Source organism: Myotis nattereri, assembly GCF_964212035.1.
Source record: "Myotis nattereri genome assembly, chromosome: X".
NCBI classification, from domain to species: domain Eukaryota; kingdom Metazoa; phylum Chordata; class Mammalia; order Chiroptera; family Vespertilionidae; genus Myotis; species Myotis nattereri.
Genome location: NC_138078.1, coordinates 31,345,313 through 31,417,401, shown reverse-complemented (window position 1 = coordinate 31,417,401; position 72,089 = coordinate 31,345,313). Strand labels below are relative to the sequence as shown.

General features: G+C 52.1%; 2 protein-coding genes and 1 pseudogene across 3 annotated transcripts; 2 read left to right on the top strand and 1 right to left on the bottom strand.

Moving 5' to 3' along the window:
* Window positions 1-39,631: 39,631 nt before the first annotated feature.
* On the top strand, window positions 39,632-41,257 carry LOC308511638 (protein FAM47E-like; the record flags this gene model as incomplete). The annotated part of the gene is made up of 2 exons (XM_081081620.1): window positions 39,632-40,283; window positions 40,467-41,257. 2 exons carry the CDS (start codon window positions 39,632-39,634, stop codon window positions 41,255-41,257), a joined length of 1,443 nt encoding a protein of 480 aa, XP_080937746.1.
* A 1,857-nt stretch (window positions 41,258-43,114) lies between these two features.
* On the bottom strand, window positions 43,115-45,532 carry LOC308511637 (tryptophan--tRNA ligase, cytoplasmic-like; annotated as a pseudogene). The gene is made up of 3 exons: window positions 45,497-45,532; window positions 43,413-44,638; window positions 43,115-43,189 (listed from the first exon to the last, which is right to left on the bottom strand). The product of its transcript is annotated as a tryptophan--tRNA ligase, cytoplasmic-like (transcript).
* A 5,683-nt stretch (window positions 45,533-51,215) lies between these two features.
* On the top strand, window positions 51,216-51,758 carry LOC308511636 (ferritin heavy chain-like; the record flags this gene model as incomplete). Its single annotated transcript, XM_081081619.1, has 1 exon — window positions 51,216-51,758. One exon carries the CDS (start codon window positions 51,216-51,218, stop codon window positions 51,756-51,758), a length of 543 nt encoding a protein of 180 aa, XP_080937745.1.
* Window positions 51,759-72,089: the final 20,331 nt, after the last annotated feature.

Here is a 72,089-nt window from a genome sequence, read left to right as displayed (position 1 = left end):
ATAGGACCCTGATGGATCAAGGAGGAGGGATTCCATCGGACCCTGATGGAGGGGAGAGGAGGGATTCCGTAGGACCCTATTGAATGAAGGAGGGATTCCATAGGACCCTGATGGAGTGGGGAGGGGAGATTCCATAGGATCCTGATGAAGGAGGGAGGAGTGATTCCATAGGACCCTGATGGAGGGAGGAAGGATTCCATAGGACCCTGATGAAGGGAGGAGGGATTCCATAGGACCCTGATGGAGGTGGGAGAAGGGATTCCATAGGACCTTGATGAAGGAGGAAGGAGGAATTCCATAGAACCCTGATGGATGGAGGAGGGATTCCACAGGACCCTGATGGATGAAGGAGCGATTCCATAGGACCCTGATGGAGGAGGGAAGAGGGATTCCATAGGACACTGAATGAAGGGAGGAGGTATTCCACAGGACCCTGATGGAGGGAGGAGGGATTCCATCGGGCCCTGATAGAGGGAGAAGGGATTCCATCTGACCCAGATGGAGGTGGGTGGAGGGATTCCATAGGACCCTGATGGAGGAGAGAGGAGGGATTCCATAGGACCCTATTGGAGGAAGGAGGGATTCCATAGGACCCTATTGGAGGAAGGAGGGATTCCATAGGACCCTGATGGAGGGAGGAGGGATTCCATAAGTCCCTGATGAGGGAGGAGGGATTCGATAGGACCTTGGATGGAGAGAGGAGAAATTCCTTAGGATCCTGCTGGAGGAGGAAGGAGGATTTCCATAGGACCCTGATGGAGGGGGAGGAATTCCAGAGAACCCTGGATGGAGGAGGGAGGAGGAATTTTATAGGTAGCCTGGATGGAGTTGGGCGGAGAGATTCCATACGACCCTGATGGAGGGAGGAGGGATTCCATAGGACCTTGGATGGAGGAGGGAGAGGGAGTACATAGGACCCAGATGAAGCAAGGGAGAAAGTATTCCGTATGATCCATTTGGAAGGAGGGAGGATGTATTCGATAAGATCCTGGATGGAGGGAGGAAGGATTCCATAGGACCCTGGATAGAGGAGAAGGGATTCCATAGTATCCTGATGGAGGAGGGAGGAGGGATTCCATAGGACCCTGAAGCAGGGAGGAGGGATTCCATAGGACCCTGGATGGAGGAGGTAGGATGGAGTCCAAAGGACCCAGATGGAGAGACAGAAACAGGATTCCATAGGATACAGTGGAGGGAGGAAGGAGGGATTTGTTAGGATCCTGGACGGAGTGAGGAAGGATTCCATATGACTCTTGATAGATGAGGAAGGAGCGATTTCATGGGACCATGGATGGAGGAAGGAGGAATATCATGGGACCCTGATGGAGGGAGGAGGGATACCACAGGACCCTGTATGGAAGAAGGAGGAATTCCATAGGACCCTGGAGTGAAGGAGTAGGGGTTCTATAGGAACCAATGGATGGAGTGAGGAGGGATTCCATAAGATCCTTTTGGAGGAGAGATGAGGGATTCCATAGGTCCCTGATGGAGGGAGGAGTGATTCCATAGGACCTTGGATGGAGAGAGGAGGAATTCCTTAGGATCCTGCTGGAGGAGGAAGGAGGAATTCCATAGGACCCTGATGGAGGGGGAGGAATTCCAGAGAACCCTGGATGGAGGAGGAAGGAGGAATTTCATAGGAAGCCTGGATGGAGTTGGGAGGAGGGATTCCATACGACCCTGATGGAGGGAGGAGGGAATCCATAGGGCACCGATGACGGGAGGGAGATATTCCATAGGAGGTAGGGAGGTGGGATCTCATAGGAAGCTGGATGTACGGAGGAGGGATTCCATGGGACCGTCATCGAGGAGGGAGGAGGGATTCCAAAGGATCCTGATGGAGGAAGGAGGAGGGATTCTTTAGGGCCCTGATGGAAGGAGGAGGAATTCCATAGGATCCTGATGGAGGGAGGAGGAGGGATTCCATACGATCCTGATGGAAGGAGGTAGGACGGATTCCATAGGGCCCTGATGGAGGAGGGACGTGTGATTCCATAGGGCCCTGATGTAGGAGGGAAGAGGGATTGCATAAGACACTTATGGGGGGAGAAGGGAATCCATACGACCCTGATGGAAAGAGGAGGGATTCCATAGGACCCTATTGGAGGAAGGATGTATTCCATAGGACCCTGATGGAGGGGGGAGGAGGGATTCCATAGGACCCTGATGGATAAAGGAGGAGGGATTCCATCGGACCCTGATGGAGGGGAGAGGAGGGATTCCATAGGACCCTATTGAATGAAGGAGGGATTCCATAGGACCCTGATGGAGTGGGGAGGGGAGATTCCATAGGACCCTGGCTGGAGAGAGGAGGGACTCCATAGGACCCTGATGGAGGGAAGGAGGAGGGATTAAACAGGACCCTGATGCATGGAGGAGGGATTCCATAGGATCCTGATGAAGGAGGGAGGAGTGATTCCATAGGACCCTGATGGAGGGAGGAAGGATTCCATAGGACCCTGATGCAGGGAGGAGGGATTCCATAGGACCCTGATGGAGGTGGGAGAAAGGATTCCATAGGACCGTGATGAAGGAGGAAGGAGGAATTTCATAGAACCCTGATGGATGGAGGAGGGATTCAACAGGACCCTGATGGATGAAGGAGCGATTCCATAGGACCCTGATGGAGGAGGGAAGAGGGATTCCATAGGACCCTGATGGAGGGAGAAGTGATTCCCCAGGAACCTGATGGAGGGAGAAGGGATTCCATCGGGCCCTGATAGAGGACGGAGGGATTCCATCAGACCCAGATGGAGGTGGGAGAAGGGATTCCATAGGACCACGATGGAGGAGGGAGGAGGAATTCCATAGAACCCTGATGGATGAAGGAGGGATTCCTTAGGACCATAGATGGAGGCAGGAGGGGTTCCACAGGACCCTGATGGATGGAGGAGGGATTCCATAGGACCCTGATGGAGGAGGGAGGACTGATTCCATAGGACCCTGATGGAGGAAGGAGGGATTCCATAGGACCCTGATGCAGGGAGGAGGGATTCCATAGGACCCTGGATGGAGGAGGTGGGATGGAGTCCAAAGGACCCAGATGGAGAGACAGAAACAGGATTCCATAGGATACAGTGGAGGGAGGGAGGAGGAATTTGTTAGGATCCTGGACGGAGTGAGGAAGGATTCCATATGACTCTTGATAGATGAGGAAGGAGCGATTCCATGGGACCATGGATGGAGGAAGGAGGAATATCATGGGACCCTGATGGAGGGAGGAGGGATACCACAGGACCCTGGATGGAAGAAGGAGGAATTCCATAGGACCCTGGAGTGAAGGAGTAGGGGTTCTATAGCAACCAATGGATGGAGTGAGGAGGGATTCCATAAGATCATTTTGGAGGAGAGATGAGGGATTCCATAGGTCCCTGATGGAGGGAGGAGTGATTCCATAGGACCTTGAATGGAGAGGGGAGGAATTCCTTAGGATCCTGCTGGAGGAGGAAGGAGGAATTCCATAGGACCCTGATGGAGGGTGAGGAATTCCAGAGAACCCTGGATGGAGGAGGGAGGAGGAATTTCATAGGAAGCCTGGATGGAGTTGGGAGGAGGGATTCCATACGACAATGATGGAGAAAGGAGGGAATCCATAGGGCACCGATGACGGGAGGGAGATATTCCATAGGAGGTAGGGAGGTGGGATCTCATAGGAAGCTGGATGTACGGAGGAGGGATTCCATGGGACCGTCATCGAGGAGGGAGGAGGGATTCCAAAGGATCCTGATGGAGGAAGGAGGAGGGATTCCATAGGGCCCTGATGGAAGGAGGAGGAATTTCATAGGATCCTGATCGAGGGAGGAGGAGGGATTCCATACGACCCTGATGGAAGGAGGTAGGAGAGATTCCATAGGGCCCTGATGGAGGAGGGACGTGTGATTCCATAGGGCCCTGATGTTGGAGGGAAGAGGGATTGCATAAGACACTTATGGGGGGAGAAGGGAATCCATACGACCCTGATGGAAAGAGGAGGGATTCCATAGGACCCTATTGGAGGAAGGAGGGATTCCATAGGACCCTGATGGGGGGGGGAGGAGGGATTCCATAGGACCCTGATGGATGAAGGAGGAGGGATTCCATCGGACCCTGATTGAGGGGAGAGGAGGGATTCCATAGGACCCTATTGAATGAAGGAGGGATTCCATAGGACCCTGATGGAGTGGGGAGGGGAGATTCCATAGGACCCTGACTGGAGAGAGGAGGGACTCCATAGGACCCTGATGGAGGGAAGGAGGAGGGATTAAACAGGACCCTGATGGATGGAGGAGGGATTCCATAGGATCCTGATGAAGGAGGGAGGAGTGATTCCATAGGACCCTGATGGAGGGAGGAAGGATTCCATAGGACCCTGATGCAGGGAGGAAGGATTCCATAGGATCCTGTTGGAGGTGGGAGAAGGGATTCCATAGGACCGTGATGAAGGAGGAAGGAGGAATCTCATAGAACCCTGATGGATGGAGGAGGGATTCCACAGGACCCTGATGGATGAAGGCGCGATTCCATAGGACCCTGATGGAGGAGGGAAGAGGGATTCCATAGGACCCTGATGGAGGGAGAAGTGATTCCCCAGGACCCTGATGGAGGGAGAAGGGATTCCATCGGGCCCTGATAGAGGAAGGAGGGATTCCATCAGACCCAGATGGAGGTGGGAGAAGGGATTCCATAGGACCACGATGGAGGAGGGAGGAGGAATTCCATTGAACCCTGATGGATGAAGGAGGAATTCCATAGGCCCATAGATGGAGGCAGGAGGGGTTCCACAGGACCCTGATGGATGGAGGAGGGATTCCATAGGACCCTTATGGAGGAGGGAGCACTGATTCCATAGGACCGTGATGGAGGAAGGAGGGATTCCATAGGACCCTGATGCAGGGAGGAGGGATTCCATAGGACCCTGGATGGAGGAGGTGGGATGGAGTCCAAAGGACCCAGATGGAGAGACAGAAAAAGGATTCCATAGGATACAGTGGAGGGAGGGAGGAGGGATTTGTTAGGATCCTGGACGGAGTGAGGAAAGATTCCATAGGACTCTTGATAGATGAGGAAGGAGCGATTCCATGGGACCATGGATGGAGGAAGGAGGAATATCATGGGTCCCTGATGGAGGGAGGAGGGATACCACAGGACCCTGGATAGAAGGAGAAGGAATTCCATTGGACCCTAGATGGAGAGAGGAGGAATTCCATAGGACCCTGGAGTGAAGGAGGAGTGGTTCTATAGGACCCAATGGATGGAGTGAGGAGATATTCCATAAGATCCTGTTGGAGGAGAGATGAGTGATTCCATAGGTCCCTGATGGAGGGAGAAGGGATTCCATCGGTCCCAGATGGATGGCGGAGGGATTCCACAGGACCCTGATGGATGAAGGAGCGATTCCATAGGATCCTGATGGAGGAGGAAAGAGGGGATTCCATAGGACCCTGAATGGAGGGAGGAGGTATAGCACAGGACCCTGATGGAGGGAGGAGGGATTCCATCGGGCCCTGATAGAGGGAGGAGGGATTCCATCGGGCCCAGATGGAGGTGGGAGAAGGGATTCCATAGGACCATGATGGAGGAGGGGAGGAGGAATTCCATAGAACCCTGATGGATGAAGGAGGGATGTCATAGGACCATAGATGGAGGCAGGAGTGGTTCCACAGGACCGTGATGGAGGGAGGAGGGATTCCATAGGACCCTGATGGAGGAGAGAGGAGGGATTCCATAGGACCCTATTGGAGGAAGGAGGGATTCCATAGGACCCTATTGGAGGAAGGAGGGATTCCATAGGACCCTGACCGAGGGAGGAGGGATTCCATAAGTCCCTAATGGAGGGAGGAGGGATTCCATAGGACCTTGGATGGAGAGAGGAGAAATTCCTTAGGATCCTGCTGGAGGAGGAAGGAGGATTTCCATTGGACCCTGATGGAGGGGGAGGAATTCCAGAGAACCCTGGATGGAGGAGGGAGGAGGAATTTTATAGGAAGCCTGGATGGAGTTGGGAGGAGGGATTCCATACTACCCTGATGGAGGGAGGAGGGATTCCATAGGACCTTGGATGGAGGAGGGAGAGGGAGTCCATAGGACCCAGATGGAGCAAGGGAGAAAGTATTCCGTATGATCCAGTTGGAAGGAGGGAGGAGGGATTCGATAAGATCGTGGATGGAGGGAGGAAGGATTCCATAGGACCCTGGATAGAGGAGGAGGGATTCCATAGTATCCTGATGGAGGAGGGAGGATGGATTCCATAGGACTCTTAGGGAAGGAGGAGGGATTCCATAGGACTGTGATGGAGGGAGGAGGGATTCCATACAACCCTGAATGGAGGGAGGAGGGATTCCATAGGACCCTGATGACAAGAGGGAGGTGGGATTCCATAGGACCCTAATCGAGGGAGGAGGAATTCCATAGTACCCTGATGGAGGAAGGAGGAGGATTTCCATAGGAACCTGATGGACGGGGAGGAATTCCAGAGAACCCTGGAAGGAGGAGGGAGGAGGTATTTCATAGGAAGCCTGGATGGAGTTGGGCGGAGGGATTCCATACGATGCTGATGGAGTGAGGAAGGATTTCATAGGACCATAGATGGAGGAAGGAGGGGTTCCACAGGACCCTGATGGAGGGAGGAGGGATTCCAAAGGACCCTGATGGAGGAGAGAGGAGGGATTTCATAGGACCCTATCGGAGGACGGAGGGATTCCATAGGACCCTGATGGAGGCGGTAGGGGGGATTCCATAGGACCCTGATGGAAGAGAGACGAGGGATTCCATAGGATCCTATTGGATGAAGGAGGGATTCCATAGGAACCTGATGGAGGTGGGAGTGGGATTCCATAGGACCCTGATGGAGGTGGGAGAAGGGATTCCATAGGACCTTGATGAAGGAGGAAGGAGGAATTCCATAGAACCCTGATGGATGGAGGAGGGATTCCACAGGACCCTGATGGAGGGAGAAGGGATTCCATCGGGCCCTGAGAGAGGGAGGAGGGATTCCATCGGACTCAGATGGAGGTGGGAGAAGGGATTCCAGAGGACCATGATGGAGGAGGGAGGAGGAATTCCATAGAACCCTGATGGATGAAGGAGGGATTCCATAGGACCATAGATGGAGGTAGGAGGGGTTCCACAGGACCCTGATGGAGCGAGGAAGGATTCCATAGGACCCTGATGGAGGAGAGAGGAGGGATTGCATAGGACCCAGATGGAGGGGGTAGGGGGGATTCCATAGGACCCTGACGGAGGGAGGAGTAATTCCATAGGACCCTATTGAATGAAGGAGGGATTCCTTAGGACCCTGATGGAGGAGAGACGAGGGATTCCATAGGACCCTATTGAATGAAGGAGGGATTCCATAGGGCCCTGATGGAGGGGGGAGGGGGGATTCCATAAGACCCTGATGGATGTGGGAGAAGGGATTCCAAAGGACCGTGATGAAGGAGGAAGGAGGAATTGCATAGAACCCTGATGGATGGAGGAGGGATTCCACAGGATCCCGATGGAGGAGGGAGGAGGGATTCCATAGGAACCTGATGCAGGGAGGAGGGATTCCATAGGACCCTGGATGGAGGAGCTAGGATGGAGTCCAAAGGACCCAGATGGAGAGACAGAAAAAGGATTCCATAAAATACAGTGGAGGGAGGGAGGAGGGATTTGTTAGGATCCTGGACGGAGTGAGGAAGGATTCCATATGACTCTTGATAGATGAGGAAGGAGCGATTTCATGGGACCATGGATGGAGGAAGGAGGAATATCATTGGACCCAGATGGAGGGAGGAGGGATACCACAGGACCCTGGATGGAAGAAGGAGGAATTCCATAGGACCCTGGAGTGAAGGAGTAGGGGTTCTATAGCAACCAATGGATGGAGTGAGGAGGGATTCCATAAGATCCTTTTGGAGGAGAGATGAGGGATTCCATAGGTCCCTGATGGAGTGTGGAGTGATTCCATAGGACCTTGAATGGAGAGAGGAGGAATTCCTTAGGATCCTGCTGGAGGAGGAAGGAGGAATTCCATAGGACCCTGATGGAGGGGGAGGAATTCCAGAGAACCCTGGATGGAGGAGGGAGGAGGAATTTCATAGGAAGCCTGGATGGAGTTGGGAGGAGGGATTCCATACGACCCTGATGGAGGGAGGAGGGAATCCATAGTGCACCGATGACGGGAGGGAGATATTCCATAGGAGGTTGGGAGGTGGGATCTCATAGGAAGCTGGATGTACGGAGGAGGGATTCCATGGGACCATCATCGAGGAGGGAGGAGGGATTCCAAAGGATCCTGATGGAGGAAGGAGGAGGGATTCCTTCGGGCCCTGATGGAAGGAGGAAGAATTCCATAGGATCCTGATGGAGGGAGGAGGAGGGATTCCATACGATCCTGATGGAAGGAGGTAGGAGGGATTCCATAGGGCCCTGATGGAGGAGCTACGTGTGATTCCATAGGGCCCTGATGTAGGAGGGAAGAGGGATTGCATAAGACACTTATGGGGGGAGAAGGGAATCCATACGACCCTGATGGAAAGAGGAGGGATTCCATAGGACCCTATTGGAGGAAGGAGGGATTCCATAGGACCCTGATGGAGGGGGGAGGAGGGATTCCATAGGACCCTGATGGATGAAAGAGGAGGGATTCCATAGGACCCTGATGGAGGGGAGAGGAGGGATTCCATAGGACCCTATTGAATGAAGGAGGGATTCCATAGGACCCTGATGGAGTGGGGAGGGGAGATTCCATAGGATCTTGATGAAGGAGAGAGGAGTGATTCCATAGGACCCTGATGGGGGGAGGAAGGATTCCATAGGACCCTGATGCAGGGAGGAGGGATTCCATAGGACCCTGATGGAGGTGGGAGAAGGGATTCCATAGGACCTTGATGAAGGAGGAAGGAGGAATTCCATAGAACCCTGATGGATGGAGGAGGGATTCCACAGGACCCTGATGGATGAAGGAGCGATTCCATAGTACCCTGATGGAGGAGGGAAGAGGGATTCCATAGGACAATGAATGAAGGGAGGAGGTATTCCACAGGACCCTGATGGAGGGAGGAGGGATTCCATTGGGCCCTGATAGAGGGAGAAGGGATTCCATCGGACCCAGATGGAGGTGGGAGAAGGGATTCCATAGGACCATGATGGAGGAGGGAGGAGGAATTCCATAGAACCCTGATGGATGAAGGAATGGATTTCATAGGACCATAGATGGAGGCAGGAGGGGTTCCACAGGACCCTGATGGAGGGAGGAGGGATTCCATAGGACCCTGATGGAGGAGAGAGGAGGGATTCCATAGGACCCTATTGGAGGAAGGAGGGATTCCATAGGACCCTATTGGAGGAAGGAGGGATTCCATAGGACCCTGATGGAGGGAGGAGGGATTCCATAAGTCCCTGATGAGGGAGGAGGGATTCGATAGGACCTTGGATGGAGAGAGGAGAAATTCCTTAGGATCCTGCTGGAGGAGGAAGGAGGATTTCCATAGGACCCTGATGGAGGGGGAGGAATTCCAGAGAACCCTGGATGGAGGAGGGAGGAGGAATTTTATAGGAAGCCTGGATGGAGTTGGGCGGAGGGATTCCATACGACCCTGATGGAGGGATGAGGGATTCCATAGGACCTTGGATGGAGGAGGGAGAGGGAGTCCATAGGAACCAGATGGAGCAAGGGAGAAAGTATTCCGTATGATCCAGTTGGAAGGAGGGAGGAGGGATTCGATAAGATCGTGGATGGAGGGAGGAAGGATTCCATAGGACCCTGGATAGAGGAGAAGGGATTCCATAGTATCCTGATGGAGGAGTGAGGAGGGATTCCATAGGACCCTGAAGCAGGGAGGAGGGATTCCATAGGACCCTGGATGGAGGAGGTAGGATGGAGTACAAAGGACCCAGATGGAGAGACAGAAAAAGGATTCCATAGGATACAGTGGAGGGAGGAAGGAGGGATTTGTTAGGATCCTGGACGGAGTGAGGAAGGATTCCATATGACTCTTGATAGATGAGGAAGGAGCGATTCCATGCGACCATGGATGGAGGAAGGAGGAATATCATGGGACCCTGATGGAGGGAGGAGGGATACCACAGGACCCTGGATGGAAGAAGGAGGAATTCCATAGGACCCTGGAGTGAAGGAGTAGGGGTTATATAGGAACCAATGGATGGAGTGAGGAGGGATTCCATAAGATCCTTTTGGAGGAGACATGAGGGATTCCATAGGTCCCTGATGGAGGGAGGAGTGATTCCATAGGACCTTGGATGGAGAGAGGAGGAATTCCTTAGGATCCTGCTGGAGGAGGAAGGAGGATTTCCATAGGACCCTGATGGAGGGGGAGGAATTCCAGAGATCCCTGGATGGAGGAAGGAGGAGGAATTTCATAGGAAACCTGGATGGAGTTGGGAGGAGGGATTCCATACGACCCTGACGGAGGGAGGAGGGAATCCATAGGGCACCGATGACGGGAGGGAGATATTCCATAGGAGGTAGGGAGGTGGGATCTCATAGGAAGCTGGATGTACGGAGGAGGGATTCCATGGGACCGTCATCTAGGAGGGAGGAGGGATTCCAAAGGATCCTGATGGAGGAAGGAGGAGGGATTCCTTAGGGCCCTGATGGAAGGAGGAGGAATTCCATAGGATCCTGATGGAGGGAGGAGGAGGGATTCCATACGATCCTGATGGAAGGAGGTAGGACGGATTCCATAGGGCTCTGATGGAGGAGGGACGTGTGATTCCATAGGGCCCTGATGTAGGAGGGAAGAGGGATTGCATAAGACACTTATGGGGGGAGATGGGAATCCATACGATCCTGATGGAGAGAGGAGGGATTCCATAGGACCCTATTGGAGGAAGGAGGGATTCCATAGGACCCTGATGGAGGGGGGAGGAGGGATTCCATAGGACCCTGATGGATGAAGGAGGAGGGATTCCATCGGACCGTGATGGAGGGGAGAGGAGGGATTCCATAGGACCCTATTGAATGAAGGAGGGATTCCATAGGACCCTGATGGAGTGGGGAGGGGAGATTCCATAGGATCCTGGCTGGAGAGAGGAGGGACTCCATAGGTCCCTGATCGAGGGAAGGAGGAGGGATTAAACAGGACCCTGATGCATGGAGGAGGGATTCCATAGGATCCTGATGAAGGAGGGAGGAGTGATTCCATAGGACCCTGATGGAGGGAGGAAGGATTCCATAGGACCCTGATGCAGGGAGGAGGGATTCCATAGGACCCTGAGGGAGGTGGGATAAGGGATTCCATAGGACCGTGATGAAGGAGGAAGGAGGAATTTCATAGAACCCTGATGGATGGAGGAGGGATTCCACAGGACCCTGATGGATGAAGGAGCGATTCCATAGGACCCTGATGGAGGAGGGAAGAGGGATTCCATAGGACCCTGATGGAGGGAGAAGTGATTCCCCAGGACCCTGATGGAGGGAGAAGGGATTCAATCGGGCCCTGATAGAGGAAGGAGGGATTCCATCAGACCCAGATGGAGGTGGGAGAAGGGATTCCATAGGACCACGATGGAGGAGGGAGGAGGAATTCCATAGAACACTGATGGATGAAGGAGGGATTCCATAGGACCATAGATGGAGGCAGGAGGGGTTCCACAGGACCCTGATGGATGGAGGAGGGATTCCATAGGACCCTGATGGAGGAGGGAGGACTGATTCCATAGGACCCTGATGGAGGAAGGAGGGATTCCATAGGACCCTGATGCAGGGAGGAGGGATTCCATAGGACCCTGGATGGAGGAGGTGGGATGGAGTCCAAAGGACCCAGATGGAGAGACAGAAACAGGATTCCATAGGATACAGTGGAGGGAGGGAGGAGGAATTTGTTAGGATCCTGGACGGAGTGAGGAAGGATTCCATATGACTCTTGATAGATGAGGAAGGAGCGATTCCATGGGACCATGGATGGAGGAAGGAGGAATATCATGGGACCCTGATGGAGGGAGGAGAGATACCACAGGACCCTGGATGGAAGAAGGAGGAATTCCATAGGACCCTGGAGTGAAGGAGTAGGGGTTCTATAGCAACCAATGGATGGAGTGAGGAGGGATTCCATAAGATCATTTTGGAGGAGAGATGAGGGATTCCATAGGTCCCTGATGGAGGGAGGAGTGATTCCATAGGACCTTGGATGGAGAGGGGAGGAATTCCTTAGGATCCTGCTGGAGGAGGAAGGAGGAATTCCATAGGACCCTGATGGAGGGTGAGGAATTGCAGAGAACCCTGGATGGAGGAGGGAGGAGGAATTTCATAGGAAGCCTGGATGGAGTTGGGAGGAGGGATTCCATACGACCCTGATGGAGGGAGGAGGGAATCCATAGGGCACCGATGACGGGAGGGAGATATTCCATAGGAGGTAGGGAGGTGGGATCTCATAGGAAGCTGGATGTACGGAGGAGGGATTCCATGGGACCGTCATCGAGGAGGGAGGAGGGATTCCAAAGGATCCTGATGGAGGAAGGAGGAGGGATTCCTTCGGGCCCTGATGGAAGGAGGAGGATTTCCATAGGATCCTGATGGAGGGAGGAGGAGGGATTCCATACGATCCTGATGGAAGGAGGTAGGAGGGATTCCATAGGGCCCTGATGGAGGAGCTACGTGTGATTCCATAGGGCCCTGATGTAGGAGGGAAGAGGGATTGCATAAGACACTTATGGGGGGAGAAGGGAATCCATACGACCCTGATGGAAAGAGGAGGGATTCCATAGGACCCTATTGGCGGAAGGAGGGATTCCATAGGACCCTGATGGAGGTGGGAGGAGGGATTCCATAGGACCCTGATGGATCAAGGAGGAGGGATTCCATCGGACCCTGATGGAGGGGAGAGGAGGGATTCCGTAGGACCCTATTGAATGAAGGAGGGATTCCATAGGACCCTGATGGAGTGGGGAGGGGAGATTCCATAGGATCCTGATGAAGGAGGGAGGAGTGATTCCATAGGACCCTGATGGAGGGAGGAAGGATTCCATAGGACCCTGATGAAGGGAGGAGGGATTCCATAGGACCCTGATGGAGGTGGGAGAAGGGATTCCATAGGACCTTGATGAAGGAGGAAGGAGGAATTCCATAGAACCCTGATGGATGGAGGAGGGATTCCACAGGACCCTGATGGATGAAGGAGCGATTCCATAGGACCCTGATGGAGGAGGGAAGAGGGATTCCATAGGACACTGAATGAAGGGAGGAGGTATTCCACAGGACCCTGATGGAGGGAGGAGGGATTCCATCGGGCCCTGATAGAGGGAGAAGGGATTCCATCTGACCCAGATGGAGGTGGGTGGAGGGATTCCATAGGACCCTGATGGAGGAGAGAGGAGGGATTCCATAGGACCCTATTGGAGGAAGGAGGGATTCCATAGGACCCTATTGGAGGAAGGAGGGATTCCATAGGACCCTGATGGAGGGAGGAGGGATTCCATAAGTCCCTGATGAGGGAGGAGGGATTCGATAGGACCTTGGATGGAGAGAGGAGAAATTCCTTAGGATCCTGCTGGAGGAGGAAGGAGGATTTCCATAGGACCCTGATGGAGGGGGAGGAATTCCAGAGAACCCTGGATGGAGGAGGGAGGAGGAATTTTATAGGTAGCCTGGATGGAGTTGGGCGGAGAGATTCCATACGACCCTGATGGAGGGAGGAGGGATTCCATAGGACCTTGGATGGAGGAGGGAGAGGGAGTACATAGGACCCAGATGAAGCAAGGGAGAAAGTATTCCGTATGATCCATTTGGAAGGAGGGAGGATGTATTCGATAAGATCCTGGATGGAGGGAGGAAGGATTCCATAGGACCCTGGATAGAGGAGAAGGGATTCCATAGTATCCTGATGGAGGAGGGAGGAGGGATTCCATAGGACCCTGAAGCAGGGAGGAGGGATTCCATAGGACCCTGGATGGAGGAGGTAGGATGGAGTCCAAAGGACCCAGATGGAGAGACAGAAACAGGATTCCATAGGATACAGTGGAGGGAGGAAGGAGGGATTTGTTAGGATCCTGGACGGAGTGAGGAAGGATTCCATATGACTCTTGATAGATGAGGAAGGAGCGATTTCATGGGACCATGGATGGAGGAAGGAGGAATATCATGGGACCCTGATGGAGGGAGGAGGGATACCACAGGACCCTGTATGGAAGAAGGAGGAATTCCATAGGACCCTGGAGTGAAGGAGTAGGGGTTCTATAGGAACCAATGGATGGAGTGAGGAGGGATTCCATAAGATCCTTTTGGAGGAGAGATGAGGGATTCCATAGGTCCCTGATGGAGGGAGGAGTGATTCCATAGGACCTTGGATGGAGAGAGGAGGAATTCCTTAGGATCCTGCTGGAGGAGGAAGGAGGAATTCCATAGGACCCTGATGGAGGGGGAGGAATTCCAGAGAACCCTGGATGGAGGAGGAAGGAGGAATTTCATAGGAAGCCTGGATGGAGTTGGGAGGAGGGATTCCATACGACCCTGATGGAGGGAGGAGGGAATCCATAGGGCACCGATGACGGGAGGGAGATATTCCATAGGAGGTAGGGAGGTGGGATCTCATAGGAAGCTGGATGTACGGAGGAGGGATTCCATGGGACCGTCATCGAGGAGGGAGGAGGGATTCCAAAGGATCCTGATGGAGGAAGGAGGAGGGATTCTTTAGGGCCCTGATGGAAGGAGGAGGAATTCCATAGGATCCTGATGGAGGGAGGAGGAGGGATTCCATACGATCCTGATGGAAGGAGGTAGGACGGATTCCATAGGGCCCTGATGGAGGAGGGACGTGTGATTCCATAGGGCCCTGATGTAGGAGGGAAGAGGGATTGCATAAGACACTTATGGGGGGAGAAGGGAATCCATACGACCCTGATGGAAAGAGGAGGGATTCCATAGGACCCTATTGGAGGAAGGATGTATTCCATAGGACCCTGATGGAGGGGGGAGGAGGGATTCCATAGGACCCTGATGGATAAAGGAGGAGGGATTCCATCGGACCCTGATGGAGGGGAGAGGAGGGATTCCATAGGACCCTATTGAATGAAGGAGGGATTCCATAGGACCCTGATGGAGTGGGGAGGGGAGATTCCATAGGACCCTGGCTGGAGAGAGGAGGGACTCCATAGGACCCTGATGGAGGGAAGGAGGAGGGATTAAACAGGACCCTGATGCATGGAGGAGGGATTCCATAGGATCCTGATGAAGGAGGGAGGAGTGATTCCATAGGACCCTGATGGAGGGAGGAAGGATTCCATAGGACCCTGATGCAGGGAGGAGGGATTCCATAGGACCCTGATGGAGGTGGGAGAAAGGATTCCATAGGACCGTGATGAAGGAGGAAGGAGGAATTTCATAGAACCCTGATGGATGGAGGAGGGATTCAACAGGACCCTGATGGATGAAGGAGCGATTCCATAGGACCCTGATGGAGGAGGGAAGAGGGATTCCATAGGACCCTGATGGAGGGAGAAGTGATTCCCCAGGAACCTGATGGAGGGAGAAGGGATTCCATCGGGCCCTGATAGAGGACGGAGGGATTCCATCAGACCCAGATGGAGGTGGGAGAAGGGATTCCATAGGACCACGATGGAGGAGGGAGGAGGAATTCCATAGAACCCTGATGGATGAAGGAGGGATTCCTTAGGACCATAGATGGAGGCAGGAGGGGTTCCACAGGACCCTGATGGATGGAGGAGGGATTCCATAGGACCCTGATGGAGGAGGGAGGACTGATTCCATAGGACCCTGATGGAGGAAGGAGGGATTCCATAGGACCCTGATGCAGGGAGGAGGGATTCCATAGGACCCTGGATGGAGGAGGTGGGATGGAGTCCAAAGGACCCAGATGGAGAGACAGAAACAGGATTCCATAGGATACAGTGGAGGGAGGGAGGAGGAATTTGTTAGGATCCTGGACGGAGTGAGGAAGGATTCCATATGACTCTTGATAGATGAGGAAGGAGCGATTCCATGGGACCATGGATGGAGGAAGGAGGAATATCATGGGACCCTGATGGAGGGAGGAGGGATACCACAGGACCCTGGATGGAAGAAGGAGGAATTCCATAGGACCCTGGAGTGAAGGAGTAGGGGTTCTATAGCAACCAATGGATGGAGTGAGGAGGGATTCCATAAGATCATTTTGGAGGAGAGATGAGGGATTCCATAGGTCCCTGATGGAGGGAGGAGTGATTCCATAGGACCTTGAATGGAGAGGGGAGGAATTCCTTAGGATCCTGCTGGAGGAGGAAGGAGGAATTCCATAGGACCCTGATGGAGGGTGAGGAATTCCAGAGAACCCTGGATGGAGGAGGGAGGAGGAATTTCATAGGAAGCCTGGATGGAGTTGGGAGGAGGGATTCCATACGACAATGATGGAGAAAGGAGGGAATCCATAGGGCACCGATGACGGGAGGGAGATATTCCATAGGAGGTAGGGAGGTGGGATCTCATAGGAAGCTGGATGTACGGAGGAGGGATTCCATGGGACCGTCATCGAGGAGGGAGGAGGGATTCCAAAGGATCCTGATGGAGGAAGGAGGAGGGATTCCATAGGGCCCTGATGGAAGGAGGAGGAATTTCATAGGATCCTGATCGAGGGAGGAGGAGGGATTCCATACGACCCTGATGGAAGGAGGTAGGAGAGATTCCATAGGGCCCTGATGGAGGAGGGACGTGTGATTCCATAGGGCCCTGATGTTGGAGGGAAGAGGGATTGCATAAGACACTTATGGGGGGAGAAGGGAATCCATACGACCCTGATGGAAAGAGGAGGGATTCCATAGGACCCTATTGGAGGAAGGAGGGATTCCATAGGACCCTGATGGGGGGGGGAGGAGGGATTCCATAGGACCCTGATGGATGAAGGAGGAGGGATTCCATCGGACCCTGATTGAGGGGAGAGGAGGGATTCCATAGGACCCTATTGAATGAAGGAGGGATTCCATAGGACCCTGATGGAGTGGGGAGGGGAGATTCCATAGGACCCTGACTGGAGAGAGGAGGGACTCCATAGGACCCTGATGGAGGGAAGGAGGAGGGATTAAACAGGACCCTGATGGATGGAGGAGGGATTCCATAGGATCCTGATGAAGGAGGGAGGAGTGATTCCATAGGACCCTGATGGAGGGAGGAAGGATTCCATAGGACCCTGATGCAGGGAGGAAGGATTCCATAGGATCCTGTTGGAGGTGGGAGAAGGGATTCCATAGGACCGTGATGAAGGAGGAAGGAGGAATCTCATAGAACCCTGATGGATGGAGGAGGGATTCCACAGGACCCTGATGGATGAAGGCGCGATTCCATAGGACCCTGATGGAGGAGGGAAGAGGGATTCCATAGGACCCTGATGGAGGGAGAAGTGATTCCCCAGGACCCTGATGGAGGGAGAAGGGATTCCATCGGGCCCTGATAGAGGAAGGAGGGATTCCATCAGACCCAGATGGAGGTGGGAGAAGGGATTCCATAGGACCACGATGGAGGAGGGAGGAGGAATTCCATTGAACCCTGATGGATGAAGGAGGAATTCCATAGGCCCATAGATGGAGGCAGGAGGGGTTCCACAGGACCCTGATGGATGGAGGAGGGATTCCATAGGACCCTTATGGAGGAGGGAGCACTGATTCCATAGGACCGTGATGGAGGAAGGAGGGATTCCATAGGACCCTGATGCAGGGAGGAGGGATTCCATAGGACCCTGGATGGAGGAGGTGGGATGGAGTCCAAAGGACCCAGATGGAGAGACAGAAAAAGGATTCCATAGGATACAGTGGAGGGAGGGAGGAGGGATTTGTTAGGATCCTGGACGGAGTGAGGAAAGATTCCATAGGACTCTTGATAGATGAGGAAGGAGCGATTCCATGGGACCATGGATGGAGGAAGGAGGAATATCATGGGTCCCTGATGGAGGGAGGAGGGATACCACAGGACCCTGGATAGAAGGAGAAGGAATTCCATTGGACCCTAGATGGAGAGAGGAGGAATTCCATAGGACCCTGGAGTGAAGGAGGAGTGGTTCTATAGGACCCAATGGATGGAGTGAGGAGATATTCCATAAGATCCTGTTGGAGGAGAGATGAGTGATTCCATAGGTCCCTGATGGAGGGAGAAGGGATTCCATCGGTCCCAGATGGATGGCGGAGGGATTCCACAGGACCCTGATGGATGAAGGAGCGATTCCATAGGATCCTGATGGAGGAGGAAAGAGGGGATTCCATAGGACCCTGAATGGAGGGAGGAGGTATAGCACAGGACCCTGATGGAGGGAGGAGGGATTCCATCGGGCCCTGATAGAGGGAGGAGGGATTCCATCGGGCCCAGATGGAGGTGGGAGAAGGGATTCCATAGGACCATGATGGAGGAGGGGAGGAGGAATTCCATAGAACCCTGATGGATGAAGGAGGGATGTCATAGGACCATAGATGGAGGCAGGAGTGGTTCCACAGGACCGTGATGGAGGGAGGAGGGATTCCATAGGACCCTGATGGAGGAGAGAGGAGGGATTCCATAGGACCCTATTGGAGGAAGGAGGGATTCCATAGGACCCTATTGGAGGAAGGAGGGATTCCATAGGACCCTGACCGAGGGAGGAGGGATTCCATAAGTCCCTAATGGAGGGAGGAGGGATTCCATAGGACCTTGGATGGAGAGAGGAGAAATTCCTTAGGATCCTGCTGGAGGAGGAAGGAGGATTTCCATTGGACCCTGATGGAGGGGGAGGAATTCCAGAGAACCCTGGATGGAGGAGGGAGGAGGAATTTTATAGGAAGCCTGGATGGAGTTGGGAGGAGGGATTCCATACTACCCTGATGGAGGGAGGAGGGATTCCATAGGACCTTGGATGGAGGAGGGAGAGGGAGTCCATAGGACCCAGATGGAGCAAGGGAGAAAGTATTCCGTATGATCCAGTTGGAAGGAGGGAGGAGGGATTCGATAAGATCGTGGATGGAGGGAGGAAGGATTCCATAGGACCCTGGATAGAGGAGGAGGGATTCCATAGTATCCTGATGGAGGAGGGAGGATGGATTCCATAGGACTCTTAGGGAAGGAGGAGGGATTCCATAGGACTGTGATGGAGGGAGGAGGGATTCCATACAACCCTGAATGGAGGGAGGAGGGATTCCATAGGACCCTGATGACAAGAGGGAGGTGGGATTCCATAGGACCCTAATCGAGGGAGGAGGAATTCCATAGTACCCTGATGGAGGAAGGAGGAGGATTTCCATAGGAACCTGATGGACGGGGAGGAATTCCAGAGAACCCTGGAAGGAGGAGGGAGGAGGTATTTCATAGGAAGCCTGGATGGAGTTGGGCGGAGGGATTCCATACGATGCTGATGGAGTGAGGAAGGATTTCATAGGACCATAGATGGAGGAAGGAGGGGTTCCACAGGACCCTGATGGAGGGAGGAGGGATTCCAAAGGACCCTGATGGAGGAGAGAGGAGGGATTTCATAGGACCCTATCGGAGGACGGAGGGATTCCATAGGACCCTGATGGAGGCGGTAGGGGGGATTCCATAGGACCCTGATGGAAGAGAGACGAGGGATTCCATAGGATCCTATTGGATGAAGGAGGGATTCCATAGGAACCTGATGGAGGTGGGAGTGGGATTCCATAGGACCCTGATGGAGGTGGGAGAAGGGATTCCATAGGACCTTGATGAAGGAGGAAGGAGGAATTCCATAGAACCCTGATGGATGGAGGAGGGATTCCACAGGACCCTGATGGAGGGAGAAGGGATTCCATCGGGCCCTGAGAGAGGGAGGAGGGATTCCATCGGACTCAGATGGAGGTGGGAGAAGGGATTCCAGAGGACCATGATGGAGGAGGGAGGAGGAATTCCATAGAACCCTGATGGATGAAGGAGGGATTCCATAGGACCATAGATGGAGGTAGGAGGGGTTCCACAGGACCCTGATGGAGCGAGGAAGGATTCCATAGGACCCTGATGGAGGAGAGAGGAGGGATTGCATAGGACCCAGATGGAGGGGGTAGGGGGGATTCCATAGGACCCTGACGGAGGGAGGAGTAATTCCATAGGACCCTATTGAATGAAGGAGGGATTCCTTAGGACCCTGATGGAGGAGAGACGAGGGATTCCATAGGACCCTATTGAATGAAGGAGGGATTCCATAGGGCCCTGATGGAGGGGGGAGGGGGGATTCCATAAGACCCTGATGGATGTGGGAGAAGGGATTCCAAAGGACCGTGATGAAGGAGGAAGGAGGAATTGCATAGAACCCTGATGGATGGAGGAGGGATTCCACAGGATCCCGATGGAGGAGGGAGGAGGGATTCCATAGGAACCTGATGCAGGGAGGAGGGATTCCATAGGACCCTGGATGGAGGAGCTAGGATGGAGTCCAAAGGACCCAGATGGAGAGACAGAAAAAGGATTCCATAAAATACAGTGGAGGGAGGGAGGAGGGATTTGTTAGGATCCTGGACGGAGTGAGGAAGGATTCCATATGACTCTTGATAGATGAGGAAGGAGCGATTTCATGGGACCATGGATGGAGGAAGGAGGAATATCATTGGACCCAGATGGAGGGAGGAGGGATACCACAGGACCCTGGATGGAAGAAGGAGGAATTCCATAGGACCCTGGAGTGAAGGAGTAGGGGTTCTATAGCAACCAATGGATGGAGTGAGGAGGGATTCCATAAGATCCTTTTGGAGGAGAGATGAGGGATTCCATAGGTCCCTGATGGAGTGTGGAGTGATTCCATAGGACCTTGAATGGAGAGAGGAGGAATTCCTTAGGATCCTGCTGGAGGAGGAAGGAGGAATTCCATAGGACCCTGATGGAGGGGGAGGAATTCCAGAGAACCCTGGATGGAGGAGGGAGGAGGAATTTCATAGGAAGCCTGGATGGAGTTGGGAGGAGGGATTCCATACGACCCTGATGGAGGGAGGAGGGAATCCATAGTGCACCGATGACGGGAGGGAGATATTCCATAGGAGGTTGGGAGGTGGGATCTCATAGGAAGCTGGATGTACGGAGGAGGGATTCCATGGGACCATCATCGAGGAGGGAGGAGGGATTCCAAAGGATCCTGATGGAGGAAGGAGGAGGGATTCCTTCGGGCCCTGATGGAAGGAGGAAGAATTCCATAGGATCCTGATGGAGGGAGGAGGAGGGATTCCATACGATCCTGATGGAAGGAGGTAGGAGGGATTCCATAGGGCCCTGATGGAGGAGCTACGTGTGATTCCATAGGGCCCTGATGTAGGAGGGAAGAGGGATTGCATAAGACACTTATGGGGGGAGAAGGGAATCCATACGACCCTGATGGAAAGAGGAGGGATTCCATAGGACCCTATTGGAGGAAGGAGGGATTCCATAGGACCCTGATGGAGGGGGGAGGAGGGATTCCATAGGACCCTGATGGATGAAAGAGGAGGGATTCCATAGGACCCTGATGGAGGGGAGAGGAGGGATTCCATAGGACCCTATTGAATGAAGGAGGGATTCCATAGGACCCTGATGGAGTGGGGAGGGGAGATTCCATAGGATCTTGATGAAGGAGAGAGGAGTGATTCCATAGGACCCTGATGGGGGGAGGAAGGATTCCATAGGACCCTGATGCAGGGAGGAGGGATTCCATAGGACCCTGATGGAGGTGGGAGAAGGGATTCCATAGGACCTTGATGAAGGAGGAAGGAGGAATTCCATAGAACCCTGATGGATGGAGGAGGGATTCCACAGGACCCTGATGGATGAAGGAGCGATTCCATAGTACCCTGATGGAGGAGGGAAGAGGGATTCCATAGGACAATGAATGAAGGGAGGAGGTATTCCACAGGACCCTGATGGAGGGAGGAGGGATTCCATTGGGCCCTGATAGAGGGAGAAGGGATTCCATCGGACCCAGATGGAGGTGGGAGAAGGGATTCCATAGGACCATGATGGAGGAGGGAGGAGGAATTCCATAGAACCCTGATGGATGAAGGAATGGATTTCATAGGACCATAGATGGAGGCAGGAGGGGTTCCACAGGACCCTGATGGAGGGAGGAGGGATTCCATAGGACCCTGATGGAGGAGAGAGGAGGGATTCCATAGGACCCTATTGGAGGAAGGAGGGATTCCATAGGACCCTATTGGAGGAAGGAGGGATTCCATAGGACCCTGATGGAGGGAGGAGGGATTCCATAAGTCCCTGATGAGGGAGGAGGGATTCGATAGGACCTTGGATGGAGAGAGGAGAAATTCCTTAGGATCCTGCTGGAGGAGGAAGGAGGATTTCCATAGGACCCTGATGGAGGGGGAGGAATTCCAGAGAACCCTGGATGGAGGAGGGAGGAGGAATTTTATAGGAAGCCTGGATGGAGTTGGGCGGAGGGATTCCATACGACCCTGATGGAGGGATGAGGGATTCCATAGGACCTTGGATGGAGGAGGGAGAGGGAGTCCATAGGAACCAGATGGAGCAAGGGAGAAAGTATTCCGTATGATCCAGTTGGAAGGAGGGAGGAGGGATTCGATAAGATCGTGGATGGAGGGAGGAAGGATTCCATAGGACCCTGGATAGAGGAGAAGGGATTCCATAGTATCCTGATGGAGGAGTGAGGAGGGATTCCATAGGACCCTGAAGCAGGGAGGAGGGATTCCATAGGACCCTGGATGGAGGAGGTAGGATGGAGTACAAAGGACCCAGATGGAGAGACAGAAAAAGGATTCCATAGGATACAGTGGAGGGAGGAAGGAGGGATTTGTTAGGATCCTGGACGGAGTGAGGAAGGATTCCATATGACTCTTGATAGATGAGGAAGGAGCGATTCCATGCGACCATGGATGGAGGAAGGAGGAATATCATGGGACCCTGATGGAGGGAGGAGGGATACCACAGGACCCTGGATGGAAGAAGGAGGAATTCCATAGGACCCTGGAGTGAAGGAGTAGGGGTTATATAGGAACCAATGGATGGAGTGAGGAGGGATTCCATAAGATCCTTTTGGAGGAGACATGAGGGATTCCATAGGTCCCTGATGGAGGGAGGAGTGATTCCATAGGACCTTGGATGGAGAGAGGAGGAATTCCTTAGGATCCTGCTGGAGGAGGAAGGAGGATTTCCATAGGACCCTGATGGAGGGGGAGGAATTCCAGAGATCCCTGGATGGAGGAAGGAGGAGGAATTTCATAGGAAACCTGGATGGAGTTGGGAGGAGGGATTCCATACGACCCTGACGGAGGGAGGAGGGAATCCATAGGGCACCGATGACGGGAGGGAGATATTCCATAGGAGGTAGGGAGGTGGGATCTCATAGGAAGCTGGATGTACGGAGGAGGGATTCCATGGGACCGTCATCTAGGAGGGAGGAGGGATTCCAAAGGATCCTGATGGAGGAAGGAGGAGGGATTCCTTAGGGCCCTGATGGAAGGAGGAGGAATTCCATAGGATCCTGATGGAGGGAGGAGGAGGGATTCCATACGATCCTGATGGAAGGAGGTAGGACGGATTCCATAGGGCTCTGATGGAGGAGGGACGTGTGATTCCATAGGGCCCTGATGTAGGAGGGAAGAGGGATTGCATAAGACACTTATGGGGGGAGATGGGAATCCATACGATCCTGATGGAGAGAGGAGGGATTCCATAGGACCCTATTGGAGGAAGGAGGGATTCCATAGGACCCTGATGGAGGGGGGAGGAGGGATTCCATAGGACCCTGATGGATGAAGGAGGAGGGATTCCATCGGACCGTGATGGAGGGGAGAGGAGGGATTCCATAGGACCCTATTGAATGAAGGAGGGATTCCATAGGACCCTGATGGAGTGGGGAGGGGAGATTCCATAGGATCCTGGCTGGAGAGAGGAGGGACTCCATAGGTCCCTGATCGAGGGAAGGAGGAGGGATTAAACAGGACCCTGATGCATGGAGGAGGGATTCCATAGGATCCTGATGAAGGAGGGAGGAGTGATTCCATAGGACCCTGATGGAGGGAGGAAGGATTCCATAGGACCCTGATGCAGGGAGGAGGGATTCCATAGGACCCTGAGGGAGGTGGGATAAGGGATTCCATAGGACCGTGATGAAGGAGGAAGGAGGAATTTCATAGAACCCTGATGGATGGAGGAGGGATTCCACAGGACCCTGATGGATGAAGGAGCGATTCCATAGGACCCTGATGGAGGAGGGAAGAGGGATTCCATAGGACCCTGATGGAGGGAGAAGTGATTCCCCAGGACCCTGATGGAGGGAGAAGGGATTCAATCGGGCCCTGATAGAGGAAGGAGGGATTCCATCAGACCCAGATGGAGGTGGGAGAAGGGATTCCATAGGACCACGATGGAGGAGGGAGGAGGAATTCCATAGAACACTGATGGATGAAGGAGGGATTCCATAGGACCATAGATGGAGGCAGGAGGGGTTCCACAGGACCCTGATGGATGGAGGAGGGATTCCATAGGACCCTGATGGAGGAGGGAGGACTGATTCCATAGGACCCTGATGGAGGAAGGAGGGATTCCATAGGACCCTGATGCAGGGAGGAGGGATTCCATAGGACCCTGGATGGAGGAGGTGGGATGGAGTCCAAAGGACCCAGATGGAGAGACAGAAACAGGATTCCATAGGATACAGTGGAGGGAGGGAGGAGGAATTTGTTAGGATCCTGGACGGAGTGAGGAAGGATTCCATATGACTCTTGATAGATGAGGAAGGAGCGATTCCATGGGACCATGGATGGAGGAAGGAGGAATATCATGGGACCCTGATGGAGGGAGGAGAGATACCACAGGACCCTGGATGGAAGAAGGAGGAATTCCATAGGACCCTGGAGTGAAGGAGTAGGGGTTCTATAGCAACCAATGGATGGAGTGAGGAGGGATTCCATAAGATCATTTTGGAGGAGAGATGAGGGATTCCATAGGTCCCTGATGGAGGGAGGAGTGATTCCATAGGACCTTGGATGGAGAGGGGAGGAATTCCTTAGGATCCTGCTGGAGGAGGAAGGAGGAATTCCATAGGACCCTGATGGAGGGTGAGGAATTCCAGAGAACCCTGGATGGAGGAGGGAGGAGGAATTTCATAGGAAGCCTGGATGGAGTTGGGAGGAGGGATTCCATACGACACTGATGGAGGGAGGAGGGAATCCATAGGGCACCGATGACGGGAGGGAGATATTCCATAGGAGGTAGGGAGGTGGGATCTCATAGGAAGCTGGATGTACGGAGGAGGGATTCCATGGGACCGTCATCGAGGCGGGAGGAGGGATTCCAAAGGATCCTGATGGAGGAAGGAGGAGGGATTCCATAGGGCCCTGATGGAAGGAGGAGGAATTTCATAGGATCCTGATGGAGGGAGGAGGAGGGATTCCATACGACCCTGATGGAAGGAGGTAGGAGAGATTCCATAGGGCCCTGATGGAGGAGGGATGTGTGATTCCATAGGGCCCTGATGTAGGAGGGAAGAGGGATTGCATAAGACACTTATGGGGGGAGAAGGGAATCCATACGACCCTGATGGAAAGAGGAGGGATTCCATAGGACCCTATTGGAGGAAGGAGGGATTCCATAGGACCCTGATGGAGGGGGGAGGAGGGATTCCATAGGACCCTGATGGATGAAGGAGGAGGGATTCCATCGGACCTTGATGGAGGGGAGAGGAGGGATTCCATAGGACCCTATTGAATGAAGGAGGGATTCCATAGGCCCCTGATGGAGTGGGGAGGGGAGATTCCATAGGACCCTGGCTGGAGAGAGGAGGGACTCCATAGGACCCTGATGGAGGGTAGGAGGAGGGATTAAACAGGACCCTGATGGATGGAGGAGGGATTCCATAGGATGCTGATGAAGGAGGGAGGAGTGATTCCATAGGACCCTGATGGAGGGAGGAAGGATTCCATAGGATCCTGATCCAGGGAGGAAGGATTCCATAGGACCCTGATGGAGGTGGGAGAAGGGATTCCATAGGACCGTGATGAAGGAGGAAGGAGAAATTTCATAGAACCCTGATGGATGGAGGAGGGATTCCACAGGACCCTGATGGATGAAGGAGCGATTCCATAGGACCCTGATGGAGGAGGGAAGAGGGATTCCATAGGACCCTGATGGAGGGAGAAGTGATTCCCCAGGACCCTGATGGAGGGAGAAGGGATTCGATTGGGCCCTGATAGAGGAAGGAGGGATTCCATCAGACCCAGATGGAGGTGGGAGAAGGGATTCCATAGGACCACGATGGAGGAGGGAGGAGGAATTCCATAGAACCCTGATGGATGAAGGAGGGATTCCATAGGACCATAGATGGAGGCAGGAGGGGTTCCACAGGACCCTGATGGATGGAGGAGGGATTCCATAGGACCCTTATGGAGGAGGGAGGACTGATTCCATAGGACCCTGATGGAGGAAGGAGGGATTCCATAGGACCCTGATGCAGGGAGGAGGGATTCCATAGGACCCTGGATGGAGGAGGTGGGATGGAGTCCAAAGGACCCAGATGGAGAGACAGAAAAAGGATTCCATAGGATACAGTGGAGGGAGGGAGGAGGGATTTGTTAGGATCCTGGACGGAGTGAGGAAAGATTCCATAGGACTCTTGATAGATGAGGAAGGAGCGATTCCATGGGACCATGGATGGAGGAAGGAGGAATATCATGGGTCCCTGATGGAGGGAGGAGGGATACCACAGGACCCTGGATGGAAGGAGAAGGAATTCCATTGGACCCTAGATGGAGAGAGGAGGAATTCCATAGGACCCTGGAGTGAAGGAGGAGTGGTTCTATAGGACCCAATGGATGGAGTGAGGAGATATTCCATAAGATCCTGTTGGAGGAGAGATGAGTGATTCCATAGGTCCCTGATGGAGGGAGGAGGTATTCCATAGGACCCTGATGGAGGGAGGAGGGATTCCATAGGACTCTGATGGACGGAGGAGGGATTCAATTGGACCCTGATGGATGGAGGAGGGATTCCACAGGACCCTGATGGATGAAGGAGGGGTTCTGTAGGACACTGATAGAGGAGGAAAGAGGGATTCCATAGGAACCTGATGGAGGGAGAAGGGATTCTATCGGGCCCAGATGGATGGCGGAGGGATTCCTCAGGACCCTGATCGATGAAGGAGGGATTCCATAGGATCCTGATGGAGGAGGACAGAGGGGATTCCATAGGACCCTGAATGGAGGGAGGAGGTATAGCACAGGACCCTGATGGAGGGAGGAGGGATTCCATCGGGCTCTGATAGAGGGAGGAGGGATTCATTCAGACCCAGATGGAGGTGGGAGAAGGGATTCCATAGGACCATGATGGAGGAGGGAGGAGGAATTCCATGGAACCCTGATGGATGAAGGAGGGATTTCATAGGACCATAGATGGAGGCAGGAGGGGTTCCACAGGACCTTGATGGAGGGAGGTGGGATTCCATAGGACCCAGATGGAGGAGAGAGGAGGGATTCAATAGGACCCTATTGGATGAAGGAGGGATTCCATAGGACCCTATTGTAGGAAGGAGGGATTCCATAGGACCCTGATGGAGGGAGGAGGGATTCCATAAGTCCCTGATGGAGGGAGGAGGGATTCCATAGGACCTTGGATGGAGAGAGGAGAAATTCCTTAGGATCCTGCTGGAGGAGGAAGGAGGATTTCCATAGGACCCTGATGGAGGGGGAGGAATTCCAGAGAACCCTGGATGGAGGAGGGAGGAGGAATTTTATAGGAAGCCTGGATGGAGTTGGGAGGAGGGATTCCATATGACCCTGATGGAGGGAGGAGGGGTTCCATAGGACCTTGGATGGTGGAGGTAGAGGGAGTCCATAGGACCCAGATGGAGCAAGGGAGAAAGTATTCCGTATGATCCAGTTGGAAGGAGGGAGGAGGGATTCGATAAGATCCTGGATGGAGGGAGCAAGGATTCCATAGGACCCTGGATAGAGGAGGAGGGATTCCATAGTATCCTGATGGAGGACGGTGGAGGGATTCCATAGGACTCTTAAGGAGGGAGGAGGGATTCCATAGGACTGTGATGGAGGGAGGAGGGATTCCATACAACCCTGGATGGAGGGAGGAGGGATTCCATAGGACCCTGATGACAAGAGGGAGGTGGGATTCCATAGGACCCTAATCGAGGGAGGAGGAATTCCATAGTACCCTGAAGGAGGAGGGAGGAGGATTTCCATAGGACCCTGATGGAGGGGGAGGAATTCCAGAGAACCCTGGAAGGAGGAGGGAGGAAGAATTTCATAGGAAGCCTGGATGGAGTTGGGCGGAGGGATTCCATACGACGCTGATGGAGGGAGGAGGGATGTCATAGGACCATAGATGGAGGAAGGAGGGGTTCCACAGGACCCTGATGGAGGGAGGAGGGATTCCAAAGGACCCTGATGGAGGAGGGAGGAGGGATTCCATAGGACCCTATTGGAGGACGGAGGGATTCCATAGGACCCTGATGGAGGCGGTAGGGGGGATTCCATAGGACCCTGATGGAGGAGAGACGAGGGATTCCATAGGATCCTATTGGATGAAGGAGGGATTCCATAGGACCCTGATGGAGGGGGGAGGGGGATTCCAGAGGACCCTGATGGAGGTGGGAGAAGGGATTCCATAGGACCGTGATGAGGAGGAAGGAGGAATTCCATAGAACCCTGATGGATGGAGGAGGGATTCCACAGGACCCTGATGTAGGGAGGAGGGATTCCATCGGGCCCTGAGAGAGGGAGAAGGTATTCCATCGGACTCAGATGGAGGTGGGAGAAGGGATTCCATAGGACCATGATGGAGGAGGGATGAGGACTTCCTTCGAACCATGATGGATGAATTAGGGATTCCATAGGACCATAGATGGAGGCAGGAGGGGTTCCACAGGACCCTGATGGAGGGAGGAGGGATTCCATAGAACCCTTGGAGGAGAGAGGAGGGATTCCATAGGACTCTATTGGAGGACGGAGGGATTCCATAGGACCCTGATGGAGGGGGTAGGGGGGATTCCATAGGACCCTGATGGAGGAGAGATGAGGGATTCCATAGGACCCAATTGGATAAAGGAGGGATTCCATAGGACCCTGATGGAGGAGGGAGGACTGATTCCATAGGACCCTGATGGAGGAAGGAGGGATTCCATAGGACCCTGATGCAGGGAGGAGGGATTCCATAGGACCCTGGATGGAGGAGGTGGGATGGAGTCCAAAGGACCCAGATGGAGAGACAGAAAAATGATTCCATAGGATACAGTGGAGGGAGGGAGGAGGGATTTGTTAGGATCCTGGACGGAGTGAGGAAAGATTCCATAATACTCTTGACAGATGAGGAAGGAGCGATTCCATGGGTCCATGTATGGATGAAGGAGGAATATCATGGGACCCTGATGGAGGGAGGAAGGATACCACAGGACCCTGGATGGAAGGAGAAGGAATACCATTGGACTCAAAATGGAGAGAGGAGGAATTCCAGATGAACCTGGAGTGAAGGAGGAGTGGTTCTATAGGACCCAATGGATGGAGTGAGGAGATATTCCATAAGATCCTGTTGGAGGAGAGATGAGGGATTCCATAGGTCCCTGATGGAGGGAGGAGGGATTCCATAGGACCCTGATGGAGGGAGGAGGGATTCCATAGGACTCTGATGGATGGAGGAGGGATTCAACAGGACCCTGATGGATGAAGGAGGGGTTCCGTAGGACACTGATAGAGGAGGAAAGAGGGATTCCATAGGAACCTGATGGAGGGAGAAGGGATTCCATGAGGCCCAGATGGATGGCGGAGGGATTCCACAGGAACCTGATGGATGAAGGAGGGATTCCATAGGATCCTGATGGAGGAGGACAGAGGGGATTCCATAGGACCCTGAATGGAGGGAGGAGGTATAGCACAGGACCCTGATGGAGGGAGGAGGGATTCCATCGGACCCAGATAGAGGTTGGAGAAGGGATTCCATAGGACCATGATGGAGGAGGGAGGTGGAATTCCATAGAACCCTGATGGATGAAGGAGGGATTTCATAGGACCATAGATGAAGGCAGGAGGGGTTCCACAGGACCTTGATGGAGGGAGGTGGGATTCCATAGGACCCTGATGGAGGAGAGAGGAGGGATTCCATAGGACCCTATTGGAGGAAGGAGGGATTCCATAGGACCCTATTGGAGGAAGGAGGGATTCCATAGGACCCTGACGGAGGGAGGAGGGATTCCATAAGTCCCTGATGGAGGGAGGAGGGATTCCATAGGACCTTGGATGGAGAGAGGAGAAATTCCTTAGGATCCTGCTGGAGGAGGAAGGAGGATTTCCATAGGACCCTGATGGATGGGGAGGAATTCCAGAGAACCCTGGATGGAGGAGGGAGGAGGAATTTTATAGGAAGCCTGGATGGAGTTGGGAGGAGGGATTCCATATGACCCTGATGGAGGGAGGAGGGATTCCATAGGACCTTGGATGGAGGAGGGAGAGGGAGTCCATAGGACCCAGATGGAGCAAGGGAGAAAGTATTCCGTATGATCCAGTTGGAAGGAGGGAGGAGGGATTCGATAAGATCCTGGATGGAGGGAGCAAGGATTCCATAGGACCCTGATAGAGGAGGAGGGATTCCATAGTATCCTGATGGAGGACGGTGGAGGGATTCCATAGGACTCTTAGGGAGGGAGGAGGGATTCCATAGGACTGTGGAGGGAGGAGGGATTCCATACAACCCTGGATGGAGGGAGGAGGGATTCCAAAGGACCCTGATGACAAGAGGGAGGTGGGATTCCATAGGACCCTAATCGAGGGAGGAGGAATTCCATAGTACCCTGATGGAAGAGGGAGGAGGATTTCCATAGGAAGCTGATGGAGGGGGAGGAATTCCAGAGAACCCTGGAAGGAGGAGGGAGGAGGAATTTCATAGGAAGCCTGGATGGAGTTGGGCGGAGGGATTCCATACGACGCTGATGGAGGGAGGAGGGATTTCATAGGACCATAGATAGAGGAAGGAGGGGTTCTACAGGACCCTGATGGAGGGAGGAGGGATTCCAAAGGACCCTGATGGAGGAGAGAGGAGGGATTCCATAGGACCCTATTGGAGGACGGAGGGATTCCATAGGACCCTGATGGAGGCGGTAGGGGGGATTCCATAGGACCCTGATGGAGGCGAGGCGAGGGATTCCATAGGATCCTATTGGATGAAGGAGGGATTCCATAGGACCCTGATGGAGGGGGGAGGGGGAATCCATAGGACCCTGATGGAGGTGGGAGAAGGGATTCCATAGGACCGTGATGAAGGGAGGAGGGATTCCATCGGGCCCTGAGAGAGGGAGGAGGGATTCCATCGGACTCAGATGGAGGTGGGAGAAGGGATTCCATAGGACCATGATGGAGGAGGGATGAGGAATTCCATCGAACCCTGATGGATGAATTAGGGATTCCATAGGACCATAGATGGAGGCAGGAGGGGTTCCACAGGACCCTGATGGAGGGAGGAGGGATTCCTAAGTACCCTGATGGAGGAGAGAGGAGGGATTCCATAGGACCCTATTGGAGGACGTAGGGATTCCATACGACCCTGATGGAGTGGGTAGGGGGGATTCCATAGGACCCTGATGGAGGAGAGACGAGGTGTTCCATAGGACCCTATTGGATAAAGGAGGGATTCCATAGGACCCTGATGGAGCGGGGAGGGTGATTCCACAGGACCCTGATGCATGGAGGATGGATTCCATAGGATCCTGATGGAGGAGGGAGGAGTGATTCAATCGGACCCTGATGGAGGGAGGAGGGATTCCATAGGACCTTGATGCAGGGAGCAGGGATTCCATAGGACCCTAGATGGAGGAGGTAGGATGGAGTACAAAGGACCCAGATGGAGAGACAGAAAAAGGATTCCATGGGATATAGTGGAGGGAGGGAGGAGGGATTTGTTAGTATCCTGGACGGAGTGAGGAAGGATTCCATAGGACTCTTGATAGATGAGGAAGGAGCGATTCCATGGGACCATGGATGGAGGAAGGAGGAATATCATGGAACACTGATGGAGGGAGGAGGGATACCACAGGACACTGGATGGAAGGAGGAGGAATTCCATAGGACCATAGATGGAGAGAGGAGGAATTCCAGATGAACCTGGAGTGAAGGAGGAGTGGTTCTTTAGGACCCAATGGATGGAGTGAGGAGGGATTCCATAAGATCCTGTTGGAGGAGAGATGAGGGATTCCATAGGTCCCTGATGGAGGGAGGCGGGATTCCATAGGACCCTGATGGAGGGAGGAGGGATTCCATAGGACCCTGATGGAGGGAGGTGGAATTCCATTGGACCCTGATGGATGGAGGAGGGATTCCACAGGACCCAGGTGGATGAAGGAGGGATTCCATAGGATCCTGATGGAGGAGGAAAGAGGGGATTCCACAGGACCCTGAATGGAGGAAGAAGGTATTCCTCAGGACCCTGATGGAGGGAGGAGGGATTCCATCGTGACCTGATAGAGGGAGGAGGGATTCCATCGGACTCAGATGGAGGTGGGAGAAGGGATTCCATAGGACCCTGATGGAGGAGGGAGGAGGAATTCCATAGGACTCTGATGGAAGGAGGATGGATTCCATAGGACTGTGATGGAGGGTGGAGGGATTGCATACAACCCTGGATGGAGGGAGGAGGGATTCCATAGGACCCTGATGACAGGAGGGAGGTGGGATTCCATAGGACCCTAATCGAGGGAGGAGGAATTCCATAGTACCCTGATGGAGGAGGGAGGAGGAATTCCATAGTAGCCTGCTGGAGTAGGGAGGAGGAATTCCGTAGTATCCGGATGGAAGGAGGGAGGATTCTATTGGAACCAGATGGAGGTGGGAGAAGGGATTTCATAGGACCGTGATTGAGGAAGAAAGAGGAATATCATAGGACGCTGGATGGAGGAAGGAGGGATTCCATAGGACCCTGATGGAAGTAGGAGGAAGTCCTTAGGATCTTGATGGAGGAGGGAGGAGGTATTCCATATGGCCCTGATGGAGGAGGTACAATAGGATCCTGATGGAGGGAGAAAGGAATCCATAGGATCCTTATGGAAGGAGGGTGTAGAGATTCCATAGGATCTTGATGGAGTAGGAAGATGTGTTTCCATACGGCCCTGTTGGAGGAGGGAGGAGGGATTCCATAGAACCTTGATGTAGGGAAGGAGGAGGGATTCGATAGGACCATGGATGGAGGGAGGAGGAATACCATGGGACCCTGATGGAGGCAGGAGGGATTCCATAATATCCTTATGGAGGAGAGAGGAATGATTCCACAGGTCCCTGATGGAGGGAGGAAGGATTCCATAGGACCCTGGATGGAGAGAGGAGGAATTCCTTAGGATCCTGCTGGAGGAGTAAGGAGGGATTCCATAGGACCCTGATGGAGGGTCGAGGGATTCCAGAGGACCCTCGATGGAGGAGTTAGGAGGGATTTCCAAGCACCCAGATGGAGGGAGGGCGAAAGGATCCCTAGGATCCTTTTGGAGGGAGAGAGGAGCGATTCCATAGGATCCTGGATAGAGGGAGTTGGGATTCCATAGGACCCTGGTATATGAGAGGAGGGATATCCTAGGACCATGTTTCAGGGTGGGAGGACGGATTCCTTAGGTTCCTGGATGGTGGGAGGACGGATACCATGAGACCCTGATGGAGGGAGGAGGGATTCCACAGGATCCTGGATGAAAAGAGAGATGGGTATTCCATAGGATTCTGATGTAGGGAGGGAGGGAGGAGGGATTCCATAGTTCCCTGGATTGAGGGAGGAGGGATTCCATAGGACCCTGGATGGAGGGAGGAGGGATTCCATAGGATCTTGATGGAGGAAGGAGGGATTCTATATGACCCTTATGGAGGTGTGAATAGGGATTCCATAGAATCCTGCATGGAGTTGGAGGTATTCCGTGGGACCCAGCATGGAGGAGAAATTATTTCATGTGAACCTGGGTGGAGGAGGAGGTATTCCGTGGCACCTGGGAAAACACAAAATTAACCTACACCTTATTAACAATGCATATGAGGGTGCAGATAGGTGGATGGTCTTCGACCCTTTGAATGTGGATGAATGTTCATGCTAAATGTATAAAATATATCCTTAAAATCACAGCTGTGCTTACCTCTGGTAAAAGGGTGAATAGAATGGGATTGGGCATGGATTAAAAGAAAGTATTCTTGTATTTAACCTACAGTTTTTGGTTTACTAAAATATGCAGATATTAACATTTGTTAACATCTGGGTAGCAAGATGGAGACCCCTTACTCTAAGAACAGAGTAAATGAAATTGCAACACTGCAGATGATCCTTGGTCAATTGTGAGAGTAAATAGCTGCTCTGTGAAGAGCAGATCTGTTTTAACTTGCTCAGCTCTAACCCTACCCCATCCCTCCTTACATAGGACAGTAAAGATCTTTGGCATCTGCGCCTTTTTATCTCCCTAACTACACTCCAAGACAGTGAATGAATTTAAGACAATTACAGACCTGCAGAGAAGGGAAACAATAGGACACATTTTCCTGCAAGCAAAAAAAAACAAACTACTGTTCTAATGTGAGAAATATTGTGTTTATTTTGGCATCAGAAAGTGTTCCTGTTCTACCTATAAGCTCTATGCCATGTATCCCCAAATGAGAAAGAAACTGAATAACTAACACACTCCACTCTCCCATTTTGAACAAAACCCTAGTAGTGAAATGGACATCACAATTCTAGATCAGATCCATGCTACTTACCGAGGTGAATCAAGTAAGTCCTTTATTCATACATAAAAATGGAAAAGGTTTGCCAGATGCATGAGGAGGGTAAAATAGAGGATCACAATAAACACACAAAACTATGTCATTGTGGGGGAAACTCAGATAAAATATTGAAATAAAAGATAATTTTACCAAAAATTCAAATTCCAATTCTCAGAATTTTAAGGGAAGAAAATAGATTTATAAAATTAAAATGAAATATCTACTATAGAAGAAAACAATTAGAGGACAGATCAAGCACTTGCAAGATAGAAATATTTGCGACAGCATGGATTGACCTGGAGAGTATTATGCTAAATGAAATAAGCCAGTCAGAGAAAGGTAAGTATCACATGATCTCACTCATATGTGGAATCTAATGAACAAAATAAATCCATGAAAAAATAGATCCAGAAACAATGTCATTTTGATTTTTAAAAAAATGAAAACTAAAAGGGGAAGTCAGTGGAATATTCTGATGTTGAAAAATGTTGCCACATTACAACGTATCAGAATTATCTTAAATGTGCTTATTATAAGTGATCAAAGTCATGGTAACAACTACCTGTAAGACACAATCTTCACACGCTGTCTATTTAAGAAGCAAAAAAAGGGGACAATTTAGAAAGGTAAGTACTCTACATCAATAATCACTCTTCAGAAATATTTGCCTTGGGAGATGGTAAACAACTACAGCAGGCTCTTTTGCAATAGCCATATTTCCTAATGTTAACTGCCATAGCCAGAGTAGGATGAATACTTGGAAGATGCTGATGTTCATACAGTAATGTAACCTCTTGTATTTAAGAGTGAAGAGAGCTCTAGAAACATTATTTGGAACTCCTGATGCTCATTCATTATGTTTCATTGGCTAATTTTATATATATGTATATATATATCTCCTATCTAATAGTAGACAAACATGGTAATTAACCGTACCTCCGACATGGCTAATCAAGGAGATATGCAAATTAACTGCCAACCAAGATGACGGTTAACTGCCAACAAAGATGGTGGCTAATTTGCATATGGCAGGCAGGGAGGGGCAGCGCCATCCTGCCTGCCTTGCTGCCATCCAGGCCTGCTATTTGCGACCGGGGCAGCAGGTGGCCCTTATGAGAACAGACCCAGGGCTGGCAGCAGGATCACAGCAATCAGCCAGCAGCCACGCCCACAAATGGCCCTCCCACAGGGATCCCTGGCTGACAGTTGCTCATGCACTGCTCTTCCTATGGCCACGCCCACAAACGGCCCTCCCATGGGGATTGGAGGCTGCCAGGTGTTAATGCATGTATCTGCCAAAACGCACACCTGGGCTGCCTTTGCCCTGCGCAAACTATGCAGCTGGCAGAGGGGAGTGGGGCCACTGGGAGCAGGGCGGGAACTTCCCGGGGTTTGCATCAGGCAGCCCAAAGCAGAGTGCAACTATCCCAACAGGTAGCTGCTTTCTCATTCACTTACTTGCTCATTCATTCACCCATTCACTCACTCATTCACTCACTCACCAAACCCTCTCAGGTCCATGGCACCAGGCCAGGCACAGAAGTTGAAGTAGTATAAGACAGAGCTATGTCCTCAAGATGTTAGTAATTCAGTATGCAGCCAGGAGAGGGGTCCCAGGCCACTGGGAACAGGGGGGAACTTTCCAGGGTGGGCTTCAGGGAGCCCTGTGTGAGGCTGGAACTTCTGCCATGTTGCCATGGCAATGCGGCAGAAGTTCCCGCCCCTTAGCTGCTTGTTCATTCACTTACTTGCTCATTCATTCACTCATTCACTCATTCATTATTCACGCACTCAACAAACCCTCTCAGGTCCATAGCAGCAGGCCAGGCACTGAAGATGAAGCAGGATAAGACAGAGCTATGTCCTCAAGATGTTAGTAATCCAGTAGGGCGAAGCAGACACATGAACGAGGCAGTTGTATGCACAGATGCAGTGTACTAGGTTCTGTGAGGTCTGTAACATACGCTGACTTTGTTCTCTTGACAAAATGGGGCCTCGGGAGCCAGGCCGCCCCAGCCTGTAGGCCTGTGCCTAGGCCAGGAGTGGCCGGGGTCCCGAAACATGACAGAGGGTGCAGGTCAGGTTGAGGGGTCTAGCCCCACCCCTCACCCTCACCCCCAAGTGCACAAGTTTTTAGAGAGATAGGGAGAGGGAAAGAGGGATAGAAACATTAGTGATGAGAGAGAATCATTGATCAGTTGCCTCTTGTAGGCCCCTACCGGGGATTGAGCCTTCTTGCCCCCACCACCTGGGCACGTGACCTTCAACAAAATGTTACCTGGGACACTTCAGTCCCCAGGGTGAGGCTCTTGGCGAATCTTCTGAGCTTGGCGTGTCAGCATTTTGAAAAACTCTAACTTAACTCTGGTGCGGTGTAACATATAGAATTTTTTTTACATTTGCAACCATACTAAAACAAAGATTTATATTTTTGATATTTATTTTATATAATTAACTGCCATTTAACAACAACAACAAAAATCAACCAAAAAAATGAGTTCGCGTGTCACCTCTGACATGCGTGTCATAGGTTCGCCATCACTTCTACCCAATGGTCCAAAACAGCTAGGATTCACTTGATAATTTCAATAAGGGATAAATGTAATTTCTGTTGCACATCTATCATTCCTCTTTGGAAAAAGTATATGTCATATGACAAATAGGGACAATAGTGAACTTTTAAAGGGCTTTGAATATACTGGGCATTACCTTCAGGCTACTTGTCATTTTTCCTATGAAAATGTCACTTCGTTCGTATCCTTAAACGGAGTTATTCTCCCTGTGCTTCATACTCCAGGAAACAATAATATTAATATTAATAATGATATTAATAATAATACTAATTTACAAGCAATGATTTCTAGAATAGATTGAGTTCCCACTGAATCGTGGTCACTGATTTTCTATTCCTTAGCTTCATATTTTAATTTATACCAACCATCTTAAGTCATCTTAGCTGTATTAATATATTTAATTCTATTTCATTGATTTGCAATTTCAGCCTGCTTCACTTAACACTTACTCAGAAAGAATGTACTTCAAAGGTGATGTCTGAAGAAAATCTTTAAAATAATCAGATGGCAAAAATTGATGGGAAATTGATTATAGGGAAAATATAGTGTTTGTATCTTTAATTGCAAGAGTTTGAATATTGGACACACTGCCTCATACAAAAGGAGAACTGAACCAATGTGTGCTGAATAACTAAATGAATCAAAAATGTATTTGAGGACAAGATTCAAGTTGCTGCCATGGTTGAAGAATTACATCTAATCTGTAATTTGTGTATTAGTGTATCATTGGCTATGACCAAGAAAAATCCATGCTGCATTGAAATTGTAAAACACCTAATGTTATGTGCTAAGGAGTTTATTATTTATTTTTTGGAAGTTGAAGTAGATGGTTATCCTGAGAATTAGGGAAAAAAGTAAAATAGGTTGGTATGGATTTTAAAAGAGGCATTTGTTTCAATAATGTGGGTGTGATCTACAATTTCTAATCATGGAGAATAGCAAGAATTTATGGTACCAGGAGATGGACAGCCCGACTTCACAAAGGGCTGTCCATCTCCTGAAGATGTGAACACTCATGGCCCTCGGGCGGGCTTTCTCCCCATGATAGCCCGGAAGCCGTGGTAGACCTTTGCAAAGGCAGACTCACAAATTGATGGAGACGAAACAAAAAAAGTTGATCATATTTTCTCTTCTGGCCAAAGTAGAGTAACAGGTATCAGATTTATGCCCTGGAGCACGTGAAAAAATAATGAAAGAAAATAAGATAAAATTATGAAAGACACTGGACATCAGGAAGCAGGGACAGATGCCTCACAGATAGGAAATAAATGAGGTGACTCCTATGATGGCTCCACATTCCTTCTGTTTCTAGGCCACAGCTCAGAGAGGTCACGCTATGTAAAGGAGATGGAGCTAAGACACCACAGAGAACAAGGTGGGTAGAGATCTCAAGGCAGACAACCAGAGAGCAAAATGAGAGAAAGAGACGGAACTCTAGAATCTTGTACCCCACAAGAATGATTCAGGGGATTACTGATCAGCTCGTGTGTGAATACATTATTAGAAGCCAGGAAAGAAACCACTGGAAAGGATTCTTGATAACTGATACTCACACAGGGCCTGCAATAGTGACCTTTACTGTCAGCCAGACTAGAAGATCTCTAGATGCACAGGCATTGAATAATTTACATGGAAGGGTCTTGCTTCAGTAGTGAGGAACAGTTAATTAACCATACCACATGGTCTAACAGTATTTAGCCATGTACTATCACAGGGAACTGCTCTGGTTATTTAAATCAAATCTTAAAAAGGATCCCAAAGAATCAAGCTGTTTCCAAGAAACACAACAGTATCTAAAAAGGGCAAATATTATTTGTAAAAAGAAAATGGATGGTGAACAACACATGGGTTTTAAATAAAGACAGGATCCGTAGTAGGGCACTGACCTATCCTTTGTCCTCAGGCTTTACTATGGCACTGTTTTTCTGATTATGTTGAAATGTTACCTTAAAAGATAATTGATCTTGATTTCTGAGGGGGATTTGGGGTGCCATCTTAAGTTGTATACCCAATGCCTCACTCACTTCACCCATATTTGGGCAGATATCAAAACCTGACGGCTGTGAGTACATAGAAAAAACATGGTTCTCAGAAGCTCCCGCCTTTCAATTGTTACCTATAATTTATCCAGGAGAAATGAAAGTACTTGTATGAAGATGTGAACACGTGAAATATTCGTGACCCCTTGATTTCCAAACAGCTTCAAACTGGAATCAGTCCAAAAGTCCATCAAAAGATGAATGGGGAGCTGACCTGTGGAGGAGTGCCCATACACGGGAACAGTTCTGTACCACAAGCAAGAATGCAACCTTGCCGGCCATCCCTGGACAATGCAGGCTGTGCAGGGGCACGTGCTGACCCACCTCGGGAAAGAATAAGAATGAGTCAGCACCAGGCAATGGTCTCCTAGCAACGGGGCCGCTGGGACAACAAACCCCTGAAGCCACTGGGCGCCCTGAGCCAAGGGCGCCATGGCGTGCCAGAAGTGGCCCTTACCTGAGCCCCACAAGGGGTGGCTGTTAAAGTCGGACCTGAGGAAGAAGGCGCTCATAGAGTCAGGGCTGATCAAGCCGTGGCAGTCAGGGCCGAAGCTGGACAAGAAGCCGGAGCCCAGCAAGAAGTGGCTGCTAGGGCCAGGACCGCTGGAGCCCGTGCCCCTGGGCATGGAATGTAAGCCCTGGTTCAAGGACAGGGACAGGTTGCCTTCCCGCTATCTCTCCAGGCAGAACAACAAGCTTGGGAAGTGCCCCACCTCCATGGACAGCCGGCGGTGGGTATTTGTGAAGGAGGGACTGGACGACTTCAGAACGGGCTGTCCATCTGCTGAAGATGTGATCACTCGTGGCCCTCGGGAAGGCTTTCTCCCCATGATTGCTCATAGAATTCCCCGCCCTCCGCCCAAAAAGATTCACAGGCAGCCGCCCACGGGAGCGGACCTGTGTTCCAAGCTCTCGCCAGCCCAGCGAGCACGGAAGGCCTTTGTAGAGAACATTGAAGCCAGCCTGACCCAGCATTCCTTGGTTAACTGCCCGAATCTGGAGGAAGCTCTCCCTCCAGACCTCCTGCTCAAGGTCCTGAAAGTGCTAGATCCTGACAGGGAGCTGGAGGACACGTGGGCGTATTGTGAGGGCACCAAGGAAAGAAAGAAGACCCCCACACACCTGTGTGAAGAACATCCTGAGGAGGTCAACCTGGAGCCTCCCCAGGCAGTGAACCTGGAGCCTCCTCAGGCAGTGAACTTAGATCCTCCCGAGGCAGTGAACCTGGAGCCTCCCCAGGCAGTGAACCTGGAGCCTCCCCAGGCAGTCCACCCCAAATCTGCCTGGAAGCTCAACCTGGAACCTCCCGAGGAGGACAACCTGGAACCTGAAGACCAAGCCTACGTGGAAACGGCCAAGGAGAGTCTCCAGTCATATTTATTCAGTTTGTTTCCTGAGGAAGAGACAAATGCAGCATGCACAACGGATATCCCCAAAGATCCTGGGCTCCAAAAATCAAGAAGAAGAATTCGTGAATTCTGCAGATGGATCGATGATAATTTTGGAGACATAGGCATTGATGAAGAGGACCTCATGAAACAGTTTCAAGTTGAGTTAGAGGTCCCACTCACCCATAATACAGTCAAAATAAAGAAAATAAGCCAGCTACCTTTGAATATAAGGCCCTGCAAACAGCTAGATGACATACAGCAGAGAAAATTCTCCATGCAGGAAGGTAACTGGGAAAGGAAACTCCGCAAACAACAAGACCCTTATAAACCCAAACGGGAGAAGATAAGGTATGGAGCATGGTACCTGGACCCCAAATCCTGGAAAAAGCTGGTCAATGACCAGCCCTTTCCCGACCCTAAAGTCGTCCCTGACAAGGAACATTTGACCGATGGAAGGCATCTTGAACCAGACATTATTGATGAACTTTATGGACCAATTGCCTTCAAAGATTTCATTGTAAGCAAGGGCTACAGGATGCCAGGTGTGATTGAGAAGATGTTTATGAGGAAGGGATGGAACTATGAGTCTGTGAAGACTCCTATACACCGAGTAATGAAACTCCTCTCCAAACCCAAAGAGGAGGATTCAGGGGACGAAGAGGATTAGAAATTTTTCTATTTACTGCTCACTTGGCTAGTGTGTCTCTCTCATTTTAACATAAGTCAGAATTCACCATGAGTGCCTCACTGTGTATGGACAATTTGATTCCACAATATCTGTAAATTTTTAACACCTATTTCTAATAAAACTTTCTGAATTAGCTTCTGCTTCAATGTGTTATGTATTTTACCAACTATGAAGTAAATATTTATATATACTCCTCTTGGTTTTGATTGTGTTAGGAGTATTATATTTTCATTTCAATTATTCATTAAAAATGACCATAAATAAATGAATTACTTAAAAAGGATCTTGTTGCCCAGCCTATGTGGCTCAGTGGTTGAGTGTAGACCTATGTATCAGGAGGTCATAGTTTGATTCCTGCTCAGGGCACATGCCCGTGTTGCTGGCTCGATCCCCAGTGTGTGTGTTGGGGCGGGGGGTACATGCTGGAAGCAGCCGATTAATGTTTCTGTGTCATCATTGATGTTTCTCTCTCTTCCTCTCCCTCTCTGAAAATCAGTAAAAGTATATTAAAAATTATGCCAGCTACAACTTGGGATGAATTCCAAGATAATCGTGCATAATGAAAGAACTATCGCTCCGATAATACTCAATTTATAATGCATTACGACAATTATTTTGTTAAGCACAACTTGTAACCCGTAGCCGAAGTAATTTTATGCATTTTTTTTTAATTGTCCATGGCTACCTTTGCACTACGACATGAGAATTTAGGAATTATCACAGAGATCATATGGCCTGCAAGCCTAAAATATTTGCTATCTGATTTTTTACAGTAAAATTTACTGTCCCCCTGATCTAGAAGGAAAATATATTCATACATATATTAAATCAATTATTCCACTCTTTAGCTGAACAGAAGATAATACATGCTCATCTATGGAATAGAATAAAGTAAAATATTTTTATAAAATTAACTATTTAGTTAGACCTTTCTGAACACTTTTCAAATCTGCCTATGACTTTTAATATTCTTAGGGTCAAAAATCCCTGAGGCATATCATCATATTTATGATAGTCCCTGTTTCTTGTAATATCTCTCCATGTGATCACTTGTCATACAGAGATTTCCCATGACTCCAAAAATGTGGGTGTTAAATGTGAGGTAAAGCAGCCTGAACATGATAAAGACAGACTAACTTTCTTTCCACTGAAATGGCTAATTAATTCAATGGGATGTCCACAAAGGCAGGTTGGCCAGGAAACATGGATTGTATGTCACATATATATTCTATCCCTACACCCACCACCCATGGGACCAAAATTAATTTATTTAGGGTATTGTGCTAAGGAGTCGACCCTTCACCTCCATGAAGGGATTTCCTGGGATATTCTTCTGCTTTCCCAGACTACACAGGGCACAAGACTGAATGTTTTCTTTGGTGCCTAGGGCTGCTGTTTGTTCTCTACAGCCCAGGACACCAGCAAGGCACTGCTCTTTGCAGTCCTCCGAGCCAATCAAGTGTCAGGACAAAGGTTTCCACAAAGAACACACATTCCCCTCAGCTGCCACAGGGTGGGGGCACAGTGTCTGCTTAGGGCCAGTCCCTGGAAGCAGCGTGGGGAGGCTCAGGGAAGGGCAGAGGTTCCAGGAGAACACATGAGGTATGGATTTCAGGAAGTGAGCTGGAAAGTTTCTCCCACAGACTCAACTTAATAAAAGGGGCCACCTGGGGCTAATACTCAGTGTGAAAAGCAGCTTTCAAGCTGGGAGATCTCTCAGTCAAAAGCACAGCTAGCATTTCTGTTTGATTTTGGGGGGATGGGATGAAATAGGCCTGTGCCCATTAAACTTCCTGAAATGAACACCTAGACCAAAGGCTGTATAACCATCAGGCTTTAAGGGTCTATGTAGAGTGGGATGTTGTCCAATGGAAGTCCTCCTAGGGGCAGAGCAGGCAGCTCACAGGGTGTCTTTGGAAAGGATGACACAGGGAGAAACAGTACTGACAGACACACAGAGTTACAGACACCAGGAACCGGAAGCCACGTGACAGAGCCTCTGGATAAATTATGGTTCCTTCTGTGCAGATATAAAATGGGCATTATTGAAAGTCATAGGACAGCTCTGGGCAGGGGTGGGGGTGTGTGTCAAGAATTCTTTGAATATCTCCTCCCTGGCCGCCTTGCACCTGGCCTGGTGGTCCGCAAGGAGGGGCTGCAGGACCTGCATGAGCTCCTTCTTGAGCTACCAGGTGAGCATGGCTCGACTGCTGTAGTCCTTCCTGATCTGCTCCAGCTTGTCCTCATCCTGGAGGAAGAAGGTCATGTACATGAAGGACACGTCCAGGTGGCCATTTCCCCCAAACTGCCTGTGCTCCTCCATGATGTGTCTCCCTCCATAAAACACATACTTGTTGACCTTGGTCTTGATCTGCTTGGCTGTGTCTGTGAGGAAGTGGGCCAGTTGGGGTCACTGGCACTCCTTTGGGTCAGAGTCCCCTGCAGGGAGGGGAAGAAGGTCAAGTGCAGCAGGGTGGTTTAGGATAGAAGATCCTGGGTGTGACATCTCTTGTCATCCTGAAGTAAGGATCCTGGTTGATGGCACGGGGGCTGAGGCCCTGGACGTCCATCTCTCTCCCGAAGTTCTGTGGGAATGAGTTACTGAAGGAGGGAGCAGCCTGGATGGCAGGAAAGCTGATCTTCGCCTTGCAATCACTGTCTGCAAAGCCAAAAATGCCTTTCACTTGGATGAAGGTCACGTGCTTCTGATCTTCACCATATTCTTGTAGAAGTCTGTGCTCACCCCCATGTAGTTGAGGTCAGAGAAGATGGGCTTGTTGATGTCAAAGCCACAGGTGATGATGTCCTTGGCATTTTCCATGGAGTAGCCATAGGCCTGGTCCAGGGTCAGGACTTCCACAGGTACTTCTACTCATCTGCCATCTGGATGAGCAAGAGCACATTCAACATGTCCTGCAGCCACTTTGTGAAAATGAACGGGATGTGGTGGCCTACATGCATGGCTTCGGAAGAGGGGCCCCTGCCCATTTACCAGCGAAACAGCTTCTTGTTTTCATAGGCATCGAGGACTTGGTTCATGTCTCTGTTTGAGAAGAAGGTGCATCTGTGCAGGAAACGGTGCAGTCTCTGGCCCGTGACTCTCTCTATTCTGTTTATCAGCTCTTGGTCAATGTTACTGCTTCCAAACAGACAATGAGCTTGTCATAGTCACTGCCTTTTGCACTGTTCTTCTGTTCATTTCAGGGGTCCACAAAATCCATTTCAGCTTCCATGGCACCCGGACCACTAACCCAGGTGCAAGGTTCTCTGGAAGGCAGTGGCCTTGTAGCTCTCCCCCGTGGCCACGTTGTAGCTCATTTTTAGCAATAACAGCCTCTTCCCTGCAGAATCAATTTCATCCTGGGCTGCGGGGGACACTGAAGAGGTGGCCTGTGGAGTAGCTGAGATCTCTGTGCAGCTGGGCTCTTCTTTTATAGTCTTCCCCCTCTTACTGTTTCCTTTTTTAAGCCCCTTTCTTCTCTTTTCTTCTTGTTCACCCCACCCTGCAGCTATTTGCAGTAAGAATTTCTTAGAAATCAACCAGTTTCTCACAAACACTTGAGCCTCTTGACCAATTCCTCATGAGAAAGTCCAATCAGGTTTTGGTTGTGAGTGTGTGTATTTGGGGGAGGGTAGGTGTAGAGACCAATGAAACCCACTCTAAATTCAAACTATTAGCCGGTCATTGCATCATTAGCTGGTCATTAGCCACCCCACACTGCAAGCTGGCCTCCGTTTAACCTCCACACTCACTCCCCATCTCACATCCTTAGTCTCAGTATGAGAACTGAGTTTTCATTTGTCCTCATGGGAAGAAAGGCAGACTCCAAGTGCCCTGTGGGTATTGTGCACTAAGGCAATGTTGTGAAAGATCAGTTCTGGGGTCACAGGGACCTGAATTTCCAAAGACAGCTTTGACTTTTTTTAAAAAAAATATTTTTATTCATTTCAGAGAGGAAAGGAGATGGAGTGAGATGAAAACTTCAATGATGAGAATTATTGATCATGTGCCTCCTGCACACCCCCTACTAGGGATTGAGCCCATAACCTGGGCATGTGCCCTTGACCAGAATCAAACATGGGACCCTTCAATCTACAGGCCAATGCTCAGTCCACTGAGCCAAACCGGTTAGAGCTGGCATTTTACTTTTCTTTTTATTGCTGAAAGTATTATACATGTCCCTTTTTTTACCCTAGTGACCTCTCCCAGCACCTTACCCCCAAATCCTTCACCATCCCATTGTCTGTGTCCATGGGTTATGCATATACACACATGAGTTCAGTGGTTGAATTCTTCCTCCCTCCACCCTCTCCTTCTTTCCCTATGAGGGTTGCCAGTGTGCTCCATGTCTCTTTGACTCTAGGTCTATTTTTTCATCACTTTATGTTCTTAGTTATTTTTCACATATGACTGAGATCATATGATATTGATCTTTCTCCCACTGGCTTATGCAAATTAACCGCCATCTTTGTTGGGTTAATTTGCATACTCATCCTGATTGGCTGGTGGGCATAGCAGAGTGATGCCAATTTCCATGTTTCTCTTTTATTAGTATAGACTAGAGGCTTGGTGCACAAAAATTGGTGCACTGGCGGGGGGGCGTGTCCCTCAGCTCCACTTGTGCCCTCTCACAGTCTGGGACCCCTTCGGAGATAATGACCTGCTGGCTTAGGCCCGCTCCCGGTTGGCAGAGGGCAGGCCCAATCCCTAGGTGCAGCCCCTGGTCGGGCTCAGAGTAGGGCTGATTGGGGAGTTGGGGCGCCACCCTCAGTCACGATCAGGGTATGGCCGATTGGGTGGTGGAGGTGCCACACCCTGTCACAATCAAGGCAGGGTCAATGGGGAGGTTGCGGATTCACCCCCTCTCATGCACAGAGCAGGGCCGATAAGGGGGTTGGGGCGCTGCCCCCTCTCACGCACAGAACAGGGCCAATAGGGGAGTTGGGGCACCACCCCCTGTCACACACAGAACAGAGCAGATCAGGGGGTTGGGGAGCTTCCCGCTATCAGGCACAGAGCAGGGCCGATCAGGGGGTTAGGGCGCCATCCCCTGTCATGAACAGAGCAGAGAGGATAGGGAGTTGTGGCCCCGCCCCCTGTCACACACAGAGCCACAGGGCGATGTGGGGGTTTGGGCGTTGCCCCCTCTCACACTGCTTCAGGGGCCAGGAGGCCTCGTGGCTCCACTGATCAAAGTCCTGGGAGGCCTTGCGGCTCTGCTTGTCACCAGGGCAGTGAGGTCTCGCTGCTCAGCTGATCCAGGTGCTAGGAGGCCTCACAGCTCCGCTGATCCCAGGTTCGGGAGGCCTCACGGCTCAGCTGTTCTCGAGTTCGGGAGGCTTTATGGCTCTGCTAATCCCGGGTTTGGAAGGCCTCTCGGCTCCACTAATCCCGTTGCTGGGAGGCATATTACCCTTTCACTATATACTATAGAGGCCTGGTGCATGGGTGGGAGCCATTTCTTTTGCCCTGAAGGGTGTCCCGGATCAGGGTGGGGGGTCCTGCTTGGGTGCCTGGCCAGCCTGGATGAGGGGATGGTGGCTGTTTTCAGTTAGTCACACCACCTACAGGGTGGGTGTCCCCCCTGGGGTGCCTGGCCAGTCTGGGTGAGTGGCTGAGGGCCGTTTTCAGGCTGTCTGGTGACTAAAGCTCCCAACCTCTCCTTTTTTTCTTTCTTTTTTTTTTTTTTTTATTCTGGGATTTATTTACCTTCTATGGCTGTCACTGCAGCTGAGAGCCAGCTTTAGCTCTGAGGCTCGGCTCCAGCTCTGAGACCTCGGCTGCTGAACTCAGGTATCTGGTTTGTTTGGCTTCTATAATTGGAACACTGTTGCAAATCCAGCTTGGCCGGCTGGTTGAAAGCATGGTGTTTATTTAGCTTCTATAATTGCAGCATTGCTTCTTAGAGTGCAGCACAGAGGCCAGCAGTGGCAGGCTGGGAACCTTGGCTTCCTCCATCACTGAAGCAAGCAAGCCTCCTGTTCGCTTCAGCTGCCTGGCTCCCGGCCGCCATCTTGGTTGGCAGTTAATTTGCATATCACCCTGATTAGCCAATGGGAAGTGTGTTGGAGGTATGGTTAATTACCATGTTTGTCTATTATTAGGTAGGATAAGAAAACCAAGTGAAGAACATGACCAGTCACTATGACATGCACTGTGGCTGGCCAATCGGCCTGATCAGGGGTGGTGCTGACCAATCAAACTCTCACGTTCCCTCCCCTGGGCTGGCCCAGCCCCAATTAGCCTGATTGGGGGAGGCTTCTGGACCCCACCCATGCATGAATTCATGCACTGGGACTCTAGTCCTATCTAATAAAAGAGAAACATGGTAATTAGCGTACATCCGCTACCCTTCCCATTGGCTAAACAGGGTGATATGCAAATTAACTGCCAACAAAGATGGCGGTTAATTTGCATACAGAGGCGCAATGATGGGAGGCCATAGGGAAAGGACGGTGATTGGAAATACAGGCAGCAGGCAAGAGCCGGGAGGCATGGCCCCTGGCCCTGAATGGGAGAACCGGCCATCTTTGCCCGCCCCCCTGCCGGTGATCAGAGTAGCCAGAGCGGGGCACCGAAGAGGCCGGTGCCTGCCTCTTCCCTGGCCGCCCCTGCCAGGGATGAGGAACCAGAGATCCCATAGCAGGAAAGGTGGGCCTGCAGCTAGTCCCCCTGTGCGCCTGCCCCTGGGTCACTGCAGTGATCAGGGAGCAGGGAAGAGTGGTCACTAGCCAGCCCCCATGTGCACCTGCCCCTGGGTCGCCATGGCGATCACAGAGCAGGAAAGAGCGGCCTCTAGCCAGCCCCCCTGTGCACCTGCCCCTGAGTCACTGCAGGGATCATGGAGCAGGAAAGGGCTGTCTCTAGGCAGCCCCCCTGTGCGCCTGCCTGTGTGATCGCCGCAGCGAACATGGAGCAGGAAAGGGTGTGAAGTATGGTACCTATTTGCTTTGTTTAACAATGGACAGGTTACTTTGATTTTCTAAATTGTATAAGTCATCCCATTCGATTGAATGCCTTATCGATTGAATGACTATTCCATTGATTGTTATCATACTGGTCTTAGAGAGCACATTCTTCTGTACCTGGGAAACAGGACAGCACAATTACCCTAAATTGTTTTAGTGGCCACAGGTGGTGCGTTTCAGCTGACTCAGTGGTCCAGAGACCAGGACAGCACAATTACTCTAAACTGTCCTGACAACTTAGTGGTCAGGAGACCCAAGGGCTCTAGATAATGTATACCTGTCAATTCAGTGACCCCGAGACCCGACACTGTAATTAACATGCTTAATTCTGCTTCTGTAATCTGCTTTTTTGGGAGCCAGGTGCCACATTCCAAACCCTGGGATGTAATCAATACCTTTGTGATTTTGCCTATATAAGTCTGGTTTTGCCACCATCTTAGGGCTATGAGATTTGGGAATGGCCCCTCATAGTCCCGGATTGCAATAAATGTGACTCTTTAATTCGACTTCTTGAGGCGTCCTTCTGTGATTCGCGGGGTACGTTACAACAGGTGGCCTGCAGCCAGCCATGTGTGCGCCAGCACCTGGGTCACCACTGCGATTCCTGAGCAGGAAAGAGCGGCCTCTAGCCAGCCCCGCTGTGCGCCTGCCCGTGGGATTGCAGCGGCGATCAAGGAGCAGGAAAGGGGGGCCTGCAGCCAGCCTCCCTGTGCGCCTGCACTTGGGATCACTGTGGTGATCCCAGAGCAGGAAAGGGCGGCCTGCAGCCATGCCCTGTGTGCACCTGTCCCTAGGTTGCTCTGGCAATCCCACAGCAGGAAAGGGCGCCTCACCCTGGCCACAGCTCAAGGGAGAGTACAACATGCAGTGGAGGCCAGGAGCCTGAGAGATCAACAGAGAGGGGCACCTCCCAGGTGTGGCTGGGGGCAGGCCCCCAGCAGACAGACAGACACACACACACACACACACACACACACACACACACACACACACAAAGAGGACGCCTGCACCGAGCCTCTGCTGCCAGACTGTGGCCATCAGTAGGACATCTACTGAGGGCTCCTGGACTGAGGGGCAGGCTTGGCTGAGGGAACCCCATCCCCCAGTGCACGAATTTCGTGCACCGGGCCTCTAGTATATATATAATTAAGAACAATGTCAAAAAGTTTACTGACTATCTTTCTTCTAGGAGTTTTCTCGTTTTGGATCTTATAGTTAACTCTTTAATCAGTTTTGAGTTTATTCTGATATATAGTGTAAGAAAATGGTCTAGTATCATTTTTGCATGTATTTGTCCAGTTTTCCCAGCACCATTTATTGACTAGAGTGATGGTGAACCTATGACACGTGAACTCATTTTTTAGATGATTTTTCTTTGTTAAATGGCATTTAAATATATAAAATAAATATCAAAAATATAAATCTTTGTTTTACCATAGTTGCAAATATCAAAAAATTTCTATGTGTGACAGGGCACCAGAGTTAAGTTAGGGTTTTTCAAAATGCTGACATGCCGAGCTCAAAAGGTTCGCCACCACTGGACTAGACTGTGCTTATCCCATTGAATGTTCTTCCCCCCTTTGCCATAGATTAATGGCCCGTATAGGTGTGAGTTTGTTTCTAGGTTATTCCGTTTCATTGAGCTATACATCTTTTGCCATTACCATTTTGTTTTGATTACTAGGGGCTTGTAGAATAGTTCTATCAATGGTAGCATGATACCTCCAACTTTGTTCTTCTTTCTCAAGATTGCTGTGGCTATTTGGGGTCAAAATTTTTGGATTATTTGTTCCAGTTCGATGGTAAATGGCACTGGTATGTTGATATTGATTGTGTTGAATCTATATAATCCTTTTGGTACTATGGACATTTTTTACATTAATTGTTCCTATCCATAAGAAACAGTATATGCTTTTATTTATTTGCTTCCTCTTCAATTGCGTTCTTCAGTGTCTTATTATTTTCAGAGTTCAGACGTTTTTACCTCTTTGGTTAAATTTACTGGTAGGTATTTTTGATGCAATTGTAAATGGGATGTTTTCTTAATTTCTTTTCTGATGTTTCATTATTGGTACATAACCATGCTATGGATTTCTGAACACTAATTTTTTATCCTGTAACTTGACTAAATTCATTTACCAGTTCTAATAGCATTTTGATGGAATCTTTAGGATGTCTGCGTTGAGACCAAGGGAACTGTCCCCCTTGGGGGCAGACAGGGCGGGCAGAATGTGTTTCAGGGCTGTGCTGAGAGATGGAGAGGAGACAGAGTAAAGGGCGGGAAGGCCAGTTCACAGGAGGGAAGATGGGAGGCGGAGAGTCAGTGAGGCTGTGGAGGCGGGGCTCTGCCCGCAGAGAGGGGGGCCTTGATGGTGAACAGGAGGAAGTGGAGGTCGCTTGTGTCACAAGGCCGAGGACCGGGGACAGGCTGTGGGTACTGTGGGTGCAGACGCTGACATCATTCTGATGAAGCTTTGGGATTCATGCTGAGGCAATAAGGATACCCCAAAAGGGCTGGGCGGCAGTTAAGGAAACAACCACATCAGGACCACATTCACACAAGTTGCTCCGAGAAATCAAGTGCAGTTGACGTCCTGACAGCGGTCGCACATGTCCACATGGGTCACACTTTAAAATGCCATGAAGGCCAGGGCCCAGCATGAGGCGGGCATGGAATCTGGAGAAGGTCAGCGCTGCCCGCCTCCTCGGGGCCCCCTCAGGCCCCCCTGTGAGGGGCCCCCCCGCCCCTCCCCAGACGCCTGAGTAACGGTCACTGCTTCGGGTCCCCTCAGAGCCAACCGCCACCACCAGCGGCCCGCAGCCTTCCACGTGTCTTGTCGCTGCAGACGCCTGACTCTGGTGCCCTGCCCTCACCCAGGACCTACGGAGACCCCAGCCGCCTACACCTGTGACCAGCCGGCCTCCTCCACTCAGCCTCAACCTCCAACCCGCTCCTTCGCCTGCAGACATGGCCACTCCTCCGCCCTCCTCTGAGCGCCAGCGCTACCATCCAGACTGCGAGGCCGCCATCAACCAGCAGATCAGCCTGGAGCTCTACGCGGCCTCCGTGTACACCTCCATCGCCGGCTACTTCCAGAGGCACAACTGGGCCTGGCAGCAGGGCTCCCAGTACTTCCGGAAGTGGGCCCTCAAGACAAGGGAGCAGGCAGAGCGGTGGCTGTGGCTGCAGAGCCAGCACGGGGGCCGAGTCCTGCTGGAGGCCGTCCCCTGGCCGCAGCAGTACGAGTGGGACAGCAGCCTGATGGCCCTGGGGCTGGCCCTGCTCCTGGCGAAGAGAGTGGACCAGGGCCTGCGGCACCTGCACCGCCTGGCCACCCACCGGGAGGACGCCCACCTGTGCGAGTTCCTGGAGAGCCACTGCCTGCACCCACAGGCGGCCTTACTCCAGGAGCTGGGCGGCCACATCAGCCAGCTGCGCCAGATGCAGGCCCCCGAGTCCTGCCTGGAGGAGGACCTGCTCCACAAGCTGATCCTGAGCGACGGAGAGTAGCACTGACCAGGACTGCCTTCCAGAGAGCCGTGGGGGCCTCCCTGCCCCGTGCCCGGATGCCATTGGCCATATAGTCCATGAAAAACGGGCACTTCAGTTCTGGGTTCAAGGTTCACTGTCTCTTCAAATAAAGTCATTGGTTCTTAAATAAATAAAGGTCTTTCTCTGATTCCTGTGATGAAATCCCTCACATTTCAGTTTTAAAACAAGTATCCAGGAGTCTCCACCAAGGACTCAATTAGGTGCAGCTCGGGACCCTGGATGGAGGAGGGAGGAGTGATCCAATAGGACCCTTATGGAGGGAGGAGGGATTCCATAGGACCCTGATGGAGGGAGGAGGGATTCCATAGGACCCTGATGGAGGAGGAAAGAGGGATTCCATAGGACCCTGATGGAGGGAGAAGGGATTCCATCGGTCCCAGATGGATTGCGGAGGGATTCCACAGGACCCTGATGGATGAAGGAGCGATTCCATAGGATCCTGATGGAGGAGGAAAGAGGGGATTCCATAGGACCCTGAATGGAGGGAGGAGGTATAGCACAGGACCCTGATGGAGGGAGGAGGGATTCCATCGGGCCCTGATAGAGGGAGGAGGGATTCCATCGGGCCCAGATGGAGGTGGGAGTAGGGATTCCATAGGACCATGATGGAGGAGGGGAGGAGGAATTCCATAGAACCCTGATGGATGAAGGAGGGATGTCATAGGACCATAGATGGAGGCAGGAGTGGTTCCACAGGACCCTGATGGAGGGAGGAGGGATTCCATAGGACCCTGATGGAGGAGAGAGGAGGGATTCCATAGGACCCTATTGGAGGAAGGAGGGATTCCATAGGACCCTATTGGAGGAAGGAGGGATTCCATAGGACCCTGACGGAGGGAGGAGGGATTCCATAAGTCCCTAATGGAGGGAGGAGGGATTCCATAGGACCTTGGATGGAGAGAGGAGAAATTCCTTAGGATCCTGCTGGAGGAGGAAGGAGGATTTCCATTGGACCCTGATGGAGGGGGAGGAATTCCAGAGAACCCTGGATGGAGGAGGGAGGAGGAATTTTATAGGAAGCCTGGATGGAGTTGGGAGGAGGGATTCCATACGACCCTGATGGAGGGAGGAGGGATTCCATAGGACCTTGGATGGAAGAGGGAGAGGGAGTCCATAGGACCCAGATGGAGCAAGGGAGAAAGTATTCCGTATGATCCAGTTGGAAGGAGGGAGGAGGGATTCGATAAGATCCTGGATGGAGGGAGCAAGGATTCCATAGGACCCTGGATAGAGGAGGAGGGATTCCATAGTATCCTGATGGAGGAGGGAGGATGGATTCCATAGGACTCTTAGGGAAGGAGGAGGGATTCCATAGGACTGTGATGGAGGGAGGAGGGATTCCATACAACCCTGGATGGAGGGAGGAGGGATTCCATAGGACCCTGATGACAAGAGGGAGGTGGGATTCCATAGGACCCTAATCGAGGGAGGAGGAATTCCATAGTACCCTGATGGAGGAAGGAGGAGGATTTCCATAGGAACCTGATGGACGGGGAGGAATTCCAGAGAACCCTGGAAGGAGGAGGGAGGAGGTATTTCATAGGAAGCCTGGATGGAGTTGGGCGGAGGGATTCCATACGACGCTGATGGAGTGAGGAAGGATTTCATAGGACCATAGATGGAGGAAGGAGGGGTTCCACAGGACCCTGATGGAGGGAGGAGGGATTCCAAAGGACCCTGATGGAGGAGAGAGGAGGGATTCCATAGGACCGTATTGGAGGACGGAGGGATTCCATAGGACCCTGATGGAGGCGGTAGGGGGGATTCCATAGGACCCTGATGGAGGAGAGACGAGGGATTCCATAGGATCCTATTGGATGAAGGAGGGATTCCATAGGAACCTGATGGAGGGGGGAGTGGGTTTCCATAGGACCCTGATGGAGGTGGGAGAAGGGATTCCATAGGACCGTGATGAAGGAGGAAGGAGGAATTCCATAGAACCCTGATGGATGGAGGAGGGATTCCACAGGACCCTGATGGAGGGAGAAGGGATTCCATCGGGCCCTGAGAGAGGGAGGAGGGATTCCATCGGACTCAGATGGAGGTGGGAGAAGGGATTCCAGAGGACCATGATGGAGGAGGGAGGAGGAATTCCATAGAACCCTGATGGATGAAGGAAGGATTCCATAGGACCATAGATGGAGGCAGGAGGGGTTCCACAGGACCCTGATGGAGCGAGGAAGGATTCCATAGGACCCTGATGGAGGAGAGAGGAGGGATTGCATAGGACCCAGATGGAGGGGGTAGGGTGGATTCCATAGGACCCTGATGGAGTGAGGAGTAATTCCATAGGACCCTATTGAATGAAGGAGGGATTCCTTAGGACCCTGATGGAGGAGAGACGAGGGATTCCATAGGACCCTATTGAATGAAGGAGGGATTCCATAGGGCCCTGATGGAGGGGGGAGGGGGGATTCCACAAGACCCTGATGGATGTGGGAGAAGGGATTCCAAAGGACCGTGATGAAGGAGGAAGGAGGAATTCCATAGAACCCTGATGGATGGAGGAGGGATTCCACAGGATCCCGATGGAGGAGGGAGGAGGGATTCCATAGGAACCTGATGCAGGGAGGAGGGATTCCATAGGACCCTAGATGGAGGAGGTAGGATGGAGTCCAAAGGACCCAGATGGAGAGACAGAAAAAGGATTCCATAGGATACAGTGGAGGGAGGGAGGAGGGATTTGTTAGGATCCTGGACGGAGTGAGGAAGGATTCCATATGACTCTTGATAGATGAGGAAGGAGCGATTCCATGGGACCATGGATGGAGGAAGGAGGAATATCATGGGACCCTGATGGAGGGAGGAGGGATACCACAGGACCCTGGATGGAAGAAGGAGGAATTCCATAGGACCCTGGAGTGAAGGAGTAGGGGTTCTATAGGAACCAATGGATGGAGTGAGGAGGGATTCCATAAGATCCTTTTGGAGGAGAGATGAGGGATTCCATAGGTCCCTGATGGAGGGTGGAGTGATTCCATAGGACCTTGGATGGAGAGAGGAGGAATTCCTTAGGATCCTGCTGGAGGAGGAAGGAGGAATTCCATAGGACCCTGATGGAGGGGGAGGAATTGCAGAGAACCCTGGATGGAGGAGGGAGGAGGAATTTCATAGGAAGCCTGGATGGAGTTGGGAGGAGGGATTCCATACGACCCTGATGGAGGGAGGAGGGAATCCATAGGGCACCGATGACGGGAGGGAGATATTCCATAGGAGGTAGGGAGGTGGGATCTCATAGGAAGCTGGATGTACGGAGGAGGGATTCCATGGGACCGTCATCGAGGAGGGAGGAGGGATTCCAAAGGATCCTGATGGAGGAAGGAGGAGGGATTCCTTCGGGCCCTGATGGAAGGAGGAGGATTTCCATAGGATCCTGATGGAGGGAGGAGGAGGGATTCCATACGATCCTGATGGAAGGAGGTAGGAGAGATTCCATAGGGCCCTGATGGAGGAGCTACGTGTGATTCCATAGGGCCCTGATGTAGGAGGGAAGAGGGATTGCATAAGACACTTATGGGGGGAGAAGGGAATCCATACGACCCTGATGGAAAGAGGAGGGATTCCATAGGACCCTATTGGAGGAAGGAGGGATTCCATAGGACCCTGATGGAGGGCGGAGGAGGGATTCCATAGGACCCTGATGGATGAAGGAGGAGGGATTCCATCGGACCCTGATGGAGGGGAGAGGAGGGATTCCGTAGGACCCTATTGAATGAAGGAGGGATTCCATAGGACCCTGATGGAGTGGGGAGGGGAGATTCCATAGGATCCTGATGAAGGAGGGAGGAGTGATTCCATAGGACCCTGATGGAGGGAGGAAGGATTCCATAGGACCCTGATGAAGGGAGGAGGGATTCCATAGGACCCTGATGGAGGTGAGAGAAGGGATTCCATAGGACCTTGATGAAGGAGGAAGGAGGAATTCCATAGAACCCTGATGGATGGAGGAGGGATTCCACAGGACCCTGATGGATGAAGGAGCGATTCCATAGGACCCTGATGGAGGAGGGAAGAGGGATTCCATAGGACACTGAATGAAGGGAGGAGGTATTCCACAGGACCCTGATGGAGGGAGGAGGGATTCCATCGGGCCCTGATAGAGGGAGAAGGGATTCCATCTGACCCAGATGGAGGTGGGAGGAGGGATTCCATAGGACCCTGATGGAGGAGAGAGGAGGGATTCCATAGGACCCTATTGGAGGAAGGAGGGATTCCATACGACCCTGATGGAGGGAGGAGGGATTCCATAGGACCTTGGATGGAGGAGGGAGAGGGAGTCCATAGGACCCAGATGGAGCAAGGGAGAAAGTATTCCGTATGATCCAGTTGGAAGGAGGGAGGAGGTATTCGATAAGATCCTGGATGGAGGGAGGAAGGATTCCATAGGACCCTGGATAGAGGAGAAGGGATTCCATAGTATCCTGATGGAGGAGGGAGGAGGGATTCCATAGGACCCTGAAGCAGGGAGGAGGGATTCCATAGGACCCTGGATGGAGGAGGTAGGATGGAGTCCAAAGGACCCAGATGGAGAGACAGAAAAAGGATTCCATAGGATACAGTGGAGGGAGGAAGGAGGGATTTGTTAGGATCCTGGACGGAGTGAGGAAGGATTCCATATGACTCTTGATAGATGAGGAAGGAGCGATTTCATGGGACCATGGATGGAGGAAGGAGGAATATCATGGGACCCTGATGGAGGGAGGAGGGATACCACAGGACCCTGTATGGAAGAAGGAGGAATTCCATAGGACCCTGGAGTGAAGGAGTAGGGGTTCTATAGGAACCAATGGATGGAGTGAGGAGGGATTCCATAAGATCCTTTTGGAGGAGAGATGAGGGATTCCATAGGTCCCTGATGGAGGGAGGAGTGATTCCATAGGACCTTGGATGGAGAGAGGAGGAATTCCTTAGGATCCTGCTGGAGGAGGAAGGAGGAATTCCATAGGACCCTGATGGAGGGGGAGGAATTCCAGAGAACCCTGGATGGAGGAGGAAGGAGGAATTTCATAGGAAGCCTGGATGGAGTTGGGAGGAGGGATTCCATACGACCCTGATGGAGGCAGGAGGGAATCCATAGGGCACCGATGACGGGAGGGAGATATTCCATAGGAGGTAGGGAGGTGGGATCTCATAGGAAGCTGGATGTACGGAGGAGGGATTCCATGGGACCGTCATCGAGGAGGGAGGAGGGATTCCAAAGGATCCTGATGGAGGAAGGAGGAGGGATTCCTTAGGGCCCTGATGGAAGGAGGAGGAATTCCATAGGATCCTGATGGAGGGAGGAGGAGGGATTCCATACGATCCTGATGGAAGGAGGTAGGACGGATTCCATATGGCCCTGATGGAGGAGGGACGTGTGATTCCATAGGGCCCTGATGTAGGAGGGAAGAGGGATTGCATAAGACACTTATGGGGGGAGAAGGGAATCCATACGACCCTGATGGAAAGAGGAGGGATTCCATAGGACCCTATTGGAGGAAGGAGGTATTCCATAGGACCCTGATGGAGGGGGGAGGAGGGATTCCATAGGACCCTGATGGATAAAGGAGGAGGGATTCCATCGGACCCTGATGGAGGGGAGAGGAGGGATTCCATAGGACCCTATTGAATGAAGGAGGGATTCCATAGGACCCTGATGGAGTGGGGAGGAGAGATTCCATAGGACCCTGGCTGGAGAGAGGAGGGACTCCATAGGACCCTGATGGAGGGAAGGAGGAGGGATTAAACAGGACCCTGATGCATGGAGGAGGGATTCCATAGGATCCTGATGAAGGAGGGAGGAGTGATTCCATAGGACCCTGATGGAGGGAGGAAGGATTCCATAGGACCCTGATGCAGGGAGGAGGGATTCCATAGGACCCTGATGGAGGTGGGAGAAAGGATTCCATAGGACCGTGATGAAGGAGGAAGGAGGAATTTCATAGAACCCTGATGGATAGAGGAGGGATTCAACAGGACCCTGATGGATGAAGGAGCGATTCCATAGGACCCTGATGGAGGAGGGAAGAGGGATTCCATAGGACCCTGATGGAGGGAGAAGTGATTCCCCAGGACCCTGATGGAGGGAGAAGGGATTCCATCGGGCCCTGATAGAGGACGGAGGGATTCCATCAGACCCAGATGGAGGTGGGAGAAGGGATTCCATAGGACCACGATGGAGGAGGGAGGAGGAATTCCATAGAACCCTGATGGATGAAGGAGGGATTCCATAGGACCATAGATGGAGGCAGGAGGGGTTCCACAGGACCCTGATGGATGGAGGAGGGATTCCATAGGACCCTGATGGAGGAGGGAGGACTGATTCCATAGGACCCTGATGGAGGAAGGAGGGATTCCATAGGACCCTGATGCAGGGAGGAGGGATTCCATAGGACCCTGGATGGAGGAGGTGGGATGGAGTCCAAAGGACCCAGATGGAGAGACAGAAACAGGATTCCATAGGATACAGTGGAGGGAGGGAGGAGGAATTTGTTAGGATCCTGGACGGAGTGAGGAAGGATTCCATATGACTCTTGATAGATGAGGAAGGAGCGATTCCATGGGACCATGGATGGAGGAAGGAGGAATATCATGGGACCCTGATGGAGGGAGGAGGGATACCACAGGACCCTGGATGGAAGAAGGAGGAATTCCATAGGACCCTGGAGTGAAGGAGTAGGGGTTCTATAGCAACCAATGGATGGAGTGAGGAGGGATTCCATAAGATCATTTTGGAGGAGAGATGAGGGATTCCATAGGTCCCTGATGGAGGGAGGAGTGATTCCATAGGACCTTGGATGGAGAGGGGAGGAATTCCTTAGGATCCTGCTGGAGGAGGAAGGAGGAATTCCATAGGACCCTGATGGAGGGTGAGGAATTCCAGAGAACCCTGGATGGAGGAGGGAGGAGGAATTTCATAGGAAGCCTGGATGGAGTTGGGAGGAGGGATTCCATACGACACTGATGGAGGGAGGAGGGAATCCATAGGGCACCGATGACGGGAGGGAGATATTCCATAGGAGGTAGGGAGGTGGGATCTCATAGGAAGCTGGATGTACGGAGGAGGGATTCCATGGGACCGTCATCGAGGCGGGAGGAGGGATTCCAAAGGATCCTGATGGAGGAAGGAGGAGGGATTCCATAGGGCCCTGATGGAAGGAGGAGGAATTTCATAGGATCCTGATGGAGGGAGGAGGAGGGATTCCATACGACCCTGATGGAAGGAGGTAGGAGAGATTCCATAGGGCCCTGATGGAGGAGGGACGTGTGATTCCATAGGGCCCTGATGTAGGAGGGAAGAGGGATTGCATAAGACACTTATGGGGGGAGAAGGGAATCCATACGACCCTGATGGAAAGAGGAGGGATTCCATAGGACCCTATTGGAGGAAGGAGGGATTCCATAGGACCCTGATGGAGGGGGGAGGAGGGATTCCATAGGACCCTGATGGATGAAGGAGGAGGGATTCCATCGGACCCTGATGGAGGGGAGAGGAGGGATTCCATAGGACCCTATTGAATGAAGGAGGGATTCCATAGGACCCTGATGGAGTGGGGAGGGGAGATTCCATAGGACCCTGGCTGGAGAGAGGAGGGACTCCATAGGACCCTGATGGAGGGAAGGAGGAGGGATTAAACAGGACCCTGATGGATGGAGGAGGGATTCCATATTATCCTGATGAAGGAGGGAGGAGTGATTCCATAGGACCCTGATGGAGGGAGGAAGGATTCCAAAGGACCCTGATGCAGGGAGAAGGGATTCCATAGGACCCTGATGGAGGTGGGAGAAGGGATTCCATAGGACCGTGATGAAGGAGGAAGGAGGAATTTCATAGAACCCTGAGGATGGAGGAGGGATTCCACAGGACCCTGATGGATGAAGGAGCGATTCCATAGGACCCTGATGGAGGAGGGAAGAGGGATTCCATAGGACCCTGATGGAGGGAGAAGTGATTCCCCAGGACCCTGATGGAGGGAGAAGGGATTCCATCGGGCCCTGATAGAGGACGGAGGGATTCCATCAGACCCAGATGGAGGTGGGAGAAGGGATTCCATAGGACCACGATGGAGGAGGGAGGAGGAATTCCATAGAACCCTGATGGATGAAGGAGGGATTCCATAGGACCATAGATGGAGGCAGGAGGGGTTCCACAGGACCCTGATGGATGGAGGAGGGATTCCATAGGACCCTGATGGAGGAGGGAGGACTGATTCCATAGGACCCTGATGGAGGAAGGAGGGATTCCATAGGACCCTGATGCAGGGAGGAGGGATTCCATAGGACCCTGGATGGAGGAGGTGGGATGGAGTCCAAAGGACCCAGATGGAGAGACAGAAACAGGATTCCATAGGATACAGTGGAGGGAGGGAGGAGGAATTTGTTAGGATCCTGGACGGAGTGAGGAAGGATTCCATATGACTCTTGATAGATGAGGAAGGAGCGATTCCATGGGACCATGGATGGAGGAAGGAGGAATATCATGGGACCCTGATGGAGGGAGGAGGGATACCACAGGACCCTGGATGGAAGAAGGAGGAATTCCATAGGACCCTGGAGTGAAGGAGTAGGGGTTCTATAGCAACCAATGGATGGAGTGAGGAGGGATTCCATAAGATCATTTTGGAGGAGAGATGAGGGATTCCATAGGTCCCTGATGGAGGGAGGAGTGATTCCATAGGACCTTAGATGGAGAGGGGAGGAATTCCTTAGGATCCTGCTGGAGGAGGAAGGAGGAATTCCATAGGACCCTGATGGAGGGTGAGGAATTCCAGAGAACCCTGGATGGAGGAGGGAGGAGGAATTTCATAGGAAGCCTGGATGGAGTTGGGAGGAGGGATTCCATACGACACTGATGGAGGGAGGAGGGAATCCATAGGGCACCGATGACGGGAGGGAGATATTCCATAGGAGGTAGGGAGGTGGGATCTCATAGGAAGCTGGATGTACGGAGGAGGGATTCCATGGGACCGTCATCGAGGCGGGAGGAGGGATTCCAAAGGATCCTGATGGAGGAAGGAGGAGGGATTCCATAGGGCCCTGATGGAAGGAGGAGGAATTTCATAGGATCCTGATGGAGGGAGGAGGAGGGATTCCATACGACCCTGATGGAAGGAGGTAGGAGAGATTCCATAGGGCCCTGATGGAGGAGGGACGTGTGATTCCATAGGGCCCTGATGTAGGAGGGAAGAGGGATTGCATAAGACACTTATGGGGGGAGAAGGGAATCCATACGACCCTGATGGAAAGAGGAGGGATTCCATAGGACCCTATTGGAGGAAGGAGGGATTCCATAGGACCCTGATGGAGGGGGGAGGAGGGATTCCATAGGACCCTGATGGATGAAGGAGGAGGGATTCCATCGGACCCTGATGGAGGGGAGAGGAGGGATTCCATAGGACCCTATTGAATGAAGGAGGGATTCCATAGGACCCTGATGGAGTGGGGAGGGGAGATTCCATAGGACCCTGGCTGGAGATAGGAGGGACTCCATAGGACCCTGATGGAGGGAAGGAGGAGGGATTAAACAGGACCCTGATGGATGGAGGAGGGATTCCATATTATCCTGATGAAGGAGGGAGGAGTGATTCCATAGGACCCTGATGGAGGGAGGAAGGATTCCAAAGGACCCTGATGCAGGGAGAAGGGATTCCATAGGACCCTGATGGAGGTGGGAGAAGGGATTCCATAGGACCGTGATGAAGGAGGAAGGAGGAATTTCATAGAACCCTGAGGATGGAGGAGGGATTCCACAGGACCCTGATGGATGAAGGAGCGATTCCATAGGACCCTGATGGAGGAGGGAAGAGGGATTCCATAGGACCCTGGTGGAGGTAGAAGTGATTCCCCAGGACCTTGATGGAGGGAGAAGGGATTCCATCGGGCCCTGATAGAGGACGGAGGGATTCCATCAGACCCAGATGGAGGTGTGAGAAGGGATTCCATAGGACCACGATGGAGGAGGGAGGAGGAATTCCATAGAACCCTGATGGATGAAGGAGGGATTCCATAGGACCATAGATGGAGGCAGGAGGGGTTCCACAGGACCCTGATGGATGGAGGAGGGATTCCATAGGACCCTGATGGAGGAGGGAGGACTGATTCCATAGGACCCTGATGGAGGAAGGAGGGATTCCATAGGACCCTGATGCAGGGAGGAGGGATTCCATAGGACCCTGGATGGAGGAGGTGGGATGGAGTCCAAAGGACCCAGATGGAGAGACAGAAACAGGATTCCATAGGATACAGTGGAGGGAGGGAGGAGGAATTTGTTAGGATCCTGGACGGAGTGAGGAAGGATTCCATATGACTCTTGATAGATGAGGAAGGAGCGATTCCATGGGACCATGGATGGAGGAAGGAGGAATATCATGGGACCCTGATGGAGGGAGGAGGGATACCACAGGACCCTGGATGGAAGAAGGAGGAATTCCATAGGACCCTGGAGTGAAGGAGTAGGGGTTCTATAGCAACCAATGGATGGAGTGAGGAGGGATTCCATAAGATCATTTTGGAGGAGAGATGAGGGATTCCATAGGTCCCTGATGGAGGGAGGAGTGATTCCATAGGACCTTGGATGGAGAGGGGAGGAATTCCTTAGGATCCTGCTGGAGGAGGAAGGAGGAATTCCATAGGACCCTGATGGAGGGTGAGGAATTCCAGAGAACCCTGGATGGAGGAGGGAGGAGGAATTTCATAGGAAGCCTGGATGGAGTTGGGAGGAGGGATTCCATACGACACTGATGGAGGGAGGAGGGAATCCATAGGGCACCGATGACGGGAGGGAGATATTCCATAGGAGGTAGGGAGGTGGGATCTCATAGGAAGCTGGATGTACGGAGGAGGGATTCCATGGGACCGTCATCGAGGCGGGAGGAGGGATTCCAAAGGATCCTGATGGAGGAAGGAGGAGGGATTCCATAGGGTCCTGATGGAAGGAGGAGGAATTTCATAGGATCCTGATGGAGGGAGGAGGAGGGATTCCATACGACCCTGATGGAAGGAGGTAGGAGAGATTCCATAGGGCCCTGATGGAGGAGGGACGTGTGATTCCATAGGGCCCTGATGTAGGAGGGAAGAGGGATTGCATAAGACACTTATGGGGGGAGAAGGGAATCCATACGACCCTGATGGAAAGAGGAGGGATTCCATAGGACCCTATTGGAGGAAGGAGGGATTCCATAGGACCCTGATGGAGGGGGGAGGAGGGATTCCATAGGACCACGATGGAGGAGGGAGGAGGAATTCCATAGAACCCTGATGGATGAAGGAGGGATTCCATAGGACCATAGATGGAGGCAGGAGGGGTTCCACAGGACCCTGATGGATGGAGGAGGGATTCCATAGGACCCTGATGGAGGAGGGAGGACTGATTCCATAGGACCCTGATGGAGGAAGGAGGGATTCCATAGGACCCTGATGCAGGGAGGAGGGATTCCATAGGACCCTGGATGGAGGAGGTGGGATGGAGTCCAAAGGACCCAGATGGAGAGACAGAAACAGGATTCCATAGGATACAGTGGAGGGAGGGAGGAGGAATTTGTTAGGATCCTGGACGGAGTGAGGAAGGATTCCATATGACCCTTGATAGATGAGGAAGGAGCGATTCCATGGGACCATGGATGGAGGAAGGAGGAATATCATGGGACCCTGATGGAGGGAGGAGGGATACCACAGGACCCTGGATGGAAGAAGGAGGAATTCCATAGGACCCTGGAGTGAAGGAGTAGGCGTTCTATAGCAACCAATGGATGGAGTGAGGAGGGATTCCATAAGATCCTTTTGGAGGAGAGATGAGAGATTCCATAGGTCCCTGATGGAAGGAGGAGTGATTCCATAGGACCTTGGATGGAGAGGGGAGGAATTCCTTAGGATCCTGCTGGAGGAGGAAGGAGGAATTCCATAGGACCCTGATGGAGGGTGAGGAATTCCAGAGAACCCTGGATGGAGGAGGGAGGAGGAATTTCATAGGAAGCCTGGATGGAGTTGGGAGGAGGGATTCCATACGACACTGATGGAGGGAGGAGGGAATCCATAGGGCACCGATGACGGGAGGGAGATATTCCATAGGAGGTAGGGAGGTGGGATCTCATAGGAAGCTGGATGTACGGAGGAGGGATTCCATGGGACCGTCATCGAGGAGGGAGGAGGGATTCCAAAGGATCCTGATGGAGGAAGGAGGAGGGATTCCATAGGGCCCTGATGGAAGGAGGAGGAATTTCATAGGATCCTGATGGAGGGAGGAGGAGGGATTCCATACGACCCTGATGGAAGGAGGTAGGAGAGATTCCATAGGGCCCTGATGGAGGAGGGACGTGTGATTCCATAGGGCCCTGATGTTGGAGGGAAGAGGGATTGCATAAGACACTTATGGGGGGAGAAGGGAATCCATACGACCCTGATGGAAAGAGGAGGGATTCCATAGGACCCTATTGGAGGAAGGAGGGATTCCATAGGACCCTTATGGGGGGGGGGAGGAGGGATTCCATAGGACCCTGATGGATGAAGGAGGAGGGATTCCATCGGACCCTGATGGAGGGGAGAGGAGGGATTCCATAGGACCCTATTGAATGAAGGAGGGATTCCATAGGCCCCTGATGGAGTGGGGAGGGGAGATTCCATAGGACCCTGGCTGGAGAGAGGAGGGACTCCATAGGACCCTGATGGAGGGAAGGAGGAGGGATTAAACAGGACCCTGATGGATGGAGGAGGGATTCCATATTATCCTGATGAAGGAGGGAGGAGTGATTCCATAGGACCCTGATGGAGGGAGGAAGGATTCCAAAGGACCCTGATGCAGGGAGAAGGGATTCCATAGGACCCTGATGGAGGTGGGAGAAGGGATTCCATAGGACCGTGAAGAAGGAGGAAGGAGGAATTTCATAGAACCCTGAGGATGGAGGAGGGATTCCACAGGACCCTGATGGATGAAGGAGCGATTCCATAGGACCCTGATGGAGGAGGGAAGAGGGATTCCATAGGACCCTGATGGAGGGAGAAGTGATTCCCCAGGACACTGATGGAGGGAGAAGGGATTCCATCGGGCCCTGATAGAGGAAGGAGGGATTCCATCAGACCCAGATGGAGGTGGGAGAAGGGATTCCATAGGACCACGATGGAGGAGGGAGGAGGAATTCCATAGAACCCTGATGGATGAAGGAGGGATTCCATAGGACCATAGATGGAGGCAGGAGGGGTTCCACAGGACCCTGATGGATGGAGGAGGGATTCCATAGGACATGGAGGAGGGAGGACTGATTCCATAGGACCCTGATGGAGGAAGGAGGGATTCCATAGGACCCTGATGCAGGGAGGAGGGATTCCATAGGACCCTGGATGGAGGAGGTGGGATGGAGTCCAAAGGACCCAGATGGAGAGACAGAAACAGGATTCCATAGGATACAGTGGAGGGAGGGAGGAGGAATTTGTTAGGATCCTGGACGGAGTGAGGAAGGATTCCATATGACTCTTGATAGATGAGGAAGGAGCGATTCCATGGGACCATGGATGGAGGAAGGAGGAATATCATGGGACCCTGATGGAGGGAGGAGGGATACCACAGGACCCTGGATGGAAGAAGGAGGAATTCCATAGGACCCTGGAGTGAAGGAGTAGGGGTTCTATAGCAACCAATGGATGGAGTGAGGAGGGATTCCATAAGATCCTTTTGGAGGAGAGATGAGGGATTCCATAGGTCCCTGATGGAGGGAGGAGTGATTCCATAGGACCTTGGATGGAGAGGGGAGGAATTCCTTAGGATCCTGCTGGAGGAGGAAGGAGGAATTCCATTAGGACCCTGATGGAGGGTGAGGAATTCCAGAGAACCCTGGATGGAGGAGGGAGGAGGAATTTCATAGGAAGCCTGGATGGAGTTGGGAGGAGGGATTCCATACGACACTGATGGAGGGAGAAGGGAATCCATAGGTCACCGATGACGGGAGGGAGATATTCCATAGGAGGTAGGGAGGTGGGATCTCATAGGAAGCTGGATGTACGGAGGAGGGATTCCATGGGACCGTCATCGAGGCGGGAGGAGGGATTCCAAAGGATCCTGATGGAGGAAGGAGGAGGGATTCCATAGGGTCCTGATGGAAGGAGGAGGAATTTCATAGGATCCTGATGGAGGGAGGAGGAGGGATTCCATACGACCCTGATGGAAGGAGGTAGGAGAGATTCCATAGGGCCCTGATGGAGGAGGGACGTGTGATTCCATAGGGCCCTGATGTAGGAGGGAAGAGGGATTGCATAAGACACTTATGGGGGGAGAAGGGAATCCATACGACCCTGATGGAAAGAGGAGGGATTCCATAGGACCCTATTGGAGGAAGGAGGGATTCCATAGGACCCTGATGGAGGGGGGAGGAGGGATTCCATAGGACCACGATGGAGGAGGGAGGAGGAATTCCATAGAACCCTGATGGATGAAGGAGGGATTCCATAGGACCATAGATGGAGGCAGGAGGGGTTCCACAGGACCCTGATGGATGGAGGAGGGATTCCATAGGACCCTGATGGAGGAGGGAGGACTGATTCCATAGGACCCTGATGGAGGAAGGAGGGATTCCATAGGACCCTGATGCAGGGAGGAGGGATTCCATAGGACCCTGGATGGAGGAGGTGGGATGGAGTCCAAAGGACCCAGATGGAGAGACAGAAACAGGATTCCATAGGATACAGTGGAGGGAGGGAGGAGGAATTTGTTAGGATCCTGGACGGAGTGAGGAAGGATTCCATATGACCCTTGATAGATGAGGAAGGAGCGATTCCATGGGACCATGGATGGAGGAAGGAGGAATATCATGGGACCCTGATGGAGGGAGGAGGGATACCACAGGACCCTGGATGGAAGAAGGAGGAATTCCATAGGACCCTGGAGTGAAGGAGTAGGCGTTCTATAGCAACCAATGGATGGAGTGAGGAGGGATTCCATAAGATCCTTTTGGAGGAGAGATGAGAGATTCCATAGGTCCCTGATGGAAGGAGGAGTGATTCCATAGGACCTTGGATGGAGAGGGGAGGAATTCCTTAGGATCCTGCTGGAGGAGGAAGGAGGAATTCCATAGGACCCTGATGGAGGGTGAGGAATTCCAGAGAACCCTGGATGGAGGAGGGAGGAGGAATTTCATAGGAAGCCTGGATGGAGTTGGGAGGAGGGATTCCATACGACACTGATGGAGGGAGGAGGGAATCCATAGGGCACCGATGACGGGAGGGAGATATTCCATAGGAGGTAGGGAGGTGGGATCTCATAGGAAGCTGGATGTACGGAGGAGGGATTCCATGGGACCGTCATCGAGGAGGGAGGAGGGATTCCAAAGGATCCTGATGGAGGAAGGAGGAGGGATTCCATAGGGCCCTGATGGAAGGAGGAGGAATTTCATAGGATCCTGATGGAGGGAGGAGGAGGGATTCCATACGACCCTGATGGAAGGAGGTAGGAGAGATTCCATAGGGCCCTGATGGAGGAGGGACGTGTGATTCCATAGGGCCCTGATGTTGGAGGGAAGAGGGATTGCATAAGACACTTATGGGGGGAGAAGGGAATCCATACGACCCTGATGGAAAGAGGAGGGATTCCATAGGACCCTATTGGAGGAAGGAGGGATTCCATAGGACCCTTATGGGGGGGGGGAGGAGGGATTCCATAGGACCCTGATGGATGAAGGAGGAGGGATTCCATCGGACCCTGATGGAGGGGAGAGGAGGGATTCCATAGGACCCTATTGAATGAAGGAGGGATTCCATAGGCCCCTGATGGAGTGGGGAGGGGAGATTCCATAGGACCCTGGCTGGAGAGAGGAGGGACTCCATAGGACCCTGATGGAGGGAAGGAGGAGGGATTAAACAGGACCCTGATGGATGGAGGAGGGATTCCATATTATCCTGATGAAGGAGGGAGGAGTGATTCCATAGGACCCTGATGGAGGGAGGAAGGATTCCAAAGGACCCTGATGCAGGGAGAAGGGATTCCATAGGACCCTGATGGAGGTGGGAGAAGGGATTCCATAGGACCGTGAAGAAGGAGGAAGGAGGAATTTCATAGAACCCTGAGGATGGAGGAGGGATTCCACAGGACCCTGATGGATGAAGGAGCGATTCCATAGGACCCTGATGGAGGAGGGAAGAGGGATTCCATAGGACCCTGATGGAGGGAGAAGTGATTCCCCAGGACACTGATGGAGGGAGAAGGGATTCCATCGGGCCCTGATAGAGGAAGGAGGGATTCCATCAGACCCAGATGGAGGTGGGAGAAGGGATTCCATAGGACCACGATGGAGGAGGGAGGAGGAATTCCATAGAACCCTGATGGATGAAGGAGGGATTCCATAGGACCATAGATGGAGGCAGGAGGGGTTCCACAGGACCCTGATGGATGGAGGAGGGATTCCATAGGACATGGAGGAGGGAGGACTGATTCCATAGGACCCTGATGGAGGAAGGAGGGATTCCATAGGACCCTGATGCAGGGAGGAGGGATTCCATAGGACCCTGGATGGAGGAGGTGGGATGGAGTCCAAAGGACCCAGATGGAGAGACAGAAACAGGATTCCATAGGATACAGTGGAGGGAGGGAGGAGGAATTTGTTAGGATCCTGGACGGAGTGAGGAAGGATTCCATATGACTCTTGATAGATGAGGAAGGAGCGATTCCATGGGACCATGGATGGAGGAAGGAGGAATATCATGGGACCCTGATGGAGGGAGGAGGGATACCACAGGACCCTGGATGGAAGAAGGAGGAATTCCATAGGACCCTGGAGTGAAGGAGTAGGGGTTCTATAGCAACCAATGGATGGAGTGAGGAGGGATTCCATAAGATCCTTTTGGAGGAGAGATGAGGGATTCCATAGGTCCCTGATGGAGGGAGGAGTGATTCCATAGGACCTTGGATGGAGAGGGGAGGAATTCCTTAGGATCCTGCTGGAGGAGGAAGGAGGAATTCCATTAGGACCCTGATGGAGGGTGAGGAATTCCAGAGAACCCTGGATGGAGGAGGGAGGAGGAATTTCATAGGAAGCCTGGATGGAGTTGGGAGGAGGGATTCCATACGACACTGATGGAGGGAGGAGGGAATCCATAGGGCACCGATGACGGGAGGGAGATATTCCATAGGAGGTAGGGAGGTGGGATCTCATAGGAAGCTGGATGTACGGAGGAGGGATTCCATGGGACCGTCATCGAGGCGGGAGGAGGGATTCCAAAGGATCCTGATGGAGGAAGGAGGAGGGATTCCATAGGGTCCTGATGGAAGGAGGAGGAATTTCATAGGATCCTGATGGAGGGAGGAGGAGGGATTCCATACGACCCTGATGGAAGGAGGTAGGAGAGATTCCATAGGGCCCTGATGGAGGAGGGACGTGTGATTCCATAGGGCCCTGATGTAGGAGGGAAGAGGGATTGCATAAGACACTTATGGGGGGAGAAGGGAATCCATACGACCCTGATGGAAAGAGGAGGGATTCCATAGGACCCTATTGGAGGAAGGAGGGATTCCATAGGACCCTGATGGAGGGGGGAGGAGGGATTCCATAGGACCACGATGGAGGAGGGAGGAGGAATTCCATAGAACCCTGATGGATGAAGGAGGGATTCCATAGGACCATAGATGGAGGCAGGAGGGGTTCCACAGGACCCTGATGGATGGAGGAGGGATTCCATAGGACCCTGATGGAGGAGGGAGGACTGATTCCATAGGACCCTGATGGAGGAAGGAGGGATTCCATAGGACCCTGATGCAGGGAGGAGGGATTCCATAGGACCCTGGATGGAGGAGGTGGGATGGAGTCCAAAGGACCCAGATGGAGAGACAGAAACAGGATTCCATAGGATACAGTGGAGGGAGGGAGGAGGAATTTGTTAGGATCCTGGACGGAGTGAGGAAGGATTCCATATGACCCTTGATAGATGAGGAAGGAGCGATTCCATGGGACCATGGATGGAGGAAGGAGGAATATCATGGGACCCTGATGGAGGGAGGAGGGATACCACAGGACCCTGGATGGAAGAAGGAGGAATTCCATAGGACCCTGGAGTGAAGGAGTAGGCGTTCTATAGCAACCAATGGATGGAGTGAGGAGGGATTCCATAAGATCCTTTTGGAGGAGAGATGAGAGATTCCATAGGTCCCTGATGGAAGGAGGAGTGATTCCATAGGACCTTGGATGGAGAGGGGAGGAATTCCTTAGGATCCTGCTGGAGGAGGAAGGAGGAATTCCATAGGACCCTGATGGAGGGTGAGGAATTCCAGAGAACCCTGGATGGAGGAGGGAGGAGGAATTTCATAGGAAGCCTGGATGGAGTTGGGAGGAGGGATTCCATACGACACTGATGGAGGGAGGAGGGAATCCATAGGGCACCGATGACGGGAGGGAGATATTCCATAGGAGGTAGGGAGGTGGGATCTCATAGGAAGCTGGATGTACGGAGGAGGGATTCCATGGGACCGTCATCGAGGAGGGAGGAGGGATTCCAAAGGATCCTGATGGAGGAAGGAGGAGGGATTCCATAGGGCCCTGATGGAAGGAGGAGGAATTTCATAGGATCCTGATGGAGGGAGGAGGAGGGATTCCATACGACCCTGATGGAAGGAGGTAGGAGAGATTCCATAGGGCCCTGATGGAGGAGGGACGTGTGATTCCATAGGGCCCTGATGTTGGAGGGAAGAGGGATTGCATAAGACACTTATGGGGGGAGAAGGGAATCCATACGACCCTGATGGAAAGAGGAGGGATTCCATAGGACCCTATTGGAGGAAGGAGGGATTCCATAGGACCCTTATGGGGGGGGGGAGGAGGGATTCCATAGGACCCTGATGGATGAAGGAGGAGGGATTCCATCGGACCCTGATGGAGGGGAGAGGAGGGATTCCATAGGACCCTATTGAATGAAGGAGGGATTCCATAGGCCCCTGATGGAGTGGGGAGGGGAGATTCCATAGGACCCTGGCTGGAGAGAGGAGGGACTCCATAGGACCCTGATGGAGGGAAGGAGGAGGGATTAAACAGGACCCTGATGGATGGAGGAGGGATTCCATATTATCCTGATGAAGGAGGGAGGAGTGATTCCATAGGACCCTGATGGAGGGAGGAAGGATTCCAAAGGACCCTGATGCAGGGAGAAGGGATTCCATAGGACCCTGATGGAGGTGGGAGAAGGGATTCCATAGGACCGTGAAGAAGGAGGAAGGAGGAATTTCATAGAACCCTGAGGATGGAGGAGGGATTCCACAGGACCCTGATGGATGAAGGAGCGATTCCATAGGACCCTGATGGAGGAGGGAAGAGGGATTCCATAGGACCCTGATGGAGGGAGAAGTGATTCCCCAGGACACTGATGGAGGGAGAAGGGATTCCATCGGGCCCTGATAGAGGAAGGAGGGATTCCATCAGACCCAGATGGAGGTGGGAGAAGGGATTCCATAGGACCACGATGGAGGAGGGAGGAGGAATTCCATAGAACCCTGATGGATGAAGGAGGGATTCCATAGGACCATAGATGGAGGCAGGAGGGGTTCCACAGGACCCTGATGGATGGAGGAGGGATTCCATAGGACATGGAGGAGGGAGGACTGATTCCATAGGACCCTGATGGAGGAAGGAGGGATTCCATAGGACCCTGATGCAGGGAGGAGGGATTCCATAGGACCCTGGATGGAGGAGGTGGGATGGAGTCCAAAGGACCCAGATGGAGAGACAGAAACAGGATTCCATAGGATACAGTGGAGGGAGGGAGGAGGAATTTGTTAGGATCCTGGACGGAGTGAGGAAGGATTCCATATGACTCTTGATAGATGAGGAAGGAGCGATTCCATGGGACCATGGATGGAGGAAGGAGGAATATCATGGGACCCTGATGGAGGGAGGAGGGATACCACAGGACCCTGGATGGAAGAAGGAGGAATTCCATAGGACCCTGGAGTGAAGGAGTAGGGGTTCTATAGCAACCAATGGATGGAGTGAGGAGGGATTCCATAAGATCCTTTTGGAGGAGAGATGAGGGATTCCATAGGTCCCTGATGGAGGGAGGAGTGATTCCATAGGACCTTGGATGGAGAGGGGAGGAATTCCTTAGGATCCTGCTGGAGGAGGAAGGAGGAATTCCATTAGGACCCTGATGGAGGGTGAGGAATTCCAGAGAACCCTGGATGGAGGAGGGAGGAGGAATTTCATAGGAAGCCTGGATGGAGTTGGGAGGAGGGATTCCATACGACACTGATGGAGGGAGAAGGGAATCCATAGGTCACCGATGACGGGAGGGAGATATTCCATAGGAGGTAGGGAGGTGGGATCTCATAGGAAGCTGGATGTACGGAGG